Genomic DNA, 70,647 nt, shown 5'->3' on the forward strand with positions numbered 1-70,647 from the left:
GCAATAGCAGTTAGACTTATAAACCGCTTCATAGGGCTTTCAGCCCTCTCTAAGTGGTTTACAGAGTCAGCATATTGCCCCCAACAATCCAGGTCCTCATTTTACCTACCTCGGAAGGATGGAAGGCTAAGTCAACCCTGAGCCGGTGAGATTTGAACAGCCGAACTGCAGAACTGCAGTCAGCTGAAGTAGCCTGCAGTGCTGCACTCTAACCACTGCGCCACCTCAGCTCTTTCAGAGTCCAAGGCAGAACTCTCCTCAAACTTCCAATTTATTAAGAGAGACATGTTGGTACATATGTGGGAAACCCGAACATGAAAGTTTCCTGGGGTTCCCACCCAGTTGAAAGTTGATGATCTTGTCCCCACGCCCACAAGTCCATCACATGGTCCAATCTTCCACTGCCATGCTGGCATTTCCCCCCATCTGGTTCCGTTTGGGTGCAGAGGTGCAGAGACAAAGGATGACCTTGGGCTTCTAGAAAGGAATGCTTTATTTTGACAACAACACATTCTACACCTTACTATTCCCCCTCCCAATTACCCCACTAATAAAACAGGATAGTAAAATAATAGAGAGAGTGTGGCAGGCCAAAGATCCTAAAAGGAATAGGACTGCAGGCCTGACACAAGCATGCACAGGGGGTGGGGTACATGTAGGGATTACTCCCATTGCATTTTGGGGCCTTGCACCATGCCCCTGTGCCCCATTTTGGGTCTGCATCAACCTGGAAGCCAAAATGGAGCCCCCCTCCCACATGCCCCATTTTAGGCCTGGAAAGCCTCCTTCACCAACCTGGAAACCAAAAATGGGTGAGGGGAGGCAGGGTGCATGCACAAGGGGCAGGGGAGTACAGGAGGGTCACACAAGCATGCACGGGGTAGATTGCATGTGGGGTGTGTGTGCGCGTGTGCATTAGCAGCAGGGCATATGGGAGGGTTGCACACGCATTGCATTATGGGTGCAGGGAAGTGAGCCCGCTTTCAACAAAAAGTTTAGCCATCACTGGTCTAGGCCATCTAGGCAGAGGACAGAAATGTAAACCCACAAGGAACAAAAGCCGTTTGCATTTTTCCCAATGTTCAAATGCTGGAAACGAAGCACCCTGAGAAGGATAGGGAAGGGGAGGGGGAAGGAAAGGAATTATTGCAGAGGAATGATAGTTCATTCATTTAAAATGCAAACATAATTAATTAATTGGAGAACAAAGTGCTTATAAGAAGTGAGGCAGATGGCATTTCCACCACACACAAACACACACACACACAAACACACAAACGTCTCAATATTGGAAATAAAGCAATGGAAACCTGGACATTTGCTCGAAACCTTCCAAATCGCAAAGCGTCTGGTCCCATGTTACAGTTGCAGATTGTTTCCATAACTTCCGTAACCCACCTGTTACTAAAGCCATCACCGTCGGGCGCAAGGAACCAAGGAACAGGAGTTCGAAAGTGCTGTGAATTTATCAATTCATAAAGTGCTCAATGCCTACAACGGGGGACCGTGAATTATCGCTCACTTCATTCGATAGAAATAAAATGGGTTCCTTTTGAAAAGTGTTCTCCAACTTCTTCTGAAGTTGGGCTGCTTTAGGCTAATAAAGTTCTTCTTCTCCAAGACCTAGATCTGAAAACTGACCAATTTCCCCTGTTCCGTCTTCAAATCTGCCATGGCTTTCAAATCCATACAATAGTTCATCTCTCTCTCTCTTCCTCCCTCCCTCCCTTTCTCTCCACACTGCTAACAGATTGTTTGCTTGGCACTCCTTCAAGGCATTTTTCTTCTCTGGAATTCCCACAGTGTAAGATGGATGGTTGTCACCGGAAGCCCTTCTCATCTGCTCCAGCATAACAGCTCAAGCACCAGACACAAGTCAGCAGAGAAAAAAGAAAGGGAAAGCAAGAGCGAAAGATACGGAGGGGAGGGAGAGAGAGAATGAGGGAATGAAAGAGAGTGAATGAGAGAAAGAATGAGAAAGAGAAAGAGAGAATGAGAGAGAGAAACAACAGAATGAGAGAGAGGATGAGAGAGAATGAAAGTGTCAGGCCTGCAATTATATTCCTTTCAGAATTTTGGCCTGCCACACTTTCTCTTATTTCATTATGCTGTTTCTTTAGTATAGTCGATGGCAGGGGGGAATAGAAGGAGTAGGATTGTGGAATGTATTGTTTTCATTCTTTACTAGAAGCCAAGGTCATCCTTTGTCTCCGCACCAGTACACCTGACCGGAAGAAGCTGGTTGTGGATGCCAGCGTGGAAGAAGAAGATTGGACCATGTGAGGGATTGTGGGTGTGGGGACAAGATCATGAACTTTTAACTGGGTGGAATTCTGATGTCATTTCCAGTATTGGGATCAACACAGATGTGCCTAAGATGTCTGCTTTATTAAATTGGAACTTTAAGGATAGTTTTGCCTTGGTCTCTGATTTAATTCTACCTGATACTTGGAACACTGACAGAAAGAGAGAAAGAGAATGAGAGAGAATGAGAGAGAGAAAGAGAAATCACAGAATGAGAGAAAGAGAAATCACAGAATGAGAGAAAGAGAAATCACAGAATGAGAGAGAGAGAGAGAGAGAATGAGAGAGAGAATGAGAGGGAGAATGAGAGAGAGAGAGAGAGAGAGAGAGAATGAGAGAGAAAATGAGAGAGAGAATGAGGGAGGGGCACGGGGGGGAGGGTTGGGAAACCCACCCTTCACAACATTGAAAGGAAATTGCACCCCAGACAGAAATGGATCAGAGTGTACAGGGAGTCATACAACAGTTTGCATATTGACTGTTTTTATAAAAGCCCTGGAAAAGGAGATTTCTCTTCTGACCATTTTTCACACTTACAACCATTGCTGCATCCTCATGGTTACATGATCAAAATTCCATGATGCTTGGCAACTGACTCATATTTATGACGGTTGCAGTGTCCCAGGGTCACGGGATTCTCTTTGCGACCTTCTGATGAGTAAAATCCATGGGGAAGCCAGATTCCCTTCCCAACAGTGTGTTACGTCCTTTGCAACGGCAATGATTCACTGAACAACCATGGCAAGAGAAGTTGTGCCGTGAGGCAAAACTCCCTCAACAAAAGGTTTCATTTAGTCACAGAAACTTTTGAACTCCGTTGTTGTCCTCAGTTGAAAGCTGGGAGGCCTGTTTTACTCTTAAACGTTGTCGTTGTTCTCATCACACCAATTCCCAATTATTACTGGCTGGAACAAGACCAAGAGAACGAGGACAGAATGGATAGACATCTAAGCGATGACTTCCTTCCTCTGCCAGATCAAATCTTTGCCCCTCTTTTTTAGCAAAGAGAGGAAACAGTCGCCTGTGAAAAATGTAACACAAATAAATATGTCCTTGTGACTCCAGAGGAAAAAATCTCAGGGACGATGGGGATTCAAGCTCTTCGAAAGAGAACAGTGATACCCCAAAGGTGATTTTTCAAGAGGCCGCTGGACTTTCTGTGTTTTTCCTTTTCCCAAATTCAATTTCAATAGTGTTTTATAGATCTCAGCGATCATAAACTGGGGCGTTGCCACCTCATGAAATTTCCAATTCGTTTTTTTTTGTTGTTGATCACATTTGTATTGTTTTTTTTCCTCCCTATAACATCTTACAATCATCACATTAACATTGTTGTGTCAACATACCTGTATATATCAATCTTATATCGCTTCTATATTTATATACATTCATCTACAGTTCTATGCATTTCTCTATTGTTTCTTGGCTTCCTGTTATGAAACCGTTTATACCAATTATCCCAAATTTCATAGTATTCAGACTCTTTTTTGTCCTTTAATCTTAATGTTGTCCATTTCTGTGCAATCTAGAATTTTCTGAATCACTAGTTTCATTTGGGGAAATATTACTTTATTTCCAACATTGGGCAAAAGTTATTCTGGCTGTAGTCAACAGGTATATTAGTATGTATTTAATTTTCTTTCTACATTTCTCCTTGATTATTCCCAGGAGAAAGAGTTCCCTTTATATTCTATTTGTTTGTCTGTAATTTGTTGTATCCATTTCCAAATTTTAATCCAATACTTTTGAGTTTCTGGACTCATTTTTGTTGTTGTTGTCAGTCGTGAAGTCGCGGGATTGTGACAGCTCACAAAAAATATGGGACATGGTGTTAGGGAAATTAAAGTACTTTTGAATGTAAATCTAAATGGCTGCAAAACAGGAACAAAATTAATTAAGCCAAAAAACAATATATATAAATATATATAGAACTGTGTATAAAGTGTGTAAATATAGAAGCGAAATATTATATACATGTACAGGTATGATGACATAACAATGTTGATGTAATGGCTGTAAGGTGTTGTAGAAGGGAAAAAATAATAAAAGAAATCTGTCGGATGAATGTAAATCTAGAGATGTCACCAAGGATTGCATTATTGTTGCTGGTGGAAAAACAGGATATAAATGAAACAAAAAAGGAATTGATTGTAAACTTGATAGTGGCAGCTACATTCGTGATCCATCTCATCCTGGACATCCTTTTTTTTTTTGGACTATTACCATCTGGCAGATGGTACAGGATAATAAAAACAAGGACAAATAGGCTGAAAAATAGCTTCTATCCCAGGGCAGTAACTATATTGAATTCTACAGTATAGTGCAATATTAATGCAAGATCAGGTTTTCAGTTCAATTGCACAGAACGTGAAGGATGTGTTTTTGTGTTTTTATTTTTATAGTTATAATGTACAATGAAGATGGCATTTAATTCCATTGTATGAGGTGCAATGACAATAAACTAAACTAAACTAAAACTATATTTTGCCACCCTTTATTTCAGGGATTGGAGAAACCCTTCTTTTTCCTGAGAGCTGGAATCCTTCCTTCCTGGTCCCTAACAGGGAAATTGAAAGCAGGAAACAAATTTGCACCTGAAGGCAGGACAAGAAGCAATGGGTGGAAACTAACCAAAGAGAGAACCAGCCTCTAAATAAAGATGGATTTCCTGATGGTGAGGACAATTAATCAGTGGAACTGTTTGCCTTCAGAAGCTGTGGTTGCACCAACAGAGTTGGAAGGAACCTTGGAGGTCTTCTAGTCCAACCCCCTGCTCAAGGCAGAGGCCCTTATATCATTTCAGTCAGCCAGATATTCTTAAGAGGAGATTGGGGAAAATTGGTCTGAAATGGAATCGGGTCTCCTGCTTGAGGAGAGGGTTGGACTAGAAGACCTCCAAGGTCCCTTCCAAGTCTGTTACTCTGTTATTTTGTCTGTTATTCCCGACAGGGAAAGTGAAAACCCAGAAGGGACAAGATTCCGTTCAAGAGACAGAGGTCATTCCCATGGACACGAGGCCTGGCCACCACCCGCCAGGGGCTGGAATGGATCCCTCCCACGGCCCCCCAGAGAGGTGTCAGCAGCCCTCAGGAATCCCAAGCACGGCCTGTGAAATTTTCTCAGGGAGGCCAGAAATGCCTAAACTTTGAGCTCATGGAGTGTGAGTCACCATCTTGTTTCCTCTGGGAAAACATGCTCGGCATGTGAGTTCCTGCAACGCTCTTCCATTCCTACCCCCAGAGCAAGACAGTGATAAAAACATGTCCCTCTGGATCTTAAAGTTGTCGTAAGCCAGGGGTCTCCAAACTTGGCAACTTTAAGACTTGTGGACTTCAACTCTAGTCCTACCCAACCCCCCCAACTCCTACCCCCCCACCCCGCTCAAGCAGGAGACTCTACACCATTTCTGACAGAGGGCAGTCCAGTCTCTTCTTAAAAGCCTCCAGTGATGAAGCTCCCACAACGTCTGAAGGCAACTTCTGTTCCATGGGTTGATTGTTCTCACTGTCAGAAAGTTCCTCCGTATTTCCAGGTTGAATCTCTCCTTGATCAGTTTGCATCCATTGTTCCTTGTCCGGCCTTCAGGTGCTTTGGAAAATAGCTTGACCCCCTCCTCTCCATGGCAGCCCCTCAAATATTGGAAGACTGCTATCCTGTCCATGCCCAGTTCCTGCAACTGTTCATCGTATATTTTAGCCTCCAGTCCCTTAATCATCTTGATTGCTCCTCTCTGTATTCTTTTTTAGAGTCTCAACATCTTTTTTTATAGTGCAGTGACCAAAAATGTGGATCAGGCAGAACAATTCAGATGGGATTACTTTTCCACTCCTGTTGAATGCAATTCGGGAGAGAAAAAATTAATAACAGCAGGAAACTGGTCAAAGCTCCTCCAGTTCAAGGAATCTGCTTAGGGTTCAAATAGTATCCTCATATTTTTTTTAAAGCCTCCAATTAATTGCTAAGACTTTCAGGCATGTTCCCATGTAATTCCCCAGTCACTGGATCCAACAGCAAACATGTGGATGGGTTTGCCTCTTGCAAGCACCCTTGGCCTGCTGATCTCCAACTTTGGCAAACCCCATTCTGGTCACTGACACAAAAGTAAGGACGGACAGCACTGCAAAGCTGGAAGGCAGGCATACTTCTTCAACCAAGCCATCGGTTGTTGATGGCTCTATTCGGTATGCCTTGATGAAGCTAGAAAGGGGAAGAAACAAGGTCTATGGAAATTCTCAGTCATCCTGGTGATGTCTGTCCCAAAGGTGCTTTTTCATGAGGCAACTGGACTTTCTTGGTTTTTCTTTGAAGAGGTTTCGCTTCTCATCCAAGGAGCTTCTTCAGCTCGTGCTTAGTAAGACCATACTTAGAGTACTGCATCCAGTTTTGGTCACCACACTATAAAAAAGACGTTGAGTCTCTAGAAAAAGTGCAGAGAAGAAGCAACCAAGATAATTAGAGGACTGGAGGCTAAAACATGCAATGAACGGTTGCAGGAACTGGGCATGGCTAGTCTAGAAAGAGAAAGTCATGGTAGCAGTCGTCCAATATTTGAGGGGCTGCCACAGAGAGGAGGGGGGTCAAGCTATTTTCCAAAGCACCTGAAGGCCAGACAAGGAATAATGGATGGAAACTGACCAAGGAGAGATTCAACCTAGAAATCAGGAGAAATTTCCTGACAGTGAGAACAATCAACCCATGGAACAGAAGTTGCCTTCAGAAGTTGTGGGAGCTTCATCACTGGAGGCTTTAAAGAAGAGACTGGACTGCCCTCTGTCAGAAATGGTGTAGGGTCTCCTGCTTGGATCGGGGGTTGGACTAGAAGACCTACAAGGTCCATTCCAACTCTGTTAATCTGTTTTTAAAAAAACAAGAAACCTCTTGAAAAAAAAAAGCATCTTTGGGGGAGAAACAACCTAAAATTCTTTCAAACGTGGAGTAGGGCGGCCTCTAGTGATCAGAGAAGGGCTTTCACGCAGGCTTAGCTTGATTCCATTTATTCAGTGTTGAATGTTTGAATGTTTATTTTATTTATATGCCGCCCTTTTCCCCCGAAGGGGACTCAGGGTGGCTCACAACTCAAACCAAGGGAGGGGGATACAAACAAAAATTAAAACGACACGCAACAATACATAATTTAAAACACGCAACAGTCATACCATTCGAGACGGGGGCAACAGTTCTTTAGCCCCAGGCCTGTCGAAACAGCCAGGTTTTAAGGGCTTTGCGGAAGGCCTGGAGGGTGGTGAGGGTTCGAATCTCCACGGGGAGTTCGTTCCAGAGGGTCAGAGCAGCCACAGAGAAGGCTCTCCTCCGGGTAGTCGCCAGTCGACACTGGCTGGCGGATGGAATTCGGAGGAGGCCTAATCTGTGGGATCTAATCGGTCTAGAGGAGGTAATTGGCAGCAGGAGGTCTCTCAAGTGTTGGTGCCAATCAACCTGTGGCCAGCTTACAAAGCGTAAAAAGCAACATTCAAACAGTAAGTTAGAATGAAATTGAGCAAGGAAAATTACAAAAAAAAGTAACTAAAGAATAATTGCAAGAGGTCAGGCTATGAGATGCTGGTGCCTGGAATGGCCTGTCTGGACTCGATGGTGATTTTGCTAATGCCAATGACGTTCAACTGGTGCTCCAGATGTTTTGGGATTGCACCTAAGGCACCACTATGATATTAGTACCACCTTCGCTTTCTTTCTACTTCTACTTGCAGGTTGTTGTATTTATTATTAATACTATTAGCATTTTCACCCACAGCCTACCAGATAAGTCCGACTGGGTTTGGTACTTTTAATTATTGTATCCTTGCCAGGAACCAGGGTAGCTAAAGATACCTTTATAAATCATTATACGTGCTCTGTTTCAAATAATACAACTTTTGGGATTGACATACTGAGATTCCGTCTGTTTCTATTGGGTTCAATGTTTTCCCAGGTATTTTTTGGTATGGCACTGTCCCTAGGCGAACGCTCTGACGGGCCCAGGAGTTAGCAATAGCAATAGCAGTTAGACTTATATACCGCTTCATAGGGCTTTCAGCCCTCTCTAAGCGGTTTACAGAGTCAGCATATTGCCCCCAACAACAATCCGGGTCCTCATTTTACCCACCTGGGAAGGATGGAAGGCTGAGTCAACCATGAGCCGGTGAGATTTGAACACCCGAACTGCAGAACTGAAGTCAGCTGAAGTGCTGCATTTAACCACTGTGCCACCTCGGCTCATGGCTGAGTTCATGGCTTCCATGACAACCATGGACTTGACCCAGGTAATTCAGGGTCCGACTCATAGAGCGGGACACACGCTTGACCTAGTGTTTCTCTCAGGGCAGTGGAGACGTGATCTTGAGTTAAGATCATGGTCAGATCACTTCCTGTTGAGGCTTGATTTTCGGAAGCTACTCCCACACTGCAGGGAGGTGGAACCGATTAAGTGGTTCCGCCCCAGGCACCTGATGGACCCGTTGGGATTTCAGAAGGAGCTTGGGGAGATACCTGACTCTCTCGCCCACAATCCGACGGAGTCCTTGGTCGCCGCGTGGAATACAGCGGCGACTGAGGCACTAGACCGGATTGCGCCTTTGCGGCCTCTCCACTGCAGTGGATCCAGGAGGGCACCTTGGTTCACCGAGGAACTCTGGGAGATGAAGCGCCAAAAGAGATGCCTAGAGCGACGCTGGAGGGCTAGCAACTCCGAATCCGACCGAATACTACTAAGAGCCTTCACTAGGACTTATTTAGTGGCGATACGGGTGGCAAAATGTGTACATTTTTCCACTCTTATTGCGTCTGCAGAATTATTTATTTATTTATTTTAAAAAAAGCAGAACTCGGCAGAACATCTTAACTACACAGGTTGAGTACAGTACAATAAAAGGATATAGAAGTCTTGGCTTTGGGCAGTTCTGCTTTGAAAAATAACATTTAAGAAAAGTTTAACAAAACAAGTTTTGCTTTTGTTGTTTGGCTTTGATACTGTTGCAAGCGTTTCTGGGATGTTATTCTTAAATTTGCTTTCATAGCAGCAAATAGACAGTGACATGAAACGGTTTGCTCTAAAATGCAATTGCAACAAAAAGGCATTTCATGTGATATTTTATTGCAGTTCCTTTTTCTGTGGCTGTCTTTGCACAACAGGCTGTCGGACTGAACTAAAATCAGGATTTACTCAACGCATCCTTTTGGTATCCCAACCCACGGAACCAAAAATTAACCACAGGGAGGGAGGGCTACAATCAGGGCCGGATTTAGGTGAAAAGAGGCCCTAGGCTATTCCACTTATGAGGCTCTTTCACCTCCCATTTTTAAGTTTGTAAATTACATGAGAGACAATAAAATACATCATTACTGTGATATATATCAATATATATCAATATATATAGCTGGCCTCCCGACGGAGGGTGGCTCTGCTCTGCGGCAAAGGCAGCGAGGCCAGCCGCCTTCCCTGCTGCGCTCAGCTGCCCGGCTCGGCCCCCTCGCTCTCACCTGCCTGGCCGCTGGTGGGCTCCGCGTCGACGGGGCGGCTACTGGGAGCGGCCGCGCCTTTCGCCCGACCACGGGTGCCGGGAACGTGGGCGGGCTCCCAACTGCCGCGGTGGTGGAACGATCTTAACCAATACATTTTTATGTTTGTTTATTAGTCATATGCATAGAATTTCTCCTTATTTTCGGTTCAGTGTTTTAGTGTTCACTGTTTTTAGAATAGTGTAATTTTAATTTTGCTAACAATTTGAATGTAGGGCCCTCTTGATCTTGAGGCCCTAGGCTGAAGCCTAGTTAGCCTATAGGAAAATCCGGCCCTGGCTACAATACCTACAACTAAAATGTGGGCTGGATGTCTGGAGAACACAGTTGCATTGTGAATTAAACCTCTATGTTTGCCAGTGGGAGAATCCACCAATGTCAATGAAAAACCGGAAATCACTCTGCAGAAGCCTGGAATTTCGTGGTTGAACAGCCCTCCACTAAATACAGTACAGCAGAGCAGCGTTTTTCAATCTTGGTCACTTTAAGAAGAGTGGACTTCAACTCCCAAAATTCCTTCTGGGACTTGAGATCCACACCTCTTAAAGTTCGCAAGGCTGAAAAACACTGTCATAGAGGCTCAAGTGGGGACAGCTTGACTTCCGGTTTCTATGAGGCCACTTCTATCTGTAGAGCAAAAATTCTAGCAAAACAGAAATTCTATTTCGCTTAACCACCTGCAAATCGCAAAATAAAATAAAGTAGGATCCAATAAGAGTTCCCTATATGAATACAGTAATGAAATATAACAGAGGTAGGAACAGGACACTTATGAAACCAGGAAGATTAAACTAACTAAACAACTAAACCAAAAAGGAATCGGTTATCCTAAAATGCATTAACAACAGAATAGAAATATTTGCACTAGAATAGGAACATGGTCAGTGTCCAATTAAGAAGCTAAATTATCATCGACATCATCCTCTCTTGTTGCACGCAGAGTTGAGAGGCTATATAAATTAGGTAAATAAATAGAAGTTTGGTATAAGTGTAGGAATCTACAGTTAGATTGACAGTCTGAGCCTGGGGGAAACTTAATTCAATAATAATAATAGTAATAATAAAAGTTGCAGCTTCCTGCTGTAGCGCCGGTGGAACTGAAAAATACTTCGCTACTCGGAACATCGTAAATTTTAAGAAGATACTTGGTTGATACCTAGGATGCTGGCAGCAACCCGTATCAATCAGTGCCAGTCAATGATATTTGTGGTACATTTTTAAATGTTTAGTGGACTGAGTTTCATGTTTAATGAATAAAGGTTTACAGTAATAATAGTAATAATACGATGAGGATGAGAAGAGGATGAGGAATAATAATGTAATACCATAAAACAACAACACTAAATTTAATGAATAATAAATTCTAAATTTATCGGACTTGAACATTCTGACTCTACAAAAAACCACCCTACTTGGAACAGCTTATATCCTCCCGACGTTACCTTAACAGTTCCTAGGTCCTTGGTTAGGACTCAAGCGGTTGAGCTACCAACCAGCCCCAAAGGCTGTGAATCTTACCAAAGTTTAACCAGTAATAATAATAATCTCAGTTGGCTGAGTTTCATGTTTAATGAATAAAGTATATAATAATTCAAATTATTATTTTTATTATTATGAATAATAAAGCAACGACCATGTAAGACTACAACTTAGGATCTCGCAAATAACAGCGCAATTATTCCCTTTCTTGCAGGCAAAAGGTGGAAAAGAGTGGGAGGGTGTATTTTTTTTTTTTTAGCCACATGTTCTATTGGGATCCGGAAGTGTCTTGGCGCATGCATCTCTTCCCCTTTGCTCTCCCTTTCCCTTTCTTTCTTTAGGGGCGGGGTCTTTTTTCGGGCCCGCTCTGCCCCGTCTCTCTATGGTGGCTGCTGCCCTTCTCCTCCCGGAGGGGGCGGGGCGGGGCAGGAGTCCGTCTGCCGTCCCGAGACCCCGCGAGGTAAGTCCGTCTCTCGGTTGCTGCAAGGTAGGAAGAGGAAAGAAAGAGGGAAGGTTGGGGAGGGGGATCGAGAACTTTCGGGGTTTCTGAAGCTGGGTTTCATTGAGACGGAACCTCGGAAGCTCAAGAAAGAGGGTTTCTGAACATGTCCAGAGTGCATTTGCAGAGTGCACGTCCAGAGTGCATGGGGTCTGGGGGTGATGGAATCTGCATGAAAGCATTTGAAAGGAATGAAGCAATTTGTTCCCCAAAGAGATCCTAGATGCTATTTTTCTTGTTGCTTTTTCTTTTCTTTTCTTTTCTCTTCCTCCCCTGCTATTCAATCATAAGTCCCTCTCTTTTCAAGATTTTGCTCCCCAAGTCCTTGGACCCAGAATGGCAGGCTGGAGGTCTTGCCTCCTCTTGTTTAGGCATCCCATAATAGCCAGCTGTGGGACGCGGTGGCTCAGTGGCTAAGATGCTGAGGTTGTCGATCAGAAAGGCCAGTGGTTCGAATCCCTAGCTCTGTGTAACGGAGTGAGCTCCCGTTACTTGTCCCAGCTTCTGCCAACCTAGCAGTTTGAAAGCACGTAAGAAATGCAAGTAGAAAAATAGGAACCACCTTTGGTGGGAAGGGAGCAGCGTTCCGTGCGCCTTTGGCATTGAGTCATGCCGGCCACATGACCACGGAGACGTCTTTGGACACCGCTGGCTCTTCAGCTGTGAAACAGAGATGAGCACTGCCCCCTAGAGTCGGGAATGACTAGCACATATGTGCGAGGGTAACTTTTACCTTTTTAAGGCCACACTTGGAATATTGCAGTTTTGGTAACCACATTGCAAAAAAGATGTTGAGACTTTGGAAAAAGTGCAGAGAAGAGCAACTAAGACTATAAAAGGCCTAGAGACTAAAACAACATTTGCAGGATTTGGGTTTGGCTATTCTCGGGAAAAGAAGGTCTTGGAGGGGAGACATGATAGCAGTATTCCAGAATTTGGGCGTTTAGGTTAAGATCAAAGAAGAGGGGGGTCAATTTATTCTCCAAAGTACCAGAGGGCAGGACAAGAAACAATGGATGGAAACTAATCAACAAGAGAAGCAACCTGAAATTAAGGAGAAACTTCCTATCAGAACAATTAACCACTGGAACAGAAGCTGCCTCCAGAGGTTGTGGGTACTTCATCACTGGAGTTTTTAAAGAAGAAACTGAACTTGTCACTTGTCTGAAATGGTATTGGGTCTCCTGCTTGAGCAGGGGGCTGGACTGGAAGACCTCCAAGGTCCCTTCCAGCTCTATTCTGATTCTACTCATTCTTTGGATTCTGAGTGGTGACCTTTGATGACTGGTGAGGCGGTTGGGTCACTTTTCCTGTTTGTTTACATTCTTTCAAGGGATGGGACTGACCAGTGGCAGAGACAAAAGAATCTCCCTTTTTAGATACAGAGAGAGGGGGGGAGGGAGGGAGGGAGGGAGGGAGAGAGGGAGAGAGAGAGAGAGAGAGAGAGAGAGAGAGAGAGAAAGAAAGAAAGAAAAAGAAGTGGAAATACAGACCTCTTAATGGAAATGTTCCTAAGGGAGCTCAGTATCAAAGCGTTGAGACTGTTTAGCCCTCTTATTTCTTCAACCATCCATGACCTGGTGCCCTTCAGATGTGCTGGCAATTTAATTGCCATAATGACCAGTCAAATCTATCTGTGTGGCTGCTAGGAGCTGAAAACAACTGGATGGCATCTAATCCATCACATTGCTACTCAACATGATCTTTGCTGCTGGCACATTTCAGACATTTAATGCAGAAATGGGATTCAAATTTTTTTACTGCCAGTTCTGTGGGCGTGGCTTGGTGAGCATGGCAGGGAAAGGTTACTGCAAAATCCCCATTCCCTCCCGATCAGCTGGACCTCGGGAGGCAGAGAATAGATGGGGGCGGGGCCAGCCAGAGGTGGTATTTGCCGGTTCTCCGAACTACTCAAAATTTCCGCTACCGGTTTTCCAGAACTGGTCAGGACCTGCTAAATGAATACAACCTCTGATTTAATGCCACTAGAGGCAACTAGGTTAGTTTATTTTTCATTTATTAGTTAGAGTCTTTGCCGAGGGACGGCAAATTTAGCACTCCTCATTCATTTGTTTCCTCCACAACAACAATCTTGGGAGGTGGGTTCGGCTGAGAGGGAGAGGTTGGTCCAAAGCATTCAAGGAGCATCTGCAGTTGCAGATGGATTTCAACTCAGCTCTTTCCTCTCCTGATTCGAATTGAGGCTGGGGTCTTCCTTGATTGGAATTTTCTGTGGAGGTTCTCCTTGCTCCAGGTCATGGATTGTCCTCAAAGGTGGTTTTCCAAAAGGCAACTGGACTTTCTTGATGTTTTTTTTTCTTTGAAAAGGTTTCGCTTCCCATCCAAGAAGCTTCTTCAGTTCTGAAGAAGTGAAAGGGAGAAGCTTCTTGGATCAGAAGTGAAAGGTTTTCAAAGAAAAAGAACAAGAAAATCCAGTTGCCTTTTGCAAAAGTGCCTTTGGGATTTGATTGGGTCAAAAAATGCTGTTTACTTGGTTGACTCAGCCTTCCATCCTTCCGAGGTGGGTAAAATGAGGACCCAGATGTTTGGGGGAAATAGGCTGACTCTGTAAACTGCATAGAGAGGGCTGTAAAGCACTGTGAAGTGGTATATAAGTCTAAATGCTTTTGCCCGCCCTCCCTCCCTCCCTCCGCAGTGGTTAGAATGCAGTACTGCAAGTTAATTCTGCCGACTGCCCGCAGATCGATTGTGACTGGCTCAAGGTTGACTCAGCCTTCCATCCTTCAGAGGTCAATAAAATGAGGACCTCAATTGTTTGGGGGCAATATGTTGACTCTGTAAACTGCTTAGAGAGGACTGTAAATACTGAAGTGGTATATAAGTCTAAGTGCTATTGTTATTTTCCTTCCTTCCTTCCTTCCTCCCTCCCTCCCCCCCTCCCTCCCTCCCCCCACCCTCCCACCCCAGTGGTTAGAATGCAGTATTGCAGGGTAATTCTGCTGACTGACCGGCTCAAGGTTGACTCAGCCTTCCATTCTTCCGAGGTGGGTAAAATGAGGAGCCAGATTTGTTGGGGGCAAGAGGCTGACTCTGTAAACTAAATCACTTAGAGAAGGATGTAAAGCGGTATATAAATCTAAATGCTATTCAATCTTGGATGAGTAAAAGGCAAGCAAGAGATTGTGCTAACTTTGCAAGTGATTTTTGTTACGGGTGTCTGAGCGTCCCTGACTGGTTCCTTTGTCATGCTCTAGTCATTTTCATACGTCATCCCAGGTCTTCTAATTGGAAATGAGTGTATTAATTGGTCCATTAACTCAGCTCCTCCTTTGAAGCTCCTCTAAAGACTTTTCATCTGCTCATTTTGCACGTAGCTGGGAAGAACAAAGGTGACTCTTTTAAAAAAAATATTGTGGCCAATTGGCTTCTATTTTCACATATTCAAGAAGCAGAGACTGCCTTGCTAATGCAGAATGGGAACAGCAATGGACACCTGTAGGTAGAAGAACCATCAGCCACTTCCCAGCTTCTTTCTTGTCCAGCTTTCTCCAACCTGGAGCTCTTCAGAAACAGAATAACAGAGTTGGAAGGGACCTTGGAGGTCTTCTAGTCCAACCCCCTGCTTAGGCAGGAAGCCTTGCATCACTTCAGACAAACGGTTAGAACATCTTCTTTAAAAATTCCAGTGTTGGAGCATTCACAACTTCTAGAGGCAAGTTGTTCCACTGATTAATTGTTCTAACTGTCAGGAAATTTCTCCTCGGTTCTAAGTTGTTTCTCTCCTTGATTAGTTTCCACCCATTGCTTCTTGTTCTACCCTCAGGTCCTTTGGAGAATAGTTTGACTCCATCTTTTTTGTGGCAACCCCTGAGATATTGGAACACTGCTATCATGTCTCTCCTAGTCCTTCTTTTCATTAAACTAGATGTACCCAGTTCCTGCAACCGTTCTTCATCTGTTTTAGCCTCCAGTCCCCTAATCATCATTGTGGCTCTTCTCTGCACTTTTTCTAGAATCTCCACATCTGTTTTACATCGTGGTGGCCAAAACTGGATGCATTATTCCAAGTGTGGTCTTACCAAGGCATTATAAAGTGGTATTAACACTTCACGGGGTCTTGATTCTATCCCTCTGTTTATGCAGCCTAGAACTGTGTTGGCTTTTTTGGCAGCTGCCGCACACAGCTGGCTCATATTTAGTCCTTCTCTTCGTTAGACTTGACATACCCAATTCCCTGTTCGTGGCACGGTTTGGCCTCCAGACCTCTTATCGTTTTACAATAAAAAGCTACACTGAACAATAAGAAACGCTTAGTTTCCCTTTTTTTGCCAAAAGCACTTACTGGCTTATCTTCCCAGCTACTAAAATAAGCTTGCAGCTCTAACGCGCACACATGCCATGTTTATCCAGGCTGCAATAATGGAAAGAAATTCAGATATTAGGTTACTTAACCTTCTACCCATGTTTTCCTCCCGAGTCCCTGGACATTTGAAAATGATTCATGAGGACAAACCTCGGGTGGGAAAAGTTAGATCAGGTTCAGATTGCATCAAGAAATGTCAAAAGAGGAGAGTCATTCCTAGGGATTTGGGGAAACAAACTGAGAGCGATTCGATTGTGTTGTAAAAGATTCCTTTGAACAAACAGCACTGGGTTAGAATAGAATAACAGAGTTGGAAGGGACCTTGGAGGTCTTCTAGTCCAACCCCCTGCTTAGGCAGGAAACCCTATACCACTTCAGACAAATGGTTACCGTATGTGCTATAAATAGTCTATTCCTGGGGACAGCAAAATTTAGGTTTACAAAATCAACTTTTTCCCCCTTTAATTTGTTTCCTCTGATATCTTACTGGCAAGAAGAAAAACATTCTCCTTGAATTTGACAATAAAGGGACTTCCCACCAGATCATGACATAGAATAGGAGTAGGAGTGGGATTGGAAATGGAACGGAACAGAACAGAATTAAAATACTGCATAGAATTACTGACTAAACAAAAAAAATGAAAATCCATTATGAATATGCATATGCATGCTATAATAATATATGATTAATAATATTTTAGTTATATTATAATAGAATATGGTGATTGATATAAAAAATTAATTAAAAAAAGGACAGAATAGAATTCTTTATTGGCCAGGTGTAATTGGACCCACAGGGAATTTGTGTTCGGTGCAGATGCTCTCAGTGTACATAAAGAAAAATAAAATAGAATCCATTCATCAAGAATCGTAAGATACAACACTTAGTGACTGTCATAGGTTACTAATAAGGAATCTAGTTATACCAGGAAACAAATACCGCCTGCTGCCAATTACCTCCCAAAGACACGTTAGATCACACAGGGTCGGCCTCCTCCGGGTTGCGTCCACCAGCCAATGCCACCTGGCCACTACCCGGGGAAGGGCCTTCTCTGTGGCAGCTCCGGCCCTTTGGAACGAACTCCCCGCGGAGATTCGGACTCTCACCTCTCTCCAGGCCTTCCGGAAAGCCGTCAAAACCTGACTGTGCCGGCAGGCCTGGGGTTGATGAGTTCCCCTCCCCTCTCGACTTGTATGGCTGTATGATTCTTGTTTATTTTAATCACGTGTATTATGTTTTATGTTCCCTTTTCCCCCTTTGAGTTGTTCGCCGCCCTGAGTCCCTCCCGGAGAAGGGCGGCATACAAATAAACTAAATCTGAATCTTAAATCTGAATAAAACAATATAAAATTTAAAGATACAAGCAACATGGTTATAGTCATCAGTGGGAGATAGGGACTACGAAGGAAGGGAAGAAGAAGAATTTGAGGGAACCAGAATATTTTTCAAGCCTACATCCGTGTGCGTGGGTGTCTTTCTCTCTGTCCATCTGTGCCCACAGCAAACAGCTGCTCTCCCACAGGGCTGGAGATTAACGTGGCTTTTCTCTCTCATTGGAAGGCTGTCTGCTTTTCTCCCCCTTCCCCCCCCCTTTAAACACACACACACACACACAGAGAGAAAGAGAGAGAGAGAGAGAAGCTAAAAAGCCAGCCCACATATGAAGTTCTCAGCCCCTGTGCACCGTTGGGGAAGGGCTCCACCAGGAGCCAAAGAGATGCTCTCTCGTGGTTGATGGCCAGCAGTTTACACGGACTCCCGTTTTATTGCATTTTTGCTTCCCCCCCCCCCCCAAAAAAAACCCTCTCTCCTTTCATGGACGGTCTGTTCCACTGGAGCGTGGGTCCCCCTCGCTGCTGTTACCCTCTGCTGAAGGACTGGCTGAAGATTTTTGAATTCTGTTCAGCTTAAATTTGGTGTTGAAGCGAAATCTAGCCAAGGGTGCCTCTTCCGAGGGACTCACTCAGCCATGGCTGGGAAAGGCTGTTGAAGCTGCAGACTTCTTGGCAAAAACCCTGCCTGCCTGCCTGCCTGCCACCCACCGAATCCTAGAAGGAATTCTCATTTCCGTCTCCCCGTTTCCTTGCCCAGAGGCTCTGTCGAAAAACACAGAATTAAGAAAGACATACGTTCAGACTCTGTTTTTTTTAATAAAAAAAACAAGCTTCAAATTTGAACAGAGCTGTTCTTTTAATCGGCTGTTTGTGAGAAGCAGATGGAGGGCAATGTGGCACTTTGCTGGACTTAAAAGAAACAATTGCTTTGTCCTATATCCACCTTCCCTCTCCTAAAGAGCCCTTGAAGAGCTAAGAATATCGGGTAAGCTTGCAGTTTTTTGTTTTTTTTTGCAAACATTTTTTTTATTTTTTGTTGCATATTTAAAATTATTTTGTGAACAAAGTGTTGTCCGGTTTTCCCCCTTTAACATTCTCCCATATAATTCATTTTACATTATATTTCCATTCCCAGTTTTAGCTGTATTATTTTTCCCCCATATTTTCCATCTTAGACTTAATTTTTTCTTAACGCGTAAACAATGTCATATTTATCTCTTCAATAATAAACCAAATTTATCTATTTTCTATAGGTAACCTATATCTTCAAATCCAGTTTTTATATAATAAGCATTTTACTTGATTCGTTTCCACAATTAATAATGTTAATGTTAATTCACTCACATCTTATTATTATTTTATTATTTATTAATTAGACTTATATACCGCTTCATAGGGCTTTCAGCCCTCTCTAAGCGGTTTACAGATTTTTTTTAGCAAATTGAGTCAGCAACTTGCCCCCACAGTCTCTGGGTCCTCATTTCACCCACCTCGGAAGGATGGAAGACTGAGTCGACCTTGAGCCGGTGAGATTTGAACCGCTGAACTGCAGATCACAGTCAGCTGAAGTGGCCTTCAGTACTGCACCCTAACCACTGCGCCACCTCGGCTCTATAAGCATCTTGATTAGCTACATATCATTATCAGGTTTAACACATTTCATTTTATTCTACTAATCCTCAGAACTGCAAGGGTAAGCTTGCAATTCTGTTCCTGCACTAGTGAGAGGAAGAGAGAAGGGAAGGGAAGGAGGGGAAGAACGATGGGAAAGCTAGAAAGAATAGAAAAATATGGGGAGCTAGAGAAAAGGAGGAAGAGGAAGGGGTGCAGGGACTCTCAAAAGTGCTAATAAAAATGGAAACGCTGTGTCCCATTCAGGTGTCTCTTGGGCAGCTTCAAAGTTCTGAGTTGACTTAAGGGGCTGGATGAGAGCCAGGAGCTCAGGCAATCAAGTAAGCAGAAGACAGGGGTTTTCTGACCACGAATGGTTCTTGGTGTTGGTTTCTGGTGAGCAAAGATAGTGGAACAGAGGAGGCTGATGGCCGTGTCTTGGGAAAGGAGATAAGAGCTTTTCTCTTGTTTCTCTTGATAAACAAGAAATCAGTCAACAGGTTTGTTCGAGCAGGTTTGTGTTTGAATAACTCTGGGAATTACCACAGTCTGAAGTGCTTGGAGAAGTCTTGGAAAGACCTTTGAACGAACAAGCCATTTGTTTCTAATTTGGCTGTCCCAAGAAGCAGGCACTCTGAGCTAATCCTAAAAGAACATCAGATGTTGTTCTTTCTTCATTTCCTTGCCCTCTTTGTCTGTCAAATGTTCAAATTGGTCTTTCGTCATTATTATTGCTGCTTTTGTGACTCTGGCTATCCTTAAGGTAAAGGTAAAGGTTGCCCCTTGCATATATGTGCTAGTCATTCCCGGATCTAGGGGGCGGTGCTCATCTCCGTTTCACAGCCAAAGAGCCAGCGCTGTCCAAAGACGTCTCCGTGGTTATGTGGCTGGCATGACTCAACACCGAAGGAACACGGAACGCTGTTACTTTCCCACCAAAGATGGTCCCTATTTTTCTACTTGCATTTTTTACATGCTTTCGAACTGCTGGGTTGACAGAAGCTGGGACAAGTAATGGGAGGTCACTCCGTTATGTGATGCTAGGGATCCGAACCACCGAACTGCTGATCTTTCTGATCGACAAGCTCAGCATCTTAACCACTGAACCATCGTGTTGCCTTAATCCTTAATTTCCTATCCTTAAAAACACTTTTATTCTCTTGCTTTTCTGGTGTTAGGACATTTAAGGTGTTAAAACAAAAATGGCATGTGTACAGAGTTATTTTATTTTATTTATTTGTTAAATTTATATGCCAGTTACCTCACTACCCAAAATGGCTCTTAATCGTAGAAATCATTGTAGAGTCTTAGAAATCATGGTGGAATCTTAGAAATCATGGTAGAATCTTAGAAATCATGGTAGAATCTTAGAAATCATGGTAGAATCTTAGAAATCATTGCTTGGGGTGATTCAAAGCAATATTTCTTTTCTTTTTGCTTCGCAAATCATTTGAAAGCAAGGACATTAGGACAACTTCTAAGCAAGAGCATGTTTTTTAATTAATGTTTAATTAAACAATATAAGAGCAAGAACAAAGCACAAAGAAAATTATGAGGGAAAGATAAATTCTCAGGGAAAAAAACCAATACATAAAAGTGCTTTTAAAAAAGTGGAAAAAGCAAGAATATTTATTAAGAGCATCTTAGTAAATAAGTTGGAATTGGCAAGTTAAATACACAAAGAGTGAAAAAGATGATTAAGGGTTTGGCAATTCCATCGTAAGGAAAAGATTGGTTGGTGTTTAGCCAAAAAATCTGAGAGTTTAAATGCCTTTAATGGGCTGCCAAACAGAGGATGGAGCAAATGTATTTCGTGTTCCTTCAAAGGATAAAACGTGAACCAACAAGTTTACTTTTCAACCCAAAGAGTTTTTTAAAATATTAAGAAGAATTGTTGCCTATTTTTTTGTCGGTGAGTTTTATAAATTATACTGGATTAGGGAGGTGATTCCAGCCAATTTTCTGTGTCGGGAAAGAATTTGAATTCAATGACCTTTATGGCTATGTTCAATTCTGGCTTTTTTTGAGGATTTTAAAAGGATTTCACTTTCTGGGATGTTACAGAATTTCTAATATAATTTTATCATATTTTATCTATATCTTAAATTATTGCGTTCTATCCCAATTTCATTTTAGTCTGCATTTTATTCCAATTCCATTTTAAATCGTGTTTTATTCTCATCTCATTTTAAATTATTTTATCAAATTCCATTTTAAATTGCTTTTCTCAAATTTTAGTAATACATTTGTCTCTTGAACTTTGATATGGCCCAAGGGCTAATCAATAAGGACTCAGTGTCAATGTCTAAAACAAATAACCAAAGAATCAACCAAAACAAAATATCTGTAATTTAAAAAAACCCCACGTGATTGAAAATTACTTCTTCCGGAGGGGAAGTAGAGAAAAGAAGGATGACAGAGGGATGAAAGGAGGTAGGGAGGAGGAGGAGAGAAGAAAGTGATGGATAAGGTACAAATATGGTGTATGGAGAGCAGAAGAGCCAATAATTGTTTTTGGGAGTTGATGGTAAGATGAATTGATGTAAATATTTAATAATACAATACGATGTTGGCTATGTAATAGTATACATGTGGATTATATGTTGTGAAAATGAAAAAATAAAAAACTTTATATGCCAAAAACAAAAAAATTACCTCTTCCAGGCCAACCATCTGGGTATTTATCTTATAAAATATATGTCCCCTGGCGCAGCCTAATTTGATCTAATAAAAATCATCATTGATTTGGGCCTCTTGTTCTTTGAAAATAGCATACCGGTAGTCCTTGGCTTACGACTGCAATTGAGCCCAACATTTATGTTGTTAAGTGAGGAATTTGTTCAGTGAGTTTCGCCCCGTTTTTCTTGCCACTGTTGTTAAATGAATCACTAACACCGTTGTTAAGTGAATTTGGCTTCCCCATGGACTTTGCTTTTCAGAAGGTCGCAAAAGGGGATCCTGTGACTCCAGGACACTGCGACCGTCATTAAGGGAGCATGGGGATGCTGCAACGATTGTAAGTGTGAAAAATGGTCATAAGTCACTTTTTCCGTGCCGTTGAAACTTCAAATGGTCACTAAATGAATTGTTGTAAATCAAGGGCTACCTGTAATGGCTTTCATCTGGCCGAGTCATTCATTTAGCCTCTGAATGACTCAAAAAAGTCCAGTGAAGGAGAGTTTACCACATCATGTGGCAGGCTGTTCCACTGGCTAACTGTACAGTCGACAAGTTCTTCTTGGCATCTAACTTGAACTTCATTCCTTGCCGTCTGCTTCTCCTCCTGCCCTCTGGGTCATTTGAAAATAAGACCAAATAATCCCCTGATTAAAAGGATTTTTTGACAGCATGAATGATTTGTTGTAAATTATTCTCTGTTTGCTGCCTCTGGGATTAAGAAATCCCCACTGTTTTATAATTGAATTTCTGAGCAAATGAGTGAAGGGTTCTTGCAGCACCGAATCTGAGCCCAAGTCAGCATATTTCCGCTTCTCCCCTCAGGATGCCACTATGGGGCATTGCACGCCAAAACAACTAGACGCAAAGATAGTTTTTGCCCCGTGCCATCAGTCTGCTGAACACCTAATTCCTACAGCACCGTTTAAGGCCTAAGGATATTCACCCTTGTTGTATGGATGTAACGCTATTATCCTTCCCATCTCTCCCTTGTCATCTTTCTCTTCTCATCTTTCCCACTACCTTCTCCTCTTGGTATCTTATCATCTATGATTTGTTTGTATCTGATGATTAATGATCGTAACTAAGATTTATGTTCAGTGACCTTGTTTGTAGGCACACTGAGAGCTTATGCACCAGAGACAAATTCCTTGTGTGCCCAATCACACTTGGCCAATCAGAAATTCTGGTTCTATTCTATTCTGTTGTGTCCCGTCCATCCCATCCTTCTTTTCTCTTCTCTTCTCTTCTCTTTCCTATTCCTTTTGTCTCATTCTTCTCTTCTTTTATCATTCCTATTCCTATTTCTTTCCATCCCATCCTTCTCTTCTCTTTTCCTCTCTTCTCTTCTCATTCCTATTCGTTTCCGTCCCATCCTTCTCCTCTCTTCTTTTCTCATTCCTATTCTCTTCTCTATTCCTATTCCTTTCCGTCCTATCCTTCTCTTCTCATTCCTATTTCTTTCCATCCCATCCTTCTCTTCTTTTCTCTTCTCTTCTCTATCCTATTCCTTTCCATCCCATCCTTCTCTTCTCTTTTCCTCTTCTCTTCTCATTCCTATTCCTTTCCATCCCATCCTTCTCTTCTCTTTTCCTCTTCTCTTCTCATTCCTATTCCTTTCCGTCCTATCCTTCTTTTCTCATTCCTATTTCTTTCCATCCCATCCTTCTCTCCTTTTCTCTTCTCTTCTCTTTTCCTATTCCTATTTCCTTTCTCATTCCTATTCCTTTCCGTCCCATCCTTCTCTTCTCATTCCAATTTCTTTCCATTCTGTCCTTCTCTTCTCTTCTCTATTCCTATTCCTTTCCGTCTCATCCTTCTCTTCTCTATTCCTATTCCTTTTCATCCTATCCTTCTTTTCTCATTCCTATTTCTTTCCATCCCATCCTTCTCTTCTTTTCTCTTCTCTTCTCTTTTCCTCTCTTCTCATACCTATTCCTTTCCGTCCCATTCTTCTCTTCTCATTCCAATTTCTTTCCATTCTGTCCTTCTCTTCTCTTCTCTATTCCTATACCTTTCCGTCTCATCCTTCTCTTCTCTATTCCTATTCCTTTTCATCCTATCCTTCTCTTCTCATTCCTATTTCTTTCCATCCCATCCTCCTCTGCTCGCCTCTTTCCTACTCTTATCCCATCCCATCCAGTGGTGAAATTCATTTTTTTTAACTACCAGTTCTGTGGGCGTGGCTTGGTGGGAGTGGTGTTGCTTGGTGGGTGTGGCAGGGGAAGGATACTGCAAAATCTCTCTTCCTACTCCATTCTGGGGATAGCCAGAAGTGGTATTTGCCAGTTCTCCGAACTACTCAAAATTTCCACTACTGGTTCTCCAGAACCTATCAGAACCTGCTGGATTTCACCCCTGATCCCATCCCATCCTATTCTATTCTATTCTATTCTATTCTATTCTATTCTATTAGAATACATTTCAAAGGCAGAGATGTTGGAGAAATATATTCAGGTCTGAGTTCTTGTAGAGCATCCATTTATCTTGAGTATATGAACAGGAAAGTCTTTCTGGGCTAATGTGCCTGTTTTTCCAGAACTTTGCAATGCAATTTGCCTCTCAAAGCGTGTACCAAAATGCCTGTATTGAGAGAAAACGCATGCACAGATATTTTAAAGTTTAAAAATAGGACAGCTAGAGAAATGCTATTTCATTCTTTTTGATAATGGCACTCTTCCTTCCTCTAATGTTTGATTGTTTTTTGTGGTTTTGTTTTCTATGCAAGAAGGCTTCAAACCATAGATCTCCAGATAAAGTTTCCGGAACCCAAATATCATAATTTCCAACTATCAAAGAAACAGCTGTTAGAAGCATAAACATATCCAGGTATCTCACACTTGCATCTGGAAGATGTTGGTTTGGGGTGCAACTCTGCCCTGGACGCCTTCATTGGGGAAACTGTGCTCATCTGTAATAATTTCCATGAGGTGGGAGTAGATGGTTATCGGATATGGGTTATTTTTGATCCCGTAAAGATCAAGAAGCAAATTTTAGGTTTAAAATGCTCAATTGCAATGCATATCTGGCAATTCAGGCCTGGGAATATTATTCTGAAAGCTCATTTAAAGTTTCCAAGGGTTGGCTTTGTAAATCTTTATTAATTACTGCCAAAAACAGAGTTGGAAGGGACCTTGGAAGTCTTCTAATCTAACCCCCTACCATTTCAGACAAATGGTTGTATAATCCCTTCTTAAAAAATCTCCAGTGTTGGAGCATTCACAACTTCTAAAGGCAAGCCGTTCCACTAATTAATTTTTCTCACTGTCAGGAAATTTCTTCTTAGTTCTAGGTTGCTTTGTTCACATATTGTTTGTTTTTGTATTGCACCCCCTTCCCTACGATTGTAAGCCGCCCTGAGTCCCCTCAGGGAAAAGGGCGGCCTATAAATCCTAATAAAATGGAAATGGAATGCTTCTCTCCTTGATTAGTTTCCATCCATTGCTTCTTGTCCTGCCTTCTGGTGGTTTGGAGAATAGTTTGACCTCCTCTTCTTTGTGGCAGCCCCTCAAATATTGGAAGAGTGCTATCATGTCAGCCCTAGTTTTAGTCTTTTTCCAATTCCTGCAACTGTTCTTCGTTTATTTTAGCCTCCCATCCCCTAATCATCTCTGCATTGTTTTTCTAGAGCCTTAACATCAAATAAACATCAAATACTTTATTTCATGCTTAATTACAACACCTGCATGTATAAAATATACTTCTCGGACTTTCGGTTTTTGATTTAAGCTCCAAAGACACGTCGGAGGTTCAAGATAGGCGGTTTTATGCAAGACATTCTTACATTTAACTTTTTTCTTCTCCAATTTGAAGAATGATGGGGCAGATAATAAGAAGGGTTTCCTACAGGTCAAACATCTGGAAAAATGCTCTGGATGTAGTGAGCAAGCATGCTGAGAAGTGCTCTGTTCAAATCTATGTGAAACCATGACGTTTGATAAGCACTGATTGAACTCTGAAGATGTTATCTGGTTGTGTAGTGGAACATCTTACAAGCAAACAGCCAAGCTCAGAAAGCACCAAGGACTCCCTGCTACAGAGAGTCTCTGTCAACTCTGATGTTGGCTGAATGGTGGCCATTTTCTTTTGTTAGTTTTTCTCTGAGGGAGTTTTTCTTCTTCTCACAGGTTCAGAGCTGACACAGCCTGTGCTGTAGCCTGCCAGTGGCCCACGGAGGTGTTGGTAAACTCAAGACAGTGAGGAGGTTGGAGAGGAACATGGGCCAGTCCTGAGGAGTCTGGGAAAGAACAGCCAAAACAGCCTAGCGAAGGGGCAAGGGAGGGTGTGTGTGTAGAGATAGCTGGGGTGTTGTAGCCTAAATAAAATTCTTTCCCCTGGGAATCAAGGACTTTGGTGCAGGTGCTGGAAAGGTGGAGACTGAGGTCACCTAGCAATTGGACCACATGCTGATTGGACCATGGGGCTGGAGACTCTGTTGAGAAGGGACAATTGGGGAGGGAAACTGTTCTGGCCCCCTCCTCCGTCCAGTAACGGATGCCGAGACAAGCTTAACTGCAATGTACTTTAATAGCAAGACACCAAAACCTTGGTGGCTGAAAGCCAAGCAGAACAGACAGATAAGGACCTTGGCAGCAACTCAGACAAACTCAGGCAGCAATAAACACAGATAAGGCTTGGCAGCAATCCAGCCTGCCAAGCACCCAGTAAATGTCCTCCGACATTCAATCCTGCGTTGACTTCTGCAAAGAGGGGCATGTGCACCAGTAACTTTTTATAGTCTGGAGAGGAGCCTAATGACCACCAGCTGAGTACAATCACCTCCTGTAATTGCGTAATTGTTCCTGGCGCCTAGTAGCTCTTCGATGGCATGCATCCAGGAACAACTCACTACTGACCTCCAGCTCACTCTCCCTTGTCTCCTCCGCACTGGTCCAAGGCTCAGGTACCTCCTGGTGGCCAACCAGCCTCTCTGCGCCCTGCTCGGAGTCGGAACTCTGTCCTTTCTGTCCTCCACATCCTCCAGAGCCGACTCATAGGGCCCCTCGCTGTCGGAGTCTGGTGGCAGTTCCAACGGCTCCTGCTGGGCCACAACAGAAACAGTTACTGTTTTAATTATGCTATTAGCGTGGGAAACTTCAGAGTCGGCTTTCACTAGCTGTGCCAATATGATGTATCCAATAAACGTGTTCTTTGAGGGACCTGCCTACCTCGGAGTTCTGATTTCTTCGGATGCGTCACTCGGAACGTTGACTGTTGCTTTGCGTTTTCAGTTGATTCTAGGAGTTGGTGACGGTTCTTTCTTTTTGGGTCTCCCTTCCCCAGGATGTGGGGCTGTCAGCTGAGACAGGTGCTCTACAGCTTCCGCCATCAGCTGAAGAAAGGCTTCAAGATTCTTCCAGCTTCGACCCATGGCCATCACACAGTCCCCGCCTCACCCAACTGTGCCTGGCAGTTAAAAGATGGCCACCTAGGTAAGAACTGGACCTTGAAGGGAAGAGTGGGGGGGTCAAAAGAGATGGGTGTAGGTAGGACAGGGACGTGCAGGCAGGGGAAGCAGGGGAGGCAGAGCCTCACCACTGTCATCATGAAAAGAAAAGAAAAATGTAAAAGGAAAAAGGCAAGAGCTGAGGTCAGGCTGAGCTAGTTGCTGCCAGAGTCACCATGAATGACTCTGCTTAGTGCTTAACTGTTTAAAAAGTCTCTAAAAAAGTGCCCTCTACAGGAGGCGGCAGGAGAACGACGTGCCTCATCTAGTCTGACTTTTCATGATCACTCGAGCAGAGTTAAGCAAGGGTTAAAAGCCGAAAAATTCCTGATGTAGATGAGGCACGTCGTTCTCCTGCCTCCTCCTGTAGAGGGTGCTTTTTTAGAGGCTTCTTTAAACAGTTAAGCAATAGCAATAGCAATAGCAGTTAGACTTATATACCGCTTCATAGGGCTTTCAGCCCTCTCTAAGCGGTTTACAGAGTCAGCATATCGCCCCCAACAACAATCTGGGTCCTCATTTTACCCACCTCGGAAGGATGGAAGGCTGAGTCAACCCTGAGCCGGTGAGATTTGAACAGCCGAACTGCAGAACTGCAGTCAGCTGAAGTAGCCTGCAGTGCTGCATTTAACCACTGTGCCACCTCAGCTCGGTGACTCTGGCAACAACTAGCCCAGCCTGACCTTAGCTCTTGCCTTTTTCCTTTTACATTTTTTTTCTTTCCATGATGGCAGGCAAGAGGAGAGTTGAAATCCTCTTTGAAACAACTGGAAAAGGTAGGTGTGGGTTGGAGGGAGGGGGGGGAATTCAAACTTCATCTTCCTGGTGCATCTTTGTGTGTGTGTGTGTGTGTGTGTGTGTGTGTTAGAGAGGGGGGAGGGGGAGGAAGGAGGGGAAGGGAGAAGAAAAAGAAAAAGAAAGAAGGAAACTTATTTAGCAAAGGAGAAAAACAAATGCTGTCGCTTTAAATCGGAACTGAGCATGCCTGGCTGTGGAATTCTGGGAGTTGAAGTCCACAAGTCTAAAAACATTGCTGCCTCACCAGCCATAAACCTCACCGCACGTCACTGAGGTAGGAGCACCTTTACGCATCATTGGTGGTGGTGGGAGTTCCTGCTCTGGACGCCAGCTCCTGAGCATGCTCATTTCCAAAGGCCTATGTTCTGCCTCTTCTCCTTTCTAGTCTTCTTTGGACTACTCTTCAATGTTATTATGTATTCCATGCTTGTAGTTGATCCTCTGGTGCATTCCAGCATTATCAATGGAGGGGAGAAGAGAAGGGAAGGGACAGGAGGAGAGAAGAAGGGACAGGAGAGAAAAAAGGAGTGGAAGGAGGGAGGGAAGAGAGAATGAGGGAGGGAAGGAAGGAAGGAAGGAAGGAAGGAAGGAAGGAAGGAAGGAAGGAAGGAAGGAAGGAAGGAAGGAAGGAAGGGCCCTGCAAACCTTCTCTCCAAATTTTCTCATTACGTCCCTTTCATGCACATGATACCATCTTGGCTTTATAAATACCCACACTTATGTTATAGCTAGATTCTTAAGCAACCTGTTCAGTAGACAGCAGTGGCGAAATTAGATTATTTTTTACTACCGGTTCTGTGGTAGGAATTCAGGTGGGCCTGGCAGGGGAAGGATTCCATTCTGCAAAATCCCCATTCCCACCCCACTCTGGGGCCATCCAGAGGTGGCATTTTCCGGTTCTCCGAACTACTCAAAATTTCCGCTACCAGTTCTCCAGAACCTGTCAGAACCTGCTGGATTTCACCCCTGGTAGACAGGCAATGGGAAAGCTTACAAGAACACAAGAAATTAGGCTGAGTCACAAGTCATGCATAGAGCAGCAAAGGCCACGATTTTTTCAGAATTTCTCAGTCAAATACTGAAGGATCTTCCTGTTAGCTCCCTGTCTGTTAGCCTTTCAGAGCACGAAAAAAACATTTTTATTTAATCACGCATTTGCTGCCCAAGCAAGTTTTCATTGACTCATTAATCATTGGACCAGTTACTTATTTTTAACATGTTTTCCATAGTTGTTTTAATTCTGGTTTTAACAAGGTGGTGGTTTTTTTTTTAATGCCTTCAGTTCCGGACTCCTGGCACTGCTTGGGCAAGAGCCCTGGAGTTTTCTTGGCAAGGTTTTTCAGAAGTTGGTTCGCCCTTGCCTTCTCCTTCCCAGGGCTGAGAGGGAGGGACACCGGTCCAAAGTCCTGCAGCTGGCTTTTGGGCCGAAGGGCCATAACTCTTGGTCTTTTGGTTTCTAATCAGGGGTGGGCTGATAGGGGTTCGCCTCTACCCATAGAACCCGTAGCTAACATTATGGCCGGTTCGGAGAACCTCCGAATCCCACACCTGGCTGGCCGCGCCCACCCCTCCAAGACTGTCCCTCCCCTCCCAGGAGACTCCATGCGGCCTGTTTTGGATGCGAGGCAAGTGCAGGGCCCGCACGGAGGCTCAGGGAGGGGGAAAAACATGGGCCCATTTCCAGTTTCCGGAGCATGGGGGAAGCAGTTTTCGCCCACCCAGAGGCTCAAGGAAAGCCGCGGGAGCCCAGGGAAGGTGAAAACGCCCATCCCCGCGGTGCTGCAGGAGGCCGACTAGGCCACCCCCACATGGCCACGCCCATTCAGCAACCAGACAGAGAACCCGTTGCTGAAATTTTTAAAGCCCATCTCTGCTTCTAATCCTGGGCCTTACATTAAATTGGCTGTCTGACAGTGCTTATAATTGTCTTTCGTTATTTCTGTCAGTTCCTTTGAGTGAAACATTACCAAGTGTGAATGCCCGTTGTTAATTATTTGCAAAACGGGGCAGTTTGTTTCCTGAACATTTTCCCATGAAAAAATAAAAGGCAACCTGCGTGTTCAGGTGTGGCCCAAACATTTCTGGAAGTATATTTGCTCATATTTGGACCTCTGTCCCCCAAGAAGACCACACTTGGAATACGGCATCCAGTTTTGGTGGCCATCCTACAGAAATGATGTTGGTCCTCTAGAGCAGGGATCTCCAAAGCTGGCTGAGGAATTCTGGGAGTTGAAGTCCACAAGTCTGAAAGTTGCCAAGGTTGGAGACAGCTGCTCGCAGGGGTGGGATTCAGCCAATTCGCACCGGTTTGGGCGAACCGGATTTTGCAAGGACTGGCTGGCCTCGCCCACCCTCGCCTTCCTCTCCCAGGAGTCTCCATGAGACCCATTCATCATGCCAGGTAAGCCCCCTCAGAGGCTCTGGGAAGTCGAAAAATAGGCCTCCCTGAAGTCCAGAAACGGGGCCTCCAGAGCCCAGGGGAGGCTGTTTTAGCCCTCCTGGAGGCTCGGAAAAAGTCTCTGGAGAGGGCGAAACCCTCCCTTCCCCCCCATCCATTGTGCAGGAGGCCGAGTAGTCCATGCCTACCATGGCCACACCCACCCAACAACTGGCAGAGAACCGGTTGCTAACATTTTTCAATCCCACCCCTGCCTTCTCGAGAGAAGGTGCAGAAAAGAGCAATAAAGATAATTAGTGAGCTGGAGGCAAAACTGTATGATGAAGAACTGAAAGAACTGGGTCTTTTCATCAAATTAGTTTAGAAGGACCAGGAGAGACATGACTATCTCAGGGGCTGCCACAAAGAAGGAGTCAAGCTATTCTCCAAAGCATCTGAAGGCAGGACAAGGAGCAATTGGTGGAAACTAATCAAGGAGAGAAGCAACTTATAACTGAGGAGAAATTTACTGACAGTGAGGACAATTAATCAGTGGAACAGAAGTTGCCTCCAGAAGTTGTGAATGCTCCAAGTTTTGAAAGCTCCAAGAAGAGATTGAACAGCCATTTGTCTGAAAAGATATTGGGTCTTCTGCTTAAGTGGAGGGTCCGACTAGAAGACCTCCAAGGTCCCTTCTAATTCTATTCTTCTGTATTCTGCAATTGCACTGCTGGTAAAATATACTCCTAGTTTAAGAGAAAGTGGAAAGCTTTCTTTTTGTCATTTTGAGCGATCTTGTTTTACCTTGTTTTCCTAGAGCTGAAATACAGGGACACTCTGATGCGCTTCGATTACTTTTGGTTGCGTGACCACTGCCGCTCGCCGTCTTGCTACAACACCAAGACCAATCAACGCAGCCTGGATACGGCCGGTGTGGATCTGACGATCAAGCCCCAGGCGGTACGAATCGACGAGACCACCCTCTTCCTCACCTGTGAGTTCCTGGAGTTCTGTGTCTCCAAAGGGAGAGTGGGAGAGGGTTCTGGAGATTGCTTCTTTCTGAAATAGGGATGGAAATCTCTCCCTCTCCCTCTCCCTCCCTGTTCCCCTCCCCCTTCCCATCCCCCTTCCCCTCTCCCTCCCTCTCTCCTGTCTCTCTCTTCTCCTTTCCTCTCTCCCCTCTCCCTCTTCTCTCTATCCACTCTCTCCCTCTCTCTGTTTCCCTCTCTTTCTCTCCCTCTCCTCTCTCCTTCCCTCCCCCTCTCTCTCCTCTCTCTTCTCTCCTCTCCTCTCTCTCCTTCTCTTCTCTCTCTCCACTCTCTCTGTTTCCCTCTCTTTCCTCTCCCCCCTCTCTCTCCTTAACTCCGCCCCTTCTCTCCTGTCTCTCTCTTCTCTCCTTTTTCCTCTCTCTCTCCTCTCTCTCCTTCTCTTCTCTCTCTCCACTCTCTCCCTCTCCTATCTCTCTCTCTCCCCTCTCCCTCTTCTGTCTCTCCTCTCTCTCTCTTTCCACTCTCTCCCTCTCTGTTTCCCTCTCTTTCTTCTCCCTCCCTCTCCTCTCTCCTTTCCTCCCTCTCTCTCTCTCCTGTCTCTCTCTCTCTCCTCTCCTTTCTCCTCTCTTTCTCCTTCTCTCTCTCCACTCTCTCCCTCTCGTATCTCTCTCTCCCCTCTCCCTCTTCTCTCTATCCACTCTCTCTCTCTCTGTTTCCCTCTCTTTCCTCTCTCTCCCTCTCTCCCCCTCTCTCTCCTATCTCTCTTTTCTCTCCTCTCCTTTCTCCTATCTCTCTCCTCTCTCTCCTTCTCTTCTCTCTCTCCACTCTCCCTCTCCTATCTCTCTCTCCCCTCTCCCTCTTCTGTCTCCTCCCTCTACTCTCTCCCTCTCTCTGTTTCCCTCTCTTTCCTCTCCCTCCCTCTCCTCTCTCCTTCCCTCCCCCTCTCTCTCCTGTCTCTCTCTTCTCTCTCCTCTCCTTTCTCCTCTCTCTCTCCTTCTCTTCTCTCTCTCCACTCTCTCCCTCTCCTATCTCTCTCTCTCCTCTCTCTCTTCTGTCTCCTCTCTCTTCTCTCTCTCCATTCTCTCTGTCTCCTATCTCTTCTACTCCTCTCCTCTCTCTCTCTCTTTGTCTGTGTGTGTGTGTGTTTATAGCAAAAGTAAAGCTGTTGCAACATTCAAATGTGCTTGGAGATTTTATTCAAGATGAAAGTGGAGGGGAAAAAATACTCTAGTTGGTGAATAGTTTAGAGAAGGAATTCTTCTGTTCTCATGGATTCTTTTCTTCCTTCTTTGGTCATTCAATTGACCCTGAGCTAAGTAGTCGGCCTAGGGTCACATGGAACCCAGAAAACTGTTCTTCTGCAATCCCAGAGCTCCTGGCTGGGTAGGGCTAAGCATTTTAGCTGTTTTGGAGGATTTTGGAGACGTTCAGGGGACGCATTGCACCCATTAAGCCCCCATCTCCCAGGTAAAGAATTGAGACCTCATCCTGCCCATTTTTGAAGGCCATTCATGACAAAGCTTAGTGCAGGAATGACCTATTCCCAGTTCAACAGTACTTTTCTGGAGTTTTTCTCTCTCTCTTGTATAGCAAACATAAATATTTGTGACATTTCCGATGCCCCTCACATAGGGAATAAAGAGGAGCAAAAGGGGAGTGGAGTTTGCAGGAGACCATTAGTTCACTTAATTAGTGCAAAGATTTGTTTGAGACTCCTTGCCAAGTATTTTCTGGTACAGCGTTGCGTTTGGAAGATACACTATATTGCCAAAAGTATTTGCTCACCCATCCACATAATCAGACTCAGTTGTGAGCGAATATTTTTGGCAATATAATGTATCAGCCTGGCAGCTCTCCAAGCCTGATAAGGTCTGTGGTGGTAAATTCACCCTTGAAAGACTGTTTTGCTGGATGTCAATTCTCTCTCTCCACTCTCTCCCTCTCCTATCTCTCTCTCTTTTCTGTCTCCTCTCTCTTTTCTGTCTCCTCTCTCTCTTCTCTCCACTCTTTCCCTCTCTCTGTTTCCCTCTCTTTCCTCTCTCTCCCTCTCCTCTCTCTCCTTCCCTCCCCCTCTCTCTCCTGATAAGGTCTGTGGTGGTAAATTCACCCTTGAAAGACTGTTTTGCTGGATGTCAATTCTCTCTCTCCACTCTCTCCCTCTCCTCTCTCTCTCTCTTTTCTGTCTCCTCTCTCTCTTCTCTCCACTCTTTCCCTCTCTCTGTTTCCCTCTCTTTCCTCTCTCTCCCTCCCCTCTCTCTCCTTCCCTCCCCCCTCTCTCCTGATAAGGTCTGTGGTGGTAAATTCACCCTTGAAAGACTGTTTTGCTGGATGTCAATTCTCTCTCTCCACTCTCTCCCTCTCCTCTCTCTCTCTCTTTTCTGTCTCCTCTCTCTCTTCTCTCCACTCTTTCCCTCTCTCTGTTTCCCTCTCTTTCCTCTCTCTCCCTCCCCTCTCTCTCCTTCCCTCCCCCCCTCTCTCCTGATAAGGTCTGTGGTGGTAAATTCACCCTTGAAAGACTGTTTTGCTGGATGTCAATTCTCTCTCTCCACTCTCTCCCTCTCCTATCTCTCTCTCTTCTGTCTCCTCTCTCTCTCTTCTCTCCACTCTTTCCCTCTCTCTGTTTCCCTCTCTTTCCTCTCTCTCCCTCTCCTCTCTCTCCTTCCCTCCCCCTCTCTCTCCTGATAAGGTCTGTGGTGGTAAATTCACCCTTGAAAGACTGTTTTGCTGGATGTCAATGAGAGGAATCCACATTAGCTTAATAAAAAGGGGTTTTGTCGGGGACAAGGAGCCTGCTTCGTGATCTGGTGAAGCCTGGGTCAGAACAGGATGTTTTGTTTGTTTGTTTTATGTTTGTTTTATTAAGATTTATAGGCCGCCCTTCTCCCTGAGGGGACTCAGGGCGGCTTACAATCATGAGGGAAGGGGGTGCAATAACAAAAGACAAACAATAAGTGAACAAAATAAAATGGTAAAACACAACATGCATTCAACAGTCAACACTCGGGCGGGTAAATTGGAAACCTATCCCCAGGCCTGCTGGGAGAGCCAGGTCTTGAGGGCTGTGCGGAAGATCTGGATGGTGGTGAGGGTACGAATCTCAGCGGGGAGGTCGTTCCACAGGGTCGGAGCTGCAACAGAAAAGGCTCTCCTCCGTGTAGTCGCCAGTCGACATTGACTGGCAGATGGAATTCGGAGGAGGCCCAGCCTGTGCGATCTACGTTCCCATAACCCTGTCTGTCTCTCTATCGCCACCAGGGCCAGATGGCCACGTGACCAAATATGGTCTGGAATGGCTGCTGATGAACAGCTACGAGGGGCAGAAGCAGCAGGTCATGCAACCTCGGATTCTGTGGAACGCCGAAATTTACCAGGAAGCTCAAGTGCCTTCGGTTGAGTACCAGAGTTTCTTGAAAACCAACGAGGGGCTGAGAGAATTCCTGCAGAACTTCCTGCTGTACGGCATAGCATTCGTGGAAAATGTTCCCCCAACCAAAGAAGACACGGAGATCATAGCAGAGAGGATTAGTTTGATCAGGTAAACTACGAAGCATCGGAGGAAGCCTCGCTCTTTCTTTTGTCCCTTTTCTCTTTGAGATGTTTCCCTTGGATTAAACCGGGATTCAAGTATTAAGTATTGAATCTGGGATCAAATGCAGGTCAAGCTCCTTGGGTTGTGAGTTAGCTGCCTAACACTGGTAGCCCGTGACTTATGATCATAATTCAATCGGAATAGAGCTGGAAGATGGACAACAAAGTTTATAAGGGAAGTTTGAAAACTGTTTTGCTCCATGATTTGCTTTTCTGGGAATATACTACCAATATACTATATGCAGAAAGTTGCAGGATCTATCTTCAGATCCATATTGTTGTATGCAAAGCACCTAGCTCCGTCTTACGTAATCCAGTCTTTGAAACCCACTAGAATACAACGGAGAAAATTGTAGAGAGAGAAATATGGTTTCCCTTCACACCACTACCAGCTGTAGCTCCCTTTTTCCTTTCCATAAAATGGCATGCTCAGAGATAACCAGACTTGGAAACATTCAGTCTGTAAGGCTGCTCAATTTATTTTCATGAGCAAAATGTCCATGGAAGTGTTAGTTCTAAACAGGTTTTATAATAAATTGCACTAAAAGGGAGGAAATTAAGCATTGCCAGTAAATGGGATTGAAAAGTGAATGACATTTTTACCCAATGGAGTTGCATACTTTCTTCAGTCAAATTGACAGGTTTTGATGGGAAATATTTCTGGTTAGGTTCTGCTATGACTGGATACTTTTAATTTCTAATCTCTTTTTTCAGGTTTATCTTTGCCCCTTGCTTTTTTTAGAGTTGGTTTCATTTAAATTTTGAAGTCTCTTATGTTTTTGTATGTGTGTATCTACACACACACACACGCACACACACAAACACACACAAATTCTGCACATAGAGAAAGAGCCCTAAAATAGACAGTGTGAAGTCTGCTGTATTAATGAGAAATATTTTTCCCAAAAGTGCATTCTAAGATCTGGGACCTCCTGAAATAGCATGAGGATCCTATATAGAATTGTAGTCTTGCAAGTCTCTTGTTTTTATCCCAATGGTAATTTATAAACTTCTTTTTTTTTTTTTGAGCTGGAAGGAATCTTGGAGGTCTTCTAGTCCACCCCCCTGCTCAAGCAGGAGACCCTGCACCATTTCAGACAGGTTGGCTGTCCAATCTATTCTTGAAAACCTCCAGTGATGGAGCACCCACAACTTCTGGAGGGAAGCTGTTCCACTGGTTAATTGTCCTCACTGTTAGGAAGTTTCTCCTTAATTCGAGGTTGCTTCTCTCCTTGATCAATAATCATCCATTGTTTCTTATCCTGCCCTCTGGTGCTTTGGAGAATAATTTGACCCCTGTTCTTTGTGGCAGCACCTCAAGTACTAGAATACTACTATCATAAAGGTAAAGGTTCCCCTCGCACATATGTGCTAGTCGTTCCCGACTCAAGGGGGGCGGTGCTCATCTCCGTTTCAAAGCCGAAGAACCAGCACTGTCCAAAGACGTCTCTGTGATCATGTGGCTGGCATGACTAAAATGCCGAAGGCGCATGAAATGCTGTTACCTTCCCACTAAAGGTGGTCCCTATTTTTCTACTTGCATTTTTATGTGCTTTCGAACTGCTAGGTGGGCAGAAGCTGGGACAAGTAACAGGAGCTCACTCCGTTACCAGGGCTAGGGATTCAAACCACTGAACTGCTGACCTTTCTGATCGCCAAGCTCGGCGTCTTAGCCACTGAGCCACCACATCCCTACTTCTATCACGTCACCCCTAATTCTTCTTTTCTCTAGACTAGCTAAACCCCAAACCTGCAGCCATTCTTCATATGTTTTAGTCTCCAGGCCTTTGATCATCTTAGTTGCTCTTCTCTGAACTTTTTTTTAAAATATATTTTGATTCTTTTTAAACAAAACAACACATACAAAAACAAAGCAAGAGAGAAAAATAAGAACAACTTTCCTCCATTTCATCAAACATGTTGTTTGGTTACAAGTTTTGGTGCATCAATTCTTAAACAGGATTAACATCACTGGTTTACATTAAACATAGCTAAATGTTTTGCTGTCATTGAGCATTATACACTTAGATTACCATTAATATTATTTCATTTGTAACAATCCTTATTTCCTTAAATTCATAATTATCTATCAAATAACAATAAGTCTTTGAACTATTATAGAATCACCTATCTCTAAAGAGTAAAAGCGAAGAGTGGGACAAAGAATTTCCATTGGTTTATAATAAAACATTCATATTTTCAATTGACCATAATGTCTCCAATCGTCCAGACTTCCAAGAATGGTTTCCCATTATTAATTATTCTTCCATATAGTAGTTAAGTATTTCAGTTCATGTATATATCAATTCTTCCTTTCATCATCATTAATTCTCTGAACTTTTTCATTGTAAAGAATTAAATTCTTTCTAATTCTTGCTGAGCAGAAATATCCTCTCCAAGATAGTCTTACTGTACCCTTTCTTTCCTGTTTTGTCCTGTCTTGAAACGATTCTGTCTTTAGAAAGCAGATATTTTTTCCTTCTGAATTTTCACCAACCCTCCTGTACTATATCTGTACCACTGATTTCTTCTAGAGTCTCTTCTTGAATTAATAGCCATGTTATTTCTTCTCTGCTTTAAATATATTGCCTGGTTGGTTGGTTGGTTTTTTGCTAAGATATTAAGGTTTAATTGCAGGCAGTTCTAGCAAAAAAAAATATCCAGTTTTTCTGAAAGGGGGTGAAAGATCTCGAGCTAAAGAGAAAAGAAACAAGATCTTGTGGCAGGGTGGGAATGTTTTAGTGGTTGGGGCAAGCCCTGTTTCCTGTTTTGACAGAGCAGATAGAAAAGGGCAGCCTTAGTCCTGGGAGATCTGAAGATCAAAACAGTTCTCTCTGCTCGAGAGGAAAGGGCAAAGCAACACATCTCACACATCTAATTAAAATTAAATTGCCAGGATGACCTTGAACTGACCAGGCGTCATAAGAAAAAAGGGATTTGAAGCAGTTCCTTGTGCCTTCCTTTCTTCCCTGCCCAGATTGCTTAACCTAAATTATTTTCAAAGAGGCTTTTTTTTTCTTTTAATCTGGGAATTTCCAAAATGCATCACGCTGGCATTGAATGCAGATGTTTGCTTCTCCAAGTTCATGACTGTCTTTTTGTCAAATATCCCAATCCATTCCAGCGGATTCTAGTAGATTTCTGTGAGATGCGCAGCTTACACCTGATGTTATTTTTTTTTTAAAAAAAAAGATTCCCCCTTGCACTTGAATGAAAGATGACTCTGATTTGCAAACAGCTTACACATAGTGGGTTAATTTAAAAAAATAAATGCATTTAAAGAGCAATGCATTAAATCTCTGCCCAATAAGGGTAAAAACAACAAGCTCTCTCAATCTATGTCCCAATTCTATTGATTGAGAAGCAGTTTTAAGGTTCGGGGGTACATTGTGGGGGTGTAACTTGCTATAAGCCAGTGACGGCGAAACTTTTTGGTACCGAGTGCCCAATCCGGAATGTGCATGCATATGTGCCAGCTGGTCTTCGCATGGACCCAGAGCACCAGAAACTGGCCAGTGCGTGCATGCCTGTTTTTATGGCAGGTTTGGGCCTGTTTTCAGGCTGTTCTTCAGGCCATTTTAGGCTGTTTTTTTTTCTTTTTTTGTTGGAGCGCCGAAAAACGGCTTTAAAACAGCCGCGAAATGACCTGGAATACGGCCCAAACAACAGCCTGTTTTTTTGTGTGGTTCGGGCTGTTTTCAGGCTGTTTTTCGGTGCTTTTGCGGTGAAACCGGAAGAGCAGCTGGCAACAGCAGGTGTATCCACAGAGAGGGCTCTGCATGGCACCTCTGCAGTGGTGGGATTCAGCCGGTTCGCACCTATTCGGGAGAACCGGTTGGTAACTTTCTAAGCAGTTGGGAGAACCGGTTGTTGGAAGAAATCTTATTTTATTTTTTCCCCACTTTAGAGGGCTAACCCTATAAGGAAGGCAGGAAGGAAACATTCTGGTGTTGTTTCTAGCCTAATCTTTATTGCCCTGCTTACAGAAACTGCCTCTCCGGTTAACCTTTATTGCATTGTCACAGCTAAGGCAAAGCACCGATCGACCTGAGTGACGTTGAGTTGTCCACACCCACATGGTCACATGACCACCGAGGCCCGCCTACGCAGCTGGTCATTAGGGCAGGGAACCAGTTGTTCAATTATTTGAATCCCACCACTGCACCTCTGGCCACAGGTTGCCATCATGGCTATAAGCCATTCAGGATAGCAATAGCAATAGCAGTTAGACTTATATACTGCTTCATAGGGCTTTCAGCCCTCTCTAAGCGGTTTACAGAGTCAGCCTATCGCCCCCACAGTCTGGGTCCTCATTTCACCCACCTCGGAAGGATGGAAGGCTGAGTCAACCTTGAGCCGGTGAGATTTGAACCGCCGAACTGCAGATAGCAGTCAGCTGAAGTGGCCTGCAGTACTGCACTTTAACCATTGCGCCACCTCGGCTCGGAACAGTGACCAGAACCCTCTGATCATGAATAAACACAATGAAAGATCTGACTTCTCTGTCAGGACAGGCAAACCTCCACCATAATTGAGCCTAGCACTTCTGTGGCTAAGCGAGACGTTGGTTACGTGAATTGGCCTCATCTTACAACCTTTCTTGCCACAGCTGTTCAGTGAATCACTGCAGTTGTTAAGTTAATAACGCCATTGTTAAGTGAATCTGGCTGTCCCCCATTGACTTTGTTTCTAAGAAAGTCGCAAAGGGGATCACATGACCCTGGGACACAGCAACCGTCATAAATATGAGTCAGTTGCCAAGTGTCTGAATTTAGATCACGTGAGGTCGGTGGGGAGATGCTGTAATGGTTGTGTGAAAAACGGTCATAGGTCACTTTTTTCAGTGCCGTTATAACTTTGAGTGGTCACTGAGTGAACTGTTGTAAGTCAAGGACCACCTGTACTGAATTACCCAACACTTAAGGATTGAAACAGCTGGGATCATTCCTAGCCAGAATAGCAAATGTTCCTCCTTTCCAGATGTTACTGGGAATAGCGAACTAGAATAGTGTCACAGACAATTATGCTTTTGATTTTATCCAGAAGATCCACACTTTGTAGGAAGAGTTGATGTCCCGATGGATCTTGACAGACTTGAACACTGGGCCCTATCTAACAAAATGAAATGCAATGTAGAGAAAAGTAAAGTCTTACACTTAGGCAACGAAAAACCAAAATTACACATATAGACTGGGTGAAACCAGGCTTAATAGCAGTGACTGTGAGAGGGATCTTGGAGTCTTAGTGGACAACCAATTAAATATGAGCTAGCAGTGTGTGGCGGCAGCCAAAAAATTCAATGCAATTCTAAGTTGTATTAACAGAGGGATACAATCAAGATCAAGGAAGGTACTAATACCACTTAGTAAGACCACACCTACAATATTGCATCCAGTTTTGGTAACCACACTATAAAAAAGATGTTGAGACTCTAAAAAGAGTGCAGAGAAGAGCAACCAGGGTGATTAGGAGACTGGAGGCTAAAACATACGATGAACGGTTGCAGGAACTGGGCATGGCTAGTCTAGTGAAGCGACGGACCAGGGGAGACATGTTAGCCCTGTTCCAATATTTGAGGGGCTGCCACGGAGAGGAGGAGGTCAGGCTATTTTCCAAGGCCAGACAAAGAATAATGGATGGAAACTGCACAAGGAGAGATTCATCCTGGAAATACGGAGTAACTTTCTGACAGTGAGAACAATCAACCCATGGAACAGAAGTTGCCTTCGGAAGTTTTGGGAGCTTCATCACTGGAAGCTTTCAAGAGGAGACTGGACTGTCATTTGTCAGAAATGGTGTAGGATCTCCTGCTTTGGTGGGATGACCTACTTGGACTAGACGACCTACTAGATGTCCTAGTAGACGACCCTTTCAACGGTGTTAATCTGTAATCTGTAAAACGCACGTTGGTTCTCTCTCTGTTTCTTGGCGCCTTCTTTCATTTTCTTTTCTCTCCTCCTCCAGAGAAACCATCTACGGCAGGATGTGGTATTTCACCTCGGACTTCTCCCGCGGAGACACCGCTTACACCAAACTGGCTTTGGACCGTCATACAGATACCACTTACTTTCAGGAACCTTGTGGGTATGAGCCAATGCGCCAAAAGGGACAGATCTCCGGGAATAAGATGACCGTAGCTGGTGGTATGGGCCATTCTTCTCACAGTGCCTCTCCTCCTACCTTGAGCAAAATCGCTCATGAGTTGGCACTGGGACCTCAGAATGTTTTGCACACCTCAAAAAGGACTCCTAGGGGTGCTGTTGATTTTGTGGCGCTCTCTGAGCACCTGTGGCTTTCTAGCAGATGTTTCATTATGCAACTAGGTAACCTCATCAGGGGCTGCTGGAAGGGAGCGAGGTTAGCTTTCCGTTCGCACACAAGTGGCTTGATCTGACATCGGTGCTTCCTTAATAGGGTATTGTCTACTGCCTGATTGTTGGTCTGGTATTGTTGATTTAGTACAGGCGTCAGCAACTTTAAACATTCAAAGGGCCACAAAGATCATAACCGGAAGCCCCCTATGGAGTCTTCTCCTAGCACAATGTCATTTTTCCTCTACCTGTCCTAACTGAAAGCCCTATCAATTGTGGAGCTGACCGGAAAACCCATTTGGTGGGTCTCCTCCTGGGACTCCGTACTTCCCCCTACCCCAACCGGAAGCTCCTCTCAAAAATACGTTGCCAACCATCAACAGGGAGCCGCAGCAGAGGGATGAAAGAGCCACATGCAGCTACAGAGCCGCAGGTTGCTGACCCCTGATCCAGTATTAATCAACATCCAGATAAGCAGAGATTAATTATTTCTTTGGCTACCCTTCTCTGTGAATGACTCTGAGTGGATCTAGGTCAATGACCCAGGTGATTAACACCAAGAGTAACGCTACACCAACTCAGACAAACACTCAAACCGTAAACAACAGCTTCATCAAGGAACCGCCAAGAACATTCCACCAACAGTGGCTTAGCAACAGAAATGTTGGATTCAATTGTCGTTGTGAGCCCAGGATTACCCGTATGGCAATTGCAGAGGTCATGCAATCACTGATATACAACACTAATAAAGCACATTACCCATACAAACACAGATATAAGTTTAAATGAAGCTCAGAAAAATACATGTACCTAAAGTGTGCGGATGATACATTGGACATGGTAAGATATACAATAGAATAGAATAACAGAGTTGGAAGGGATCTTGGAGGTCTTCTAGTCTAACACCCTGCTCGGGCAGAAAACATCTATGCCAAATTTCAGACAAATTAGAAGTCAGACAAATTTCAGATATATTAGAATAAAAACATAAAAATTGCCATAACATGGCACCATAAAATCGCAGTAGGATAGATGTTGTAGTCAATATAAGATAGATGGATGCATGGATGGACGGACGGACGGACAAGACAGACAGACAGACATGATGAAAGGATATTGTAAATAGATGATGGATGGATGGATGGACGGACAAAGATGATGGATGAATATCGTAAGATGATGGGTAGATGAATGGAAGGATGGACAGATAGACAGACAGATGATGAATGGATATCGTAGCTAGAGGATGGATGGATGGATGGATAGACAGACATGATGAAAGGATATTGTAGATAGATGATGGATGGACGGATGGATGGATGGACGGACGTACATATAATGGATGGATATCGTAAGATGATAGGTAGATGGATGGATGGACAGACGGACAGACAGACAGACAGATGATGAATGGATATCGTAGCTAGATGGATGGATGGATAGATAGATGATAGATAGATAGATAGATAGATAGATAGATAGATAGATAGATAGATAGATAGATAGATAGATAGATAGATAGAGTCAATACATCTAAGGAAGCTAAGCCATCTAACTTCTAATTGCAATGTGGGATAACACACCAGAGTAGAAAGATCATCAGTCTAGTATTTCAAGACTGCTAGAATACTTTTTTTTTAAAGATTCTTTGGAGCAATTTAGTCCCTTCTGGTTTCTGTCCCTTCTAGGCTTCCATTCCTACCACTAATCGAGTGCTTCTTCTCAGCATCCAGGTATTCCATTGCCTCCGGCATGAAGGCACGGGGGGCCGGACGCTTCTGGTGGACGGTTTCTATGCCGCAGAACAAGTGCTACAGCGAGCCCCAGAGGACTTCGACCTTCTCACGAAGGTGCCACTGAAGCACGAATACATCGAGAACATGGGAAGCTGCCGCAACCACATGATTGGGGTTGGGCCTGTCTTGAATATCTACCCTTGGAACAAGGAGCTCTACCTGATCAGGTGAGGTAGGGACATCACCCTTTAAGCCAGTGGTCCCTAACCTTTCTGGCTTTGCGGACCTGCTTGGAGGGGAGAGGGGGAGAGGAAATGGTTCTATGTGAGCAGCAGGTCCATGCACATGATGTTCTGACCCTGGCTTCCTTAAAAAGCATGAAGCAAAGTCTTGGCCCCGGCAAAGCCCCTTTTATTTATGCAACTGTGAATTCCTTTCATTCAGAGTCTGCAAAGCTTAGCAAACAGTCTTTCCGGGGAATGTTTATCAACATGAACCTTATCTCATTTGGCGAGCTGAGTTTGAGTTTGAGTTTATTGGTCTTGTATGCCGCCCACTCCCGAAGGACTCCGGGCGGCTTACAATAAACAAGGGAAGGGGATAAATGCACAAAACAACACTTTAAAATACACAAGTCACAGTTTCCGTGGGGCTGGATATTTCGAGAGCCCCCGGCCTGCTGGAGCAGCCAGGACCTAACGGCTTTGCAGAAGGCCGGGAGGGTAGTAAGGGTCCAGATCTCCACGGGGAGCTGCCAAATAATTAGTTTCCAAACACAAGGCAAGGCAAAACTTGGCAGAGAGTTTCTTACAGTCACAAACAGAACTTTCCACTCTAGAAAAGACTGAATGAACTAATTGTTTCCGGCAAAAGCCCATTCCCCATTCGCTCCTCTTTTATTTCCCTTGGGGGGGGGTGGCAATCACCTCCAAGGTGTGGCTTTACTCCTAAGTTCACCCTGCTTTCTTAATTGTTCTTGTCTTCTGGTAGCTCTGCGCATGCGCACACTGAGAACAGGCTCCAGCTGTTCCTCTGCCTCACTACTGTCTAGCTTCCTCTCTGCCTCCAACGCAGAGCCCTCATCTGAGCTTTCCTCAGCCCTCAAGACTGGCCCATGTTCCTCCCCAACCTCCTCACTGTCCAACTCTGCTGCCGGGGGGGGGGGGCGGTGCACAACACATGAATGAAGCTTCAAATGTGTGAGAGAGTGCCCACCACGCCTGCAAAAGGAGCTGTGCGCACATGCTCCCCTTGTCAACATGCAGCTCAAGAATCCAACTAAAACTCCAGGCTCATTCCGTTTCCAAAAATCTTACTTTTTATTGAGTACACAGTATGGTAATGTCAAAGCAAAACTAACTCTGAGGTTCTCACGCACCAGTTCATAAAATTAAGTAATAATTTCCCACAGCCAAACCCTCAACCTCTCACACAGTTCATATAAACAAGTTCATCTTGTTATGGGAACCGTCTGCTTCAACTCCACACCTGCTATGATGTCCTTGAAAAGGGTTCAGGCTTTCGCCATCTTCCGCAGAATCATGGAGTTTTCGTTTCTCCATCTAACCCGCTCAAAAGCAACATCTCCCCGCATTTACTCTAATGGCAAGTTGAAACGCAGAGGCACATAGCTGCCAACATTTAATAATTAACACATCTGCCACTTGTGCGGCCCAGTTTTGAACAGACCATGACCCAGTACCGGGCCGCAGCCTGGGAGTTGGGGATCCCTGCTTTACACCATAGAAGAATCTGCTTGTTCCTGGCTTAGCCTGTGATGTGAATCTACCTCTTTTCTTTTCCATCAATTTTTATTTTATACATAAGAGTCTCAGTGGCACAGTGGTTAGAGGGCAGTATTGCAAGTTACTTCTGCTGACTATCGGCAGTCTGCAATTTGGCAGTTCAAATCCCACCAGGCTCAAGTTTGACTCAGCCTTCCATCTTTCCGAGGTGGGTAAAATGAGGACCCAGATTGTTGGGGGCAAGAGGCTGACCCTGTAAACTGCTTAGAGAGGGCTGTAAAAGTACTGTGAAGTGGTATATAAGTCTAAGTGTTACTGCCATTGCTATAAAGATTCCATTTTCAATTAAACAGTGTGTTATCTGGGTACAAATAGTTTTAGGAAATAGTAATCAATTTACAACAGTGTTCATTACATTGGTATTGATTGTATAATAATACTAATACTAATAATAATGTTTACTTAACCATTTTAACATATCTCCCTTATATTATTGATCCTTTTCTTATATTTCCCTATTTCTAACTCCTGTTTTTATTAGCTAACCATTGATAAAATAAATCCCAGGTTTTCCTTAATTATAAGTGTTAGCTTATCCATTTCTGCACATTCTAATTTTTTTTAATCACATTTTCATCTGTTGGGATCTCTTCACTTTTCCATTGTTCTGGAGTCAATGCATGTAAAATCAAATATGCATTCCCTTTATTATACTTGAAAGGGATGTGGCGGCTCAGTGGCTAACACGCTGAGCTTGTCAATCAGAAAGGTTGGCAGTTCGGCGGTTCAAATCCCTAGCGCCGCGTAACGGAGTGAGCTCCCGTTACTTGTCCCAGCTTCTGCCAACCTAGAAGTTCGAAGGCATGTAAAAAATGCAAGTAGAAAAATAGGAATCACCTTTGGTGGGAAAGTAACAGGATTCCATGTGCCTTTGGTGTTTAGTCATGCTGGCCATGTGATGATGGAGATGTTATACTTATCCAGTAAAATGACCAACAAAAAGATTTCTGGTTTCAAATCAATATTTGCTTGTAGATTGTTAATCATGGTTTATGGATTGCTACCTTGTATATACTTTTTTATTTTCCATTTTCATAACATACAATCACATGTATACTATTACATAGCCAATATCCTATTGTATTAAGTAGTAATTACATCAGTTCCTCTTGTCATCAACGCCCAGAGAGATAAAAACCCATTATTGGCTCTTCTGCTCTCCATACACCTCTTTCTTCTACCTCTCTCCTACCTCCTTTCTTCCCTCCAACATCCTTTCCTACTCTACTTCCCCTTCCTTTCTCCTTCTCCTCTCTCTACATTCCACTCCTCCTTATCCTCCTCATCCTCCCCCCTTACCCTCTCTCCTATCCCTCTCTTCCCCTCTTTCTTCTCTCTTCTGTTTCCCACTCTTCCTCTCATTGGTGTATTTCCGCTTCTGAGCAAATTCCATTCTATGTTGATGGTATTTATGCTTTCATATCAATATACTTAACGTATCTTAGTTTTTAAAAAAAGAATAAGAGAAGACAGTATACATGTGCAATCATATTACATTAAAATCTAACACCCCCCGTCAAGCCTAATATACGTCCCTCCCTCCCACCCTCCCCCCAACCTCCCCCAGCCTTTCTTCCCCCGACTTCCCAGAACCCATACACGGTATAAATCTTTAACAAAAACAGTCTAAAATATATTGGAAAACAATATGGATTGCTACCAATGAACCTGGTTCACAATGGTTTAAGCCAGTGGTTCCCAAACTTGGCAACTTTAAGACTTGTGGACTTCAACTCCCAGAATTCTCCTGCCAGCTCTGCTGGCTGGTTCACAATGGTTTAAGCCAGTGGTTCCCAAACTTGGCAACTTTAAGACTTGTGGACTTCAACTCCCAGAATTGAAGTCTGCTGGCTGGTTCACAATGGTTTAAGCCAGTGGTTCCCAAACTGGTTTAAGCCAGTGGTTCCCAAACTTGGACTTCAATTCCCAGAATTGAAGTCTGCTGGCTGGTTCACAATGGTTTAAGCCAGTGGTTCCCAAACTGGTTTAAGCCAGTGGTTCCCAAACTTGGACTTCAATTCCCAGAATTGAAGTCTGCTGGCTGGTTCACAATGGTTTAAGCCAGTGGTTCCCAAATGTGGCAACTTTAAGACTTGTGGACTTCAACTCCCAGAATTCTGGGAGTTGAAGTCCACAAGTCTTAAAATTGCCAAGTTTGGGAACCACTGGTTTAAGCCATCCCCCAACCCCAGGGGGACTGTAATGTATAAAACTAGCTTGATCATGATTGGCCAATGATGATTGAAATTACTTCTTTTTAGGGGTTCAGCAACCGGAAGTTCTCACTAGTAGGGACTCTTCCAACCAAATGCATTCGACTACTCTTCTCTTTCTTCTTAGGTACAATAATTACGACCGAGCTGTCATTAACACAGTGCCTCATGACACTGTGCACCGTTGGTATATTGCACATCGTACACTCACCACTGAGCTGCGGAGGCCCGAGAATGAGCTCTGGGTCAAACTTAAACCAGGCAAAGTAAGTTAGAAGGTGGCTTGTTGGGAGAAGCTGGCAAAGACTCGTTTGGGCCCTTAAAACTCCTGTAACCCTTTCCTCCCCCAAAACACCAGGTTCCTACCCTGCTTATTTTTGAAGTTCAACTTTCAGTGCACCACCTTCTCACACCCACAACTGTTGCAGCATATCTGTTGTTGCATGATCAAAATCTAGGCGCTTGATAACTGGCATTTACTGCAGTGGTGGGTTCCTACCAGTTCGGACCAGGGCACCAGGCAGACTCCTTGTCCCGACAAAACCCCTTTTTATTAAGCTAATGTGAATTCCTCTCATTCACCTCCAGCAAAGTTGGATTCCCCTTTCAAGGCTGAATTTACAACCACAGGCCTTGTCAGGCTTGGAGAGCTGCCAGGTTGATATCTTCCAAATGCAACATTGTACAAGAAAATTCTTGGCAAGGAATCTCTGAGAGTCGCGAACAAATCTTCACACTAATTAAGCGAACTAATTGCCTCCTGCAATCTCCACTCCTTTTTTGCTCCACTTTATTCCCTATGGGAGGGGCCATTCACCGTCCATCTGTGGCTTTGCTCCCAAGTTGACCCTTGTTCCTTAACTGTTCCCGTCTCCTGGCAGCTCTGCGCACATTGGGAACAGGCTCCAGCTGCTCTTCTGCCCCACTGATCTCCGACCCCGAAGGCAGCTGATAACTGTCGGATGGCTCTGGCGCCATCTCTGCCTCTGATGCAGAGCCCTCATTAGGGCCTTCCCCAGACTCCAGGACTGGCCCATGTTCCTCCCCAACCTCCTCACTGTCTGAGTCAGCCACCAGCTCCGCTAGTCGCTGGCGGGCCACAACAATAGCCACTTTTCTTCTTTTCATTCCTTCTGTAGGCCCTCTTCATAGACAATTGGCGAGTCCTGCACGGCCGAGAATCTTTCACGGGATATCGCCAGCTCTGCGGTTGCTACCTCACGAGAGATGATGTGCTAAACACAGCCCGTTTCCTTGGCCTTCAAGCTTAGGGTGGCTTGGACCTCTGATGGTTGGGAGCTGCTGATTCAGGAATGGAGAGAACAAAGTGTATACCTCACAGACCTGGCCTCCTGTCCCAAGAGAGAGGAGAGGTCCTCTCAGCGTTACTTGAGGTCCATCAAATATTGTCTGTTGCCTTTTCTTCATTCTCCCCATTCTAAGCTCCCTGATTGGTTCTTCTTTGGTTTCCAAAGCCAGCCCATTGGCTCAACTCAGGACAGATGGACTTGGCAGCCATGTAAGAAACCTGTTCTGACCTCCAAGGTGCTACCTCTTGTGCCTTTTGCTATTGAAAGCAGCCCTGTCCTCTTGAGGAGACCTCCCGTGTACAAAACCATCAAGGTTCTTTTACTGGACGTCCATTCTTGAAACCTGGTAGAGTCTCAAGGAAAGTTGAGCTAGTTCATTGGCAAGACGTGTTTGTTGGCATTCCAGCCTTTGAGATCTCCAGAGTAGATCGCTACCCAATGTTTATAAGTTCTGCTTCTCCGTGTCTCTTCTCTTTCCTGCCTGCTGGTGATATTAAGCTTGCCATGTGATGGGAGAGTTGCTTTAGAAAGCCTTAGAGCAGGAAGAAGGAAGAAAAAACACAGATCTGGGGAGGGAAGACAATATTAAGTCCTGATTTCCCAGCACTGTAAAAAAAAAAAAAATTACAATATAACTATAGCACTCCATTTCTTTCCAGCTTACCCTGTTGTCCGTTCTTCATCTGGGTCATTGCTTTCAACTTCCTCCAGAATTCCTCCAGAATTCTGTGTTGGGAGGAAGCACAATCACATAATTTCCTTGCTTTGTTTCTTTCCTTTATTCTTTCCTTCGAATGACTTTACTTCGATTGATAACGAGGGGCCCTGCCTTTCAGTCGCTGGAAGCCGCCAATCCTTGTTCTGAACTAAAGCTCCAACAATCAGGAAGAGAAAGGAGTTATTCCCCTTAGCTAGTTAAGTGAAAATAATTGCAAGTTTCGCTTTGACTGGCCACCTTGGTAGCACTAAGCCAGAGATGGCAAACCTTTTAAGCACCAAGTGCCCAAACTCTGTGCATGCACATGCCCAAACTAAAAGGTGTGAATGTGCGCATGTGCAAACATGTGCGGGCATGCGCAAACATTGCAGGCATATACAAACATTACGGGCATACGCAAACATGTGTGGGCATGCGCAAATGTGTTGGCATACGCAAACATGTGTGGGCATGTGCACATGTGCAGCCGAGACCCGAAGACCAGCTGGCCTGCAGGAGGCAGGGCATCCCAATACCAGCAGCCGGGCAAGAGGTAAGATCTTTTTCTTTCGTGAGCCACGGAGATCTAAGCTGGGGCAACAGCATGCGTGCCAGCAGAGAAACCTCTGTGTGCCACCTCTGGCACGCGTGCCAGAGGTTCGGTATCACAGCACCAGGCACTTGCAGGGTCTTCAAAAGAAGAGCAAGTGGGGCCTTTATCTGGGACTGAGATGATCGGGTCAAAGATCTGAGTGGAGGCACTGCTTCCACTATCTTCTCCTGACACCAGGTCCTTTAGGGATGAGCTCCTTGACTAGGAACAAGGAGTTCTAGATCGTCACTCCTGCTAGGGATGGGTGAAGTTCATTGCTTGCAGCCCTGCCATCACCAGAGGGATTCCCATTCCTACCACATCTCTTGAGCAAGCTCCAACAGGGATGCCCAGAACTTCTATAGAAAACCAAGGTTTGCTATAGCACTTACAAGAAGCAGCCAAAGCCAACTTTTTGCCTTCAAACCAAATAAGAAATACCCTTGCCTTCTTTGGGCTTGAAGCGACATTTCCATGATTAATAACGAAGGATGAAACGCTTCATCAGATAGTGGAGATGCAAATTCTGTGGTTGAGTTGGGTCTTCCTGGGGCCAAGCTTCGAAACTAATCTGTGCATGAGTTTAAGAGGGTCAAGGTAGACGCCATGAACAAAAGAAGAAATATTTGTTCATGGTTGACATTGCCAAATTCAGCCAACCTTCGTTGAACTCGTCGGAACATTTCTGCCAATGGAAGAAAATCAACCCTCTTTTCTATGTTCTGAGTTGAGCACTTGATCCCTTTCAGGTAAATAAGATTTTTTTTTGTTCTCCTAGAATTATAGTGAACATGCAAACCTGCTAAGGAGGAAACTAGAAAAGGAACTTTCCCAGTTCTTATACGCATTAGGAAGTGGCTGGCATTTTTCTTGGACAGGATTCTTTGCAGCTTTCGAATTAAAATACCGGGATAGCTGGAAAGATCCCTCCAAGTCAAGAAGGACACAGTTTGACTCTCACTAAATGGCAGATGTGGTGGCTCAGTGGCTAAGACGCTGGGCTTCTCGATCAGAAAGGTGGCAGTTCGAATCCCTAGCGCTGCGTAACGGAGTGAGCTCCTGTTACCCGTCCCAGCTTCTGCCAACCTAGCAGTTCGAAAGCACGTAAAAAATGCAAGTAGAAAAATAGGCACCACCTTTGGTGGGAAGGTAACAGTGTACCGTGCGCCTTCGGCGTTGAGTGATGCTGGCCACATGACCACGGAGATGTCTTCGGACAGTGCTGGCTCTTCGGCTTTGAAACGGAGATGAGCACTGCCCCCTAGAGTTGGGAACAACTAGCAGATATGTGTGAGGGGAACCTTTACCTTTAAACTGCAGAAGTCATATTTTGAACTACAAGATTTCTGGTCTTAAATTGGGGAGCAGGAGAGAGAATGCTTCTGCAAGGAACTAGACTCATACATTAGCAATTTAGGTCTAGTTGAATTTTCTCCCTGAGATTCTCACGTTCTTTAAGGAATGTATTTTAGGCTTGCTTGTTCAGTATTTATCTCACGAGCTCCAAGCTGCTATCTGACGTCATTTTGCCCAGCTATCGTTTGGCTACACCTCGTTGAGTTGATGTTCTTTGCACGAACCAGGAGCTCTCGCCTCACAGTCAGGAGGTTGTGAGTTCGATCCTAGGTAGAGGCAGGTGTAGGGTCTCCTGCTTGGGCAGGGGGTTGGACTAGATGACCTGCAAGGTCCCTTCCATCTGTTCTCTCTTTTCTTACCTGTAGTTTTCGACTTTGTTTTGACTTGGTTGATGTAGTAGCACTTTTTGCTCTTAACACTCCTAAGGATTTCTTTTAGTCAACATTCAATTTTTAGCATCAGAAGTTGGTTGGTACTCGAGGCCATTTCTAACTTGATTTCCTTAAAACTATGAGTTTCATGACCCGTAGAATGCATCAGGTGGTGCAAATGTGATCTTTGGATCAAGACAACTCCTACATCAGCCTGGTATTTATTAGCTACTAAATTTCAGGAATACGCTTACTAACATCTAAGAAAGTCTTTGCAAAAAAAAAAAGTACGGCTTGGGTTGTGTTCTCGGTAGATTGTGCAAGGATCGATGTGGCTTTGTTATAAGTAGCTGAGGTTTCTTCATCCTGTCCCTGACATGGCCACCCATGTGTTACTCTAAGAACAAGATTGTTATGGTCACCGTAATTGTAATTGTAATTCCTGTCATTCTGCTTTTAATTTTAAAAAAAAGTGTGGCGCTAAGTTTTTCTAAGAGGGAGAGAAAACTTTGTTTCACTAAAAGGATTTTGCAAAGTGTGGTCCACCAATTAAAAACACTGAATCGTGTTGTGAACTTTTTTTTTTAAAACCCTTTAGGAAGAGTTATTCGTGCGTAAGGGGCTTCAAAAAGAAATTTTGGGTTTCAAATTTGTACATTCCAAATATTATGACTTCAGCATCAAACTCTGCTTCTTGTCCCTGAGGTTTACAGGTAGTCCTGGACTTACAACAACTCATTTAGTGGCCGTTTGAAGTTACAATGGGATTGCAAAAAAGGAACTTTTGAACCTTTTTCACACTTACAACCGTGACAGCATCCCTACGGCCACATGATTCAAATTCAGATCCTTGGCAACTGACTCATATTTATGACGGTTTGCAGTGTCCCGGGGACATGTGATTCCCCCCTTTTGTGTCCTTCTGATCAGCAGAGTTGATGGGGAAGCCGGATTCAGTTAACCACGGTGTTATTAAACAGCGGCAGTGATTCACTTAACAACTGTGGCGAGACTCACTTAGCAACTGCCTTGCTTAGCAGCAGAAATTTTGGGCTCAATTGTGGCGGTAAGTCGAGGATTTCCTGTACATATTTATGTGTTAAACAAATGTATGTAGTAGCCTTTCAATGCATCCCTGGGTGACTCGGAGAGGCTTATGTTTAGAAGAATTTGTGTGTCTTGGAGGCCTAGGACCCTGTCAAGAAAAAATGGGACAATGGAAATCTGGAAAGGTTGAGTGTTCTTTGTTCTTATTTTCTTTGAAATGCTTCGAGTTGAAGCCTCGTGGTTAACCTCATCTAACCAGAAAAGATAGGGCTCCATTTTCTCATGCCTCTTCATGCACATTCCACAGAGCTTTGTGTGACATTTCGTTATTAGTTTTATTTTTTGTTCTCTCCTCACCCTCTGTCTTCTTCTCCTCTCCCCACCCGTTGTCCTCTCTCCCCCCCTCTTCTCACCCTCTCTCTCCCCTCTCCTCACACTTTCTCCCCTCCTCACCCCCTCTCCTCTCCTCACCCCCTCTCCTCTCCTCACCCTCTCCTTCTCACCTCTCCTCTCTCTCCCCTCCTCACCCTCTCCTCTCCTCACCCTCTCCTTCTCACCTCTCCTCTCTCTCCCCTCCTCACCCTCCCCTCTCCTCACCCTTTCTCCTCTTTCTCCCCTCTCACCCTCTCTCCTTTCCTCACCCTCTCTCCCCTCTCCTCACCCTCTCTCTCTTCTCTCTCCCCTCTCCTCACCCTCTCTCCTCACCCTTTCCTCTCTCTTCCCTCTCACCCTCTCTCCCCTCTCCTCACCCTCTCCTCACCCTCTCTCCCCTCCTCACCCTCTCCCCACCCCCTCTCCTCTCCTCACCCACTCCTTCTCACCTCTCCTCTCTCTACTCTCCTCACCCTCTCTCCTCTCCTCACCCTCTTCTCTCTCTTCCCTCTCACCCTCTCTCTTTTCTCTCCTCTCCTCACCCTCTCTCCTCTCCTCACCCTCTCTCCTCTCCTCACCCTCTCCTCTCTCTCCCATTTTAGCCTCCAGTCCCCTAACCCTCTTGGTTGCTCTTCTCTGCAACCTCTGATTATTTAAAATGATGGTGTATATCAAACTGGGCCCTAATACAGGAAGTCATTGACTTATGTCCACAATTGAGCCCAACATTTCTGTTGCTAAGCAAGATGGTTGTTAAGGGAGTTTTCCCCCATTTTATCATCTTTCTTGCCACAGTTGTTAAGTAAACCACTAGAGTTGTTAAATTAGTAACACCATTGTTAACTGAATCTGGCTTCCCCAAGGACTTTGCTTGTCAGAAGGTCACAAAATGGGATCATATGACCCCGGGACACTGTGACCGTCATATATATGAACCCGTTGCCATGTGTCTGAATTTTGATCACATGATCATTGAGGTGTTACGACGGTCGTAAGTGTGAAAAAGCTCACTTTTTTCAGTGCTGTAGTAACTTTAGTCACTTAGCAAATGGTCGTAAATCAAGGACTACCATTACTCAAGATTCCTGCCAAGAAAATATGGTTCCTAGCTAGAAATACCCATGGATTCTAAAGGCAAAAGTCAGCCCGAGGCCAGATTTAACCGCAGTTGTTTTCAATAACTTCCATTCAGCATTTTTTAAAAATAAGAATGGAGTAAGTTCCTCTTAAGCGGGGCTGATGTGGAAAGAGCGGGGGGGGGGGGAGGAGACTGCCAATTTAGACCTGATCATATAGCCATTCTTTGCAAAAAGAAGAAGAAGAAGGGGAGAAAAGAGGAGGAGAAGGAGTGAAGCAACTTCAACTAGCTTGCTCTTACAAATCTCCAAACTGCAAAACCCTCCAACACATTCTGATTCTTGTTGTGAATGTTTCGCAGATGCCAGACCGAATAGTTTCAAAGGGCATCAGCATCATCTGACTGGACTTTGCAAAGTTTGAGGAACTTCCAACTATAGGCATGAGAAACCTCTCTCTCTCTCTTTTTTTTTCTTCTAATCAAGCCATGACCACCCAGGAGTAGAACAGAAACTGATGTGCACCTGGTTGTGCTGTTTACGCATTTGAGTATTAAAGGATGTATGTTCTTTTCAACCGAATCTCTCTGCAAATTTTTTCTTCCTTCTCTAAAAGCTCTCCGGGTTCAATCCGGACTTAAATCCCCCCCCTACACACACACACACACACACACACACACCCAATTTCAAGCTTACATGTGTTGTAGCCTGCCAGCAGAGCTGGCAGCAGATTCAGACAGTGAGGAGTTTGGGGAGGAAGATGGGCCAGTCCTGGAGTCTGGGGAAGGCTCTGATGAGGGCTCTGTGTCGGAGGCAGAGAGGGGGCCAGAGCCGTATGCCAGTTATCGGCTGCCTTCAGAGTCAGACATCAGTGAGGCAGACTGATCAGTGAGCTGTTCCCAGTGTGCGAATGCACAGAGTTGCCAGACAAAGGGAACAGCTAAGGAACAAGAGTGGACTTGGGAGTAAGGCCACAGGTGAACGGTGAATGGCCCCTCCCAGAGGGAATTAAAGAGGAGCCAAAGGGGAGTGGAGTTTGCAGGAGACAATTAGTTCATTCCTGCATTCTTGCCAAGTATTGCGGCATCTGAAAGATATCGGCCTGGCCACTCTCCAAGCCTGATCAAGGTCGGTAATTGTGAGCTATCTTGAAAGACTGTGGGAGATGAAAGACTTTGCTGGAGAGGAATTCATTGTGAATTAAATGAAAGGGGTTTATCAGGACGAGGACTCAGCTTTGTGCTGCTGGGGAAGCCTAAGTCAGAACAGCGTGCCTAGAGGTTGCATTAGGCTCTTATTTGATATAACTCTTATCTAGATTATCCGGCAGTCGCTTTTATTCCAGTTTTATTTATTTATTTTTTATATTAAAAAAGTTCCAAGACTTTAAGTCTCTTTGCATTTACATTCCAGGCCTGGATTTGTTTATTCTTACTTTAATGTGCATAGCATAACAAAACAAAGGGTATATATGCACAAAAAATAATACGGGTAACCCTCGACTTAAAAACAGTTCACTTAGTGGCCATTCAAAGTTACAACGGCACTGAAAGAAGTGACCCACGACCAGTTTTCACATTTACGACCGTTGCAGCATCCCCATGGTCATATGATCAAAATGTAGATGCCTGACAACTGACTCATATTTATGACGGTTGCAGTGACTCCCTTCTGCGAACTTCCAACAAGCAAAGTCAATGGGGAAGCCAGATTCACTTAAACATTATGTTACTAAATTAACGGCAGTGATTCACTTAACAACTGTGGCAAGAAAGGTTGAAAAACGGGGCAATATTCACTGAGCGACAGGAATTTTGCGCTCAATTTTGGTTGTAAGTCGAAGACTACCCGTACAACCTAGCTAACGAAAAATAACAGAAAATTAGGTGCCTTTTCTGAAAAGTCTTACTGTTGAATTTCTTTTTTTTTAAAGACGTTCTTTTATCTGTGCGGTTCTAAAACTAAGAAAGCCAAACTGAGTCACTTCAAAACAGGTTTCTTTATTTTTTCTCCCTATAGACAGAAATCTTGCCCAACGAAAAGCAAACTACTTGCATTACTTAAAATACACTCCGAGAACACCTAAGGAGAAACTGTTTTAACTTACTTTCTCCCACCAAACTATCTAAAACTTTGTGGTCTCCTGGCCCTCTGGAATGAGCCCCCTCCCTCCTTGGAATCCAGACTCTATTCCACTCCATAACCCAAATGAAAATAGAATAAAAGTAACCTAACCTAGATTAAATTACACGAAAGGAATAATGAGCAGAAAACCTTGTATTGCCATGGTAAGAATTTTCTTGTTAAATATTTGTCTGAGTGCAGAGCAAAAAAAATGATTGCCTTTTTGCAATTATAATTGTACGTTGCATAAGTGGTAGATTTTGCAATGCGATAGATCTCACCACATATTTTCCTGAATTTGCTAATTCAGTGCAAAGCATGTTAACACTTTAATTTTAGCTCTTTTAAGTCTCAAGAATCACTGCAAATCTATTCTGATCTTTGTTTTGAAAAAGCCAAAGCATCCAATGTAATTGCTCTCCAGCAAAAACTATCATCAATTTCTCCAAATTCTTTAAACAAAACATCATTTTGAACCAAATTTAATATTGGGTTTTTTTTTAAAGAAACAATAATGTTCGTTTCGTTGTCCATAAGATGTCTAACATTCAGCAACAGAAGTTTTTTCCCTTTTTTAGTAATCTCAAAAATCTGACATAGAAATATCCAATTCTATTCAAACTCACAATAATTATCAGAAGATTTTGTTTCCTTTCAAGAGGAGAAGAGAAATGCCTTTCAAGAATTATTGTTCCCTGTAAGCAAATAAGGACTTGCAAGAAATCATTTTCAAGCAACAATTCCTTAATCTAATGTTGAATATGTAGAAAATTGAGTTTACAAAGAAGCCAGAAATAATGATGCATTTCAACGCTCAGAGGCTTCATAAACTTTGGGTTCCCAGTATTACTAAAAAGTGCTAGAAAAATTATGCAGAAGATAATGGCCAGCACATTTCCTGTTTCCTTAAAAGACTGAAGTAGAATCATGAAAGAAGATTGTGCCCAAGGATAAACAAATATTTTAAGACGTAAGAACAGCTTGACAAACTTTTAAAAGAACACGCTCAGTTTTCTGCCTAGGCGTACCAAATTTGTCAGCACTCACAAATTATTTTTAACATTCTTCACATTTTTTGCTTTGTCTGTGGTTTTCTCAGAAAAAAAAAAATCAAATATAGCACATTGTCAGTCGGGACTAAAAATCCGATTCATAGCTTGTGTCTCTACTTAACATACACTATATTGCCAAAAGTATTCGCTCACCCATCCAAATAATCAGAATCAGGTGTTCCAATCACTTCCGTGGCCACAGGTGTATAAAATCAAGTACCTAGGCATGCAGACTGTTTTGACAAACATTTGTGAAAGAATGGGTCGCGCTCAGGAGCTCAGTGAATTCCAGCGTGGAACTGTGACAGGATGCCACCTGTGCAACAAATCCAGTCGTGAAATTTCCTCGCTCCTAAATATTCCACAGTCAACTGTCAGCTGTATTATAAGAAAGTGGAAGTGTTTGGGAACGACAGCAACTCAGCCACGAAGTGGTAGGCCACGTAAACCCGTCCAACATCAGTGTGTGACCTCACAAATGCACTTCTGGAAGAATGGTAAAAAAATTCCCATAAACACACTCCTGAACCTTGTGGACAGCCTTCCCAGAAGAGTTGAAGCTGTTACAGCTGCAAAGGGTGGACCGACGTCATATTGAACCCTATGGATTAGGAATGGGATGTCGCTTACAGTAAGTTCATATGCGAGTAAAGGCAGGTGAGCGCATACTTTTGGCAATATAGTGTATGTTGATTTTTTCACTGAGTGATGTCTAAGTCACTTTTCTGGGTTCTGGTGTCTTCTGGACTTGTTGAGATTAAAAAATCCTTAGCTAGGGCTTTTCTTCATCACAATTTCTGGTCCTCACCATCTTGAAGAAGGCTGATCTAGCAAGAAGAACTCATATCCAAAGTTTATTCCTAGTTACGCAACTTAGTCCTCCTCTACCCTGAAGTCTGTGATGGATTATTTGACGTACAATACTCTCTGGTTATTTTGAGAAACCCACTTCAGCTTTCGGACAGTGGTGTCCAGCAAGGATCTCTTGAAGCTGCTGGACAGAAAGAAAAAAATCACAGGGTCAAAACAACAGTTGAGGGTTGAAATGCAAAGGACCAGTTCGTTTGCAACGTGGAGGGCCTGGATGTTCTGTTCAGAAATGATCCTCATTTGGGCAAGGACGTAGGGTATTCGAACCACATGATAGGGGACAAAGCACACGAAGAAGACTACCAAAACCACAAAAGTCTTTATGACAATCCTGGTGCTCATCTTTTTGCTGCGCTGCTGGGTTTTCTTCAGAGAGACTGCATGGAGCCTGAGCGAGATTTTACCGTAGGAATAAAGGAAAAAGAAGAGCAAAAGGAAGAAAAAAATCACCGCCAACATATTGAGTACGCCCCCGCTGGTGGTCCTGTACTTGAAGTGGAAGCACCTGTGCTCACAGGCTCCACTTTTACTAGTGTCCAAAAGGAAGCAAAGCATTGTGACGAAGCAGAGGACCCACACCACCGCGGACATGGCCACGCTGAACGACGTGGTGTGGATTCGGAACTGTTGAAGGGGCTTGATGATTTTGAAGTAGCGGTCCAGGCTGATCAAGCTGAGGAACAGAATGCTGACGTACATGGTGATGTAGAAGATCATGCCGACCATCTTGCAGAGAGCTGGAGGACCGTTGTGTTTCTGGTAAGCCGCCCGGAAGGGCAAACAGAGGGCGAGCAAGAGATCGGCGATGGCGAGTTGCTTCATGTAGACCGTGATGGAGTTGGTCTTCAGGGGGCCAAAAGTGAACACCCAGAGCGCCAGGAGGTTGCTAACGAAACCGATGACAGCGATGATGGAGTACATGGCAGGCAGGGTCTCCATCAGGAAGCCATCCTGGATTCCACACGTGGATTCGTTAGAAGATAGCTTAGATCCATTATGGAGATTCTTGTCAAGAAAGGAACGGATGTCCATAATGCTATGGAAGGAAAATGGCAGAAAGAATTAGACGATTCACATATAATTACATTTTGTTGTTTTAACCATTCAGTCGTGTCTGATTCTGTCAAGCCACCACTGGCAGGCACCCATATGCATTTGACAAATATCTAGATAGAGTACTGTTGTGGCCCAGCAGGAGCCATTGGAGCTGCAACCAGACTCCGACAGCGAGGGGCCCTATGAGTCGGCTTTGGAGGATGTGGAGGACCCTGGACAGGATTCTGACTCCGAGCAGGGCGCAGAGAGGCTGGTTGGCCCCCAGGAGGCGCCTCAGCCTTGGACCAGTGGAGAGGAGCCAAGGGAGTGTGGTCCGGATGTCAGAAGTGGGGAGGAGCCAAGGGAGTTGTTCCTGGATGCACGGCACCGGAGCTACTAGGCGTCAGGAACAGTTGTGCAGTTACAGGAGATAATTGCACTCAGCTGGTGGTAATTAGGCTCCTCTCCAGAATATAAAAGGAATGCTTGTGCACACGCCCCTTTTGCAGAAGTCAACGCAGGAACTAATGTTGGAGAACATTATGGTGAGCTTGGCAGGCTGGATTGCTGCCATAGCTTATCTGTGCTGGATTGCTGCCCAAGCTTGTCTGTGCCAGTTTGCTGCCAAGGACCTGTCTGTCTGTTAATTAAATGCCATAACTTATCTTTGGCTCGTAGTGTGTGTTGGTGTGGGACGAGGGGGGGGGTCAGAACAGAGTACTAAGAGTACTCTGAGTACTAAGAGCTGCTAATAGATTTAAATAACCTTGAGTTCCTGAATCAGCTTCTTTTCTACATTTGCATGCACGGAATTTGGTGGCTTTTTAAAAATGTTCAAAATATTCAAAGATAATTTTAACCCAAAAAAAAGAGGGGGGAAAGTAACATTCGTTTGCTGTACAGCTGATTACACACTGTAGTGTCAAATGGACCATGCAACAGTTCTTTAGAAGTCGAAGAAAGGCTATTGTCTTTTCCATGCTTTTTATTGGGTTCAACCAAGCCTGCTTTTAAGCAGGTACAAATCGGATGCATTGTTGAGAACTGCTTTGAAATACCTAAATCTGACTGAGAAATGGGAAAAATTCGCTGTCAGCTAATTTTGCAAGACAGAAGTGACAGAGACATAATGAAAGTCTAGCACACTAAGACACGTTCATTTTGCAAGTTTCCCATATACGTAGGCATGTTATTTGCAAACATATATTCATTTAGATCAGAGAGGTGGTGAATCGTATAAAACCAGACACATCACTAGAAGCCAAAATCACGATACTCTCTCTGATTTACTGTGGCTGGATCATGCAAATTCTTTGGAGCAGGTAATGATGCCAGGAATGGTTAGTGGAACAAGAAGAAGGGAGAAGCAAAGAACTCGCTGGGTTGATCATATCAAATCTGATACAAATATGAACATCCAACAACTGAACGAAGCTGTGCTTCCCAGGGCTGCGCTTGCCCTATAAAGCTAGCAAGAGTCAGACACGACTAAATGGTTAAAACAACAAAAATGTATTTATATGTGAAGCTGCATGTCAGCCATGCATAATTCTATAGCTTTCAAGAAGGGGCTGGACTGCCATCTGTCAAAAATGGTGCAGGGTCTGTTGGGCGGGGGTTGGGGTTGGACTAGATGACCTACAAGGTCCCTTCCAACTCTCTTAACCTGTAATCTATTGATTATGTGTCTTACAAGGATAGCCAATAAAATAGCCTAAAATCAGCATAAAACATAACCAGCATAATGCTGGCATTAAGGCCAGTCTTACATATTTCTGCCCGTCTTATATTAGCTTCTCCTCTTTGCAAGCTCTGAAGAATGTTGTTTTTGTGCTCTTGCGAGATAATATATATTTTAAAAATCCCAGAGTGATTTCTGGAGCAAACTATTCTAAAGCAAGATAGGGAAACTAATCAATCAACTCCCGAGATTCTTAATTTTTTTCCCCCCCACAATGCTCCCTGCCTGTTGAGTGAATCTGATTTCCCCATTGACTTTGCTAGTCAGAAGGTCGCCAATGACTCCTGAACCCTGCAACCGTCGTAAATATGAGTCAGTTGTCAAGCATCTGAATATAAATCACGGAGCACAGGGATGCGGCGATGGTCATAAGGGTGAGAAAAGGTCATCATCAGTCACTATTTTCAGTGCCGTTGTAACTTCCGATGGTCACTAAATGAATTGTCGTAAGTTGAGGACTAGCTGTATTTAGTAAATCCCACGAGCAAAGCCATATACTTATTTCATCAGAAAAAGATCAAAAGCATAAAATAAAAATAAAAAGAGAAAACCTGTCGATTTATGGACTCTCACATCACTGTATACATTCCTATTGGCCTGCAAAATAATAATATTTTTTTTAAATGTAGTTCCTAAAACTGCCCATTCTCGGAAGTATCATTTTTGATCTTTAAATGCTGATTACTTGATTACCCTGCGTGCCGTGGCTGGTTTCTTAGATCATGTAGAGTTTGAAACAATGGCACTAAATGAATCACTAAAAACCCAGAGACTAAAATCACACTTGAATGGGCTTCAACCCTCCATCATCACACACACACACATACTCCAGAAAATGAAATGGCTCATGTCATCACGTACCTTGACGTCTCCATTCAGACATTCACCCTGATGAGGATGGAAGCTTTCACACTGCTGCTCTTTTGAGAACTTCCTAAAATGTAGGTTGAACCAGCTGAGCTTTAAAGCTTTTGTCAGCAAAGATAGAGAGATGGATGTGGTTAGCCGAATTTGCTGCTTACAGGTTTTTGTTTTTTTTTAACCACTAGATGAAGCAGCTGAGAAAAAACTTAGGGGAAAGAGATTGCTTTCTTTTTCAGAGAAATAGGAAGAATAAAAAATCGGGGGGGGGGGGAGTTAAGGTGTTTGGTTTGATAGTGGGAAGGCTTTGAATTTCTTAAGCCTTACCTTCCTTAGACAAGAACACAAAGTCAAAATAGCACCATCAGATGTGAGAGGTAACAATGAATAAAATTGGGGTATCCCACTGTGACTTCATGCAGGAGAGTGTTGTGAGAAGAAGGAGACCATCGAGCAAGAGAGAACATTAAAGGGGGATACCCCTGACGGATCTGACCTCCCTTATACTACTTGGAGGATCCTGAATAGATTGAGAGTTGGAGTGGCTAAGTGTAAAACCAATATGCTCAAGTGGAGGCTCTTAACGGATAACAACATGTTGTTGGAATGTGGAGAGATGCACAGTTTAGCCCAACTGCTGGTATGTCAGCCACTACTAGAAACATGTACCAATAATGACTTATTTTTGGCCAACAACAAAGCCAAGAAGGTGTCTTCATTCTGGAAGTCTAAAGTTTGATTTGGACACGGAAGAAGCAGCGGTGTGCAGATCAGGTGTTTTCTCTTTAACTACCAGCTATTAGGAAATGTATGAATGTGGGAAATAACATTTATTGTATGTCTATGGGTTTGGAGAAAACATATGATAAGAGTGAATAGACGTGCTATGCATTAATATAGAATTAATGGCTGGGTTTCACAATGCAGTAAAAGTGGAATATTAAATAAAATATGTCAGCATAATTATTGGCATATAGTTCAACATTTGTCTTAAAATTGAATAGAAGGATACGGTGTCCATTGATGGTTTAATATGTTTATGGATAAACTTTACAGAAAATGCTTGTGACATTGGAGATATGTTGTTCAGGTATATACGGTAAATGCATGCATACTTTTATACAGATGTGTGTGTACTTTTACAGAGACCAAGACATGATAGTGGATGAGAATTTAAATAATTTGCAGTGATGGTTTGCTTGTGCAATGAACGGTATAAACCTGAAAATTAATGTACCAAAGACAGAGACAATTTGGTTGGACTAGAAAAATGAAGCTAGACATAAATCTTACAAAATCAAAGTTAAAGTACTTTTTACATAATTGAGCAGACTTTAATTTAGATTTTTCAAAAAGCTCACCCTATTGCAAGTAGAATAACTTGTGTACCTTCTTAAAATATTTATTGAAGGGTGGGGGAAGGAATGGATGGGTGGGAAAATTCCCATTCTGTTTTATATAAACTGACTTCCTGGGATAAGTTGGCAAACATTTTGTTATTAAAATATGAATGGATATTTCAGTGTGTCATGCAAACCAGCCCAATTTTGCTAGTCATGGACAGTCTGGAAGAAAACGTGGAAGCCATAAGTTTTTTGAAAACCTTCATTTATCAAGGAAACAAGTTGGTAACATTTTGGGGTTGCTTGCTTTGAAAACAAGTTGAACCTTGCAACACAATACACCACATTATGGAGGCAACTAACATCCTTTATTACGGAACTGGTGAACATTGGAACATGGACTTTTTCTGAACTTTTGGGAGATTTAGAGTATAAACAAAAGTGATAGTAATAAATTGACATTCCTAGTATATGAAAGAGGAAGACATATAAATTCATCTAAAAGAGAAAAGAAAGCTTCAAATATTTCCGTTACACAAGGGATGTTCAATTTCAGTTCCTTCCCCCGCCTCCCCCGCCCGCTCAGATAATATCTTTGGACAGGCTGGTGAAAGATAAATCATGCCAGAGATAAATGTTTTTAGCTGTCCCAGATGTTGCTCAAGATCATGTTCCATGTAGAGCTAAATGCAACACGGTGACTACGTAATTATGTAAGCTCTTGGCCAACATTTCTTAGGTTTAAATCAGGGGTGAAATGCAGCAGGTTCTGACAGGTTCTGGAGAACCGGTAGCAGAAATTTTGAGTAGTTCAGAGAACCGGCAAATGCCTCCTCTGGCTGGCCCCAGAATGGGGAGGGAATGGAGATTTTGCAGTATCCTTCCCCTGCCACGTCCACCAAGCCACGTCCACCAAGCCACACCTCGCACGCCACGCCACGCCCACAGAACCGGTAGTAAAAAAAAAATGAATTTCACCACTGGTTTAAATGTCTTCTGAGCCACCGCAACTAACTGTCTGGATCAACCTGTTACCGACATTCTGTAACAGGCTGAAGGAAGGACCCATTGGTGTATGGAGCCCATGGGAATTGGGCAGCTAATAGATTCAAACAAATAAAAATATTAATTAAATAAGAGATTATGCTTGTTCCCAGTGGAGGGGATGGATGAAACGGACCAGTACAGGGAGGGTGGCAATATATTTTTGAAGGGGGTATTAGGATTTTCCGTCAGTATATATATTTTGAGCTGGAGAAGTGGGAGGTGTATACAAACACACACACACATACACACACACACATTCAGGGTGTGTGTGTGCTTTTCTGCAAGTCAGAGATGTGGTCAGATATGGTTTTGACGGCTGGAAAGCAAACATGTAAAAAGAAATTGGAGATGCTATTTATGGGCAAGGTGTTTTACGTTCCTCTTGTCCTGCAACATGAAGGCAAAACCTTTTCCAGACCAATTCTTGAATACAGCTCTTCTGCCTGGAATCCACGGGAAGAGCACTCCACTCTCCCACTCACAGTAGAATTCCCTATGCCACCAGGCTCGAAATTTTGGCCTTGGACAATCTGGAACTACGCCACCTACAGTCTGACCTAAGCATGGTACACAAAATTGTCTGCTTACAATGTCCTACCTGTCAACGACTACTTCAGCTTCAACCACAATAACACACAGGCAAACAATAGATACAAACTCAAGGTAAACTGCTCCAAACTCGATTGCAGAAAATAAGACTTCAGCAACAGAGTGGTCAATGCTTGGAATGCTCTACCCAACTCCACTGTTACATTCTCAAACCCCAGGTTCCCTGGTGCACGAGTTGCGTCCCTACCTGAACCGGGAGGCTCTCACAACAGTCACTCGTGCCCTTGTGACCTCCAGACTGGACTACTGCAACGTGCTCTACATGGGGCAGCCCTTGAAGAGTATTCGGCGACTTCAGCTTGTCCAGAATGCAGCCACGCGAGCGATTGTGGGTGCACCTTGGTTCACCTACGTAACACCTATCCTCCGCGAGCTGCACTGGCTGCCTATTGGTCTCCGGATACGCTTCAAGGCGCTAGTCATCACTTATAAAGCCCTTCATGGTATTGGACCTGGGTACTTGAGAGACCGCCTGCTTCCAATTACCTCCACCAGACCGATTAGATTGCACAGACTAGGCCTCCTCCGAATTCCATCCGCCGGCCAGTGTCGACTGGCAACTACCCGGAGGAGAGCCTTCTCTGTTGCTGCTCCGGCCCTCTGGAACGAACTCCCCGTGGAGATTCGCACCCTCACCACCCTCCAGGCCTTCCGCATAGCCCTTAAAACCTGGCTGTTCCGACAGGCCTGGGGCTAAAGAATCATTGCCCCTATCTCGAATGGTATGATTGTTGCACTTTTTAACTATGTATTGTTTTGTGTTGTTGTCAACGGTCTGTATCCCCCTTCCTTTGCTTGAGTTGTGAGCCGCCCTGAGTCCCTTCAGGGAAAAGGGTGGCATACAAATGAAATAAAACTCTAAACTCTAAACCCCCCACAGCTTCAACCTTAAACTGTCTACTGTGGTCCTTAAAAGGGGCATGCATAAACGCACCAGCGTGCCTACCGTCCCTGTCGTACTGTCCCCATTTATTTGTACTCATTTCCTTTGTTCATGTCCATGTTCCTACTCATACCTGCTATCCTGTATGAAGCAATCTAAAAGTGGGAAGACGTTTCTTGACAGTGAGAACAATTAAAACAGTGGAAGGGCTTGGTTTCAGACGTTGTGGGCACTTCATCACTGCAGGCTTTAAGAAGAGACTGGGCAGCCATGTGTCTGAAATTGCATAGGGCAGGGGTCTCCCAACCTTGGCAACTTTATGACTTGGACTGGCTGAGGAATTCTGGGAGTTGAAGTCCCCAAGTTGTAAAGTTGCCAAGGTTGAAGAGCCCTGGTCTTGGGTCTTCTGTTTGAGCAGGGGGGTGGGCTAGAAGACCTTGATGAAAGAAATGTCCTTCTGGGTTCGGCTCCAAGTGGGGAAAAAGACCCTGGAGACATGGAGGCTGCATGGAAAGATGGTTTATTGGTGGACAGGACCACGTGGCTTGAGCCCTGAACAGAAAAGGTGATCACATGCTTCAATGTTGGTGGAGAAGAAGAGAAGGAAGGACTGAGATGCTGAGTCCCTGGTTTTATGCCCTCTCTGGCCTTTGATCTTGAGTTTGTATTCTGATTGGTTGTCAGACTCCCATGGGCCCATGCAGGGGCAACTCTCTAGGCTGTGTTTTGAATCCAGGTTTGGTTGATTTCTCAGATGCCATGTGGTCAGTTGAATAAAGGGCCAATATTATCATGCTTTATTCCCATCCCCCTGAAGCTGGAGAAGTCTTTATTATGTAAAGGGACTAGCTTGGCCTTCTTAACGGCCCATTGACAAAGCGGGGATGGGCAGGAAGCTGCAGGCAGCTATTCTGTCTTTTAAAACATGATTCTTCCTTTTCACATCCAGAGAAATATTCTGCCTTTTCAATATTTCCTAGGATATTTCATTTTTCTGGGAGAGGGCTGGGTAATAACTTCCTACAACCTCTAAAGTCCCTTTTGCTTTATTCTGATTAATTTCATGAATTTATGCATCCAACTCACACGGAGGATCTGTAGCCGTACCCACCCAACTACAGATAGTTCTAGACTTACAACACTTTGTTTAGTGACCCTTCAAAGTTATAACAGCACTGGAAAAAAGTGACCGTTGTTTCACACTTTCAACCTTTGCAGCCTCCCCATGATTATGTGATCCAAATTCAGGATGGCTTGGCAACTGATTCACATTTATGACCGTTGCAGTGTCCGGGGGGGGGGGGTCATGCAATCCGGACAAACCAAGTCCATGGGGAAAACCAGATTCACTTAAGAAGAGGTGTGCTACTAACTTAAGATCTGCAGGGTTCACTTAACAACTGCTGCAAGAAAAGTGGTAAACGGGGCAAAACTCATTTAACAAGGGTCTCAATTAGTCAGCATGAATTTTAGGCTCAAATTTGAATTTAAGGGCGGGTGCCTAAGGGCACCAACGTGCCTACCGCCCCTGTCCTAATGTTTCTTTTTATTCGCATCCATTTGACTTATCCTAAACCATGTTCATACTTATATATGTTATCTAAATACATGCTTGAGGAAATTTTAAAAAAATGAAATAAAATCAATGTGGTCGTAAGTCGAGGACTACCCGTCATAGAGCCGTTCTCATAACCCCTCCCCACCAATTTAAATCAGCCAATCAGCTGCTCATGCCGCCCTCCCTTAGCCCCACCTCCTCCCTTTCCACATCCGAGCCCGTTTCTAAGCAACGCGGAGGCGTCATTTCCGGTGCGACGAGAGAGGGAGAGCTGGAGAAGGAAGGCGTCATGCTCTCCATCCCGGGCACCGGGGCCGGCTCGTCTTCGGGCTTCGGCCCGGGCGAAGCGTCTTCTGGCTCGGGCGCCGGCGGCGACTTCCTGACGCGCTACCGACTGGTGTCGTCCAAGCTCCGCAAGCGCTTCCTGCGCAAGCCCAACGTGTCGGAGGCGTCGGAGCAGTTCGCGGCGCTGGCGCGGGAGCTACGCGCCCAAGAAAGCCTCCCTTACGCGGCCTGGTGCCAGCTGGCGGTGGCGCGCTGCGCCCAGAGCCTGGGCCACCCGGCGGGAGAGGCGGCAGCGCTGGCTGAGGCGGCGCGTCTCTGGCTGCGCCACGAGCGGGAGCTCCGTCTGCGGCAAGGCCCCGGCTTGGGCCTCTCCGAGTACCTGCCCGCCGCCCACGGCTGCGTGGCCTTTGCCGCCCGCCTCCACGTCGACTTGGGCCAGCCGGCGCTGGCGGCCGGACTGTGGCTGGAGCTGGGCAACGAGTTGCGCTCCGCCGGCGAACCGAGCCAAGCCGTTCCGGCTTTCCTGCGCGCCGCCGACCTGCTGGCCGCGGGCCACCTGCCCTTGGAGGCCCTGCACGGGCTGCGCGACGTGGCCTCCTGCCTGCTGCTCAGCCGCGACTACGACGGTGCCCTGGCGATGTTCACGCAGGCCCAGCAGCTGGCCCAAGGGGGCGGCGGGCCCTCGACCAACGCCCCTGCCTCTTCTTCATCCTCCTCCTCTTCTTCCTCCTCCGGCGGAGCCCCCTCGCTGCCCGGCGCTTTCCTCGACCACGTGCTCCACTGCGAGGTCACCCGACTGCTGCTCTTGCTCCTGCTGCAGCCTCCGCCGTCCAAGCTGTTGCCCGAGCACGCCCAGATCTTGGAGAAGTACTCTTGGGAAGCTCTGGATGCCTCCTCGGGGTACGTCCCTCCAGAGCTTTTCTTGCTCCTCCAGTCCGCCGTGATGGCCTGCCAGGAAAAAGACTTGGAATCACTGAAGGTTTTGCAGAAGGAACTGTGGCCACTGCTGACAGCGGAGCAGAACAACCTGCTGCACTTGGTGGTGCAGGAGATGATCACCCCCTCCGGTCAGGGGTTCTGACTGTTTGGTGTTCCTCGTGGTAGTTTTCCAATGCTCCATCCGTGGATAGATCTTGTGGAGCAGTCAAAAGAACTTGAGCGAAACTTCCTGCATTAATCAGTGGGAAGGAGGTGAAACTTACCATTTTTGTTCCTCTGTGCATTAAATGCCACTGAGCTTCCCACAGAATGAAGTGAGGACACTTAGAGGCCCTGAATACGTTGGATTATATCTCCCACCATTTTTAAAACTTTTTTTTTTTTGCCAGTGCCAGAAGAGGGAGTTTTGTTCCGACATTCCAGGTTCTTTCTACCTTGTCATTCCTTGAACTTAAATTACGAACTTGAGACAACTGCGCAAATACTGTTGGCCCATATTCTATTTTGCTGCTTCTTAGAATTCTTTCTTCATCCCACAGGCCACAAGGGAAAAACCATGTGAGATTTGCCATGTTGGCTGAAAATCAATCCGAACAGTCCTCTCGTTTTCATTGAGTTGATGGGAAAGCTTTAAAAAGCCATTTTTTTGATCAGTGTCGCCAAATGTATTGTGTTTTCAGAGCTGTGCTTCTGATGGAGGCTATATTAAAATCAACATGGAGGACGGGAACAACAATTTGGGAGAGTTGAGGGAATTTCAAAACATTTCTGTATTTGAACCCAAATGGGATTTCTAAACTGTGTTCTCAGGGTTCTGTATTGGATTAATTTCTGCCTTGAAATAATCTGAATGTTTACCTTGCCTGAGTCTTAGCTGGTTGTGTAACTGAATTTGGGTCTGACATGAGTTCTTTGAAAATAAACTCGTTTCTTAATTGGAAAGTGGGAAAGTCTGACATTCTTTAAGTAACCTTTTCCCTGAACAAGTGCCCCTGTAAGAACTTGCCTCTCTTCCCTCCTCAAGAGTATGTCATTTATTTATTTATGTTAGTAAAGTAAAAAGATTTGTGCTGCAGCATTAAAAACCTTGCCGTATTGATTTTTGCAATTCTTTCCCATCACAATTAAGGCATTTCAGTAGTTGAATTCAAACCAAGATGCATTGGATGGTATGTGCTTGTTTGATTTGGGCTTAATTTATGTGACATTGCAATTGTGACCCATTCAATGCACTATGATTAGTAGTTAAAATGCTAGCTAGTATACTATATTTTAAGATCAGTTTGACTTCACCTCTGTTTTAGGAGGAACATTGAAGTGACAAAGCACTTGGCTTGGTATGGAGATTTTTAATAATTACTATTAACAGAAGAATGCAAAATGGTCTAATAATTACCTGGCATGTCTTCTACAATGTTTTGAAAGAAGACAGCCCTAAAAATCAACTTGGGTTCCCTGTACCGAAAACAGCCCAGTCCTAACAAGAGATTGGATTGCCCTTTGTCAGAAATGGTGTACGGTTTCCTTCTTGGGTGAGTGGGAGGGGGTTGGAGTAGACAACCTACAAGGTCCCTTCCAACTCTGTTAATCTGTGAACTTGCTTTTACTTTGTGAGCCAAACTGGCTGAAGGGATCAAGAGAGCTTTCCCAACTGATGTCAGTGTGCAAAGGGCAGCCTCTTGTACCATCCAGTCTAAGTACCAGTATAACATATTCTCAAGCGAAGCTGATTCATCCTCACTGGTCTCCCATGCAAGGCACACATTTTCTGCCTAGGTGTGCCAAGGGATGGCAGGCAGTCTCTTGCTTACAGAGAATTAACTCACAAAGTCACCCCAAGCAATATGATATCCATTCAGTCAGATCCGACTCTTGGCGATTCTGTGGGCCGGTCTCTTCACATCTGATCTTGCTCTGCTTCCTTTGAGTTTTTCTGTTACCTGTCCGGTGTCAGCTTTGATGATGTCTAGTCACTGTGTTTGGTGGCCTGATTTCCTTTTCCAAAACACAATTGCTTTCTCCGGTGAATTCCCCTGCATGACATGGCCCAAATAAATGAGACACAGTTTCATTTTGTCTTCTAGGAATGTTAATGCACTCCAGTACTTACTTACTTGTTAAGTCACTTTTGCTGTCCAAGTAGTACGCAGGAGCTTAGAGTCGATTTTCTTCCTTTTTTTTAAAGGTCCAACGTTCATAACCATCCACAAGCAATAGAGAAAGCAATCTCTCCCCCCACCTCCCTCAACCTTCTGCCTTATTCCTACTGTTTCAATTAGATTTAAAGGAGGGGAAGTCTCCGAGAACCATCCATCAGATTGCAAATATGGTCTGGCTAGTAAGGTATTTCTCAAATTTCAAAACATTAAGACAGGCGGATTTCAACTTTTCAGAATTTCCTCCAGCTAGCATCCTCTGGCTTGTGAACACACGTAGAATTAGTCCTCGACTTACAACAGATCATTTAGATCAA

General features: G+C 44.3%; 3 protein-coding genes across 4 annotated transcripts; 2 read left to right on the top strand and 1 right to left on the bottom strand.

The window, feature by feature from the left end:
* The first annotated feature begins 11,646 nt into the window (after positions 1–11,646).
* Positions 11,647–48,964, top strand: TMLHE (trimethyllysine hydroxylase, epsilon). Of its 2 annotated transcripts, none has more exons than XM_087728304.1 (8): positions 11,647–11,758; positions 27,027–27,175; positions 31,182–31,358; positions 34,609–34,888; positions 40,906–41,025; positions 42,979–43,215; positions 47,134–47,272; positions 48,146–48,964. In XM_087728304.1, exons 2-8 carry the CDS (start codon positions 27,028–27,030, stop codon positions 48,275–48,277), a joined length of 1,233 nt encoding a protein of 410 aa, XP_087584430.1. In that variant the 5' UTR covers positions 11,647–11,758; position 27,027; the 3' UTR covers positions 48,278–48,964. The 2 variants fall into 2 exon arrangements, with proteins under 2 accessions (XP_087584430.1, XP_087584431.1); XM_087728305.1 differs by lacking the exon at positions 11,647–11,758 and adding an exon at positions 18,261–18,441.
* An 8,579-nt stretch (positions 48,965–57,543) lies between these two features.
* On the bottom strand, positions 57,544–58,905 carry LOC106555780 (putative G protein-coupled receptor 34). Its single transcript, XM_014074689.2, has one exon. The coding sequence runs from the start codon at positions 58,903–58,905 to the stop codon at positions 57,910–57,912; it is 996 nt and encodes a 331-aa protein (XP_013930164.2). The 3' UTR covers positions 57,544–57,909.
* Positions 58,906–67,204: 8,299 nt separating this feature from the next.
* Positions 67,205–69,116, top strand: LOC106544205 (40-kDa huntingtin-associated protein-like). The gene has a single exon (XM_014060411.2). It carries the CDS (start codon positions 67,240–67,242, stop codon positions 68,314–68,316), a length of 1,077 nt encoding a protein of 358 aa, XP_013915886.2. The 5' UTR covers positions 67,205–67,239; the 3' UTR covers positions 68,317–69,116.
* The last annotated feature ends 1,531 nt before the right edge of the window (positions 69,117–70,647 follow it).

Source organism: Thamnophis sirtalis, unplaced genomic scaffold, assembly GCF_051295495.1.
Source record: "Thamnophis sirtalis isolate CommonGarterSnake01/CBP01778 unplaced genomic scaffold, rThaSir2_p1.2 scaffold_13, whole genome shotgun sequence".
NCBI classification, from domain to species: Eukaryota; Metazoa; Chordata; class Lepidosauria; order Squamata; family Natricidae; genus Thamnophis; species Thamnophis sirtalis.

What these genes read in the sequence shown, in the direction of transcription:
- TMLHE (XM_087728304.1), top strand. Translation starts at nt 27,028, where the DNA reads ATGTGGGGCTGTCAGCTGAGACAGGTGCTCTACAGCTTCCGCCATCAG. An exon ending in TACTTTCAGGAACCTTGTGG is followed by an intron (nt 41,026 to 42,978) that starts GTATGAGCCAAT and finishes GCTTCTTCTCAG; the next exon opens with CATCCAGGTATTCCATTGCC. An exon ending in AAGGAGCTCTACCTGATCAG is followed by an intron (nt 43,216 to 47,133) that starts GTGAGGTAGGGA and finishes CTTTCTTCTTAG; the next exon opens with GTACAATAATTACGACCGAG.
- LOC106544205 (XM_014060411.2), top strand. Translation starts at nt 67,240, where the DNA reads ATGCTCTCCATCCCGGGCACCGGGGCCGGCTCGTCTTCGGGCTTCGGC.
- LOC106555780 (XM_014074689.2), bottom strand. Translation starts at nt 58,905, where the DNA reads ATGGACATCCGTTCCTTTCTTGACAAGAATCTCCATAATGGATCTAAG.